We start from the raw sequence: 66,216 nt of genomic DNA on the forward strand, positions 1-66,216 counted from the left end.
AAATTAGTTGCAGGAGTAGGCCATTCGGCCCTTCAATATTTGACCATTCAATATGATCATGGCTGATCATCCAACTCATTATCCCGTACCTGCCTTCTCTCCATGCCCTCTGATCCCCTTAGCCACAAGGGCCACATCTAACTCCCTCTTAAATATAGCCAATGAACTGGCCTCAACTACCCTCTGGCAGAGAGTTCCAGAGATTCACCACTCTCTGTGTGAAAAAAGTTTTTCTCATCTCGGTTTTAAAGGATTTCCCCCTTATCCTTAAGCTGTGACCCCTTGTCCTGGACTTTCCCAAAATCGGCAACAATCTTCCTGCATCTAGCCTGTCCAACCCCTTAAGAATTTTGTAAGTTTATATAAGAGTTGTTGACTGTGAAATGCAGGCCATTCTATCTGCCACGGGAGTTTACTGTGGTTAGCATTACTGCTGTATACATCCCCCCCGCAGCCAACACTAAGGAGGCTCTGCGTATTCTCTACCGTTCCATCAGTGAGTTGCAAAGAAATCATCCAGAGGGTGTTGTCATTGTTGCTGGGGACTTTAACCAGGCCACCATGAAAACTGTCCTCCCTCATTTCCATCAATATGTGGACTTTGCCTACACGTGGAGAGAATACGCTGGACCGGGTCTATAGTAACATCAAGCAGGCTTTCAGAGCAGTATCCCGGCCTCACCTCGGCTCCTCTGACCACCTCTCTGTAATGCTTATCCCAGCCTATAAGCCCCTGCTGATCAGAGAGAAACCCACTGTGAAGCAGGTTAGAGTCTGGTCTGAGGGACCTACAGAAGCACTCCAGGACTGCTTTGAGTGCACGGACTGGGACATGTTCAGGACAGCAGCCACTCACAACCAAACCATCAATATGGATGAGTATGCCATGTCTGTGTCGGGATATATACAGAAGTGCATGGAGGATGTCACTGTCATCAGGAACATCACAACCCGGGCCAACCACAAACCTTGGATTACTGCAGAGGTGTGTGCCAGGCTGAAAGAACGAAATGCGGCTTTTAAATCTGGTGATTTGGGGGCTCTGAGAACAGCGAGAGCCAACCTCAACTGCAAAATTAGGGAAGCAAAGCGCGCCCACAGACAGAAAATCCAGGGTTTCTTCCAGGATGGTAACAACACCAGGAACATGTGGGAAGGCATCCGGGCCATAACAAACTACAAGGCCCTTCAGATGTCTTGTAAAGATGACACAGACTTTCTAAATGAACTAAATAATCATTTTGGCAGGTTTGAGGCACTGAACACCACTACAGTGAGGAAATTAGAGCCACAACCAGGAGAACAGACACTGTCTTTTGAAACTGCTGAAGTCCGCAGAATCCTGGAGGGCATTGACCAGCGAAAGGAAGCCGGACCGGATAACATACCGGGGCGTCTGCTTAGGGGATGTGCCGACCAGCTGGCTCTGGTTCTGACAGACATTTTTAACATCCCCCTGAACCAGGCCATTGTTCCATCATGTTTCAAGACAGCCACTATCATACCAGTTCCCAAAAAGTCCACAATAACCTGCCTGAATGATTATCGCCCCATAGCACTCACACCAATAATAATGCTTTGAGAGGCTTATTAAGCAGCACATGGTCTCTAAACTCCCCTCCAGTTTTGACCCATTCCAGTTTGCTTATCGCCCGAACCGCTCCACAGAGGATGCTATCTCCTCTGCAGTCCACCTGAGCCTACAACACCTGGAGGAGAGGAACACCCACGTGCGGATGCTGTTTGTTGATTTCAGCTCAGCATTTAACACGATAATCCCCCAGCATCTGGTGAGCAAACCGGCACCCTTAGGATTCAATACCAGACTATGCAACTGGATCCTGGATTTCCTTTCTGAAAGACCACAGTCTTTGCGGGTGGGGAAGAACACCTCCTCGGTCATCACACTGAGCACCGGCTCCCCTCAGGGCTGTGTCCTGAGTCCGCTGCTCTTTACATTGATGACACATGACTGTGTCACTAGGTCCACTACTAATCATATCATCAAATACGCGGATGACACAACAGTAGTGGGCCTTATCCGCAATAACGACGACCAGGCATATAGAGAGGAGGTGGAACAGCTGGTGAGCTGGTGCAGCAGGAACAACCTTCTCCTAAATGTGAACAAAACCAAGGAGATTGTCGTCGATTTCAGAAGGAAAATTCAGCCCAGTCACACTCCACTTTGCATCAACAACTCAGTAGTGGAGCAGGTGAAAAGCATCAAGTCCCTGGGGGTGCATATAACGGACACCTTAAACTGGTCCACAAACATTACATCTCTGGCAAAACGGGCACAGCAGCGGTTGTACTTCCTCCGCAGGTTGAGAAGTTTACACCTCCACCCTCCCATCCTCGCCACTTTCTACAGAAGCACAATTGAGTCGGTCATGACCAGCTGCATCTCTACGTGGTGCGGCAGCTGTACAGCTGCGGACTGGAAGTGCCTTCAGAGAGTGGTGAGGACAGCGGAAAAAATCATTGGGACTTCTCTTCCTTCCATCATGGACATGGGGTACAAGCGCTGTCTGATTAGAGCTAAGGGCATTACCAGAGCCCCCACACACTCACAATTTGGACTGTTCATACTGCTTAACTCTGGCAACCAGGTTCTGCAACAGCTTCATCCCCCAGGCCATAAGATTACTGAACAATCAAAAAAACCGAGGCTAGAACATTTTAAATATCGACACTTTTTAAAAAAGTTTTATATATATTTATTTTACAGAACCATCCACATGAGGCACTTGTATGGACGCACCTAGAACTTTTAACTATTACCTGATTTTGGAGAGTAAAATGCAACAAAATTTCGTTCATGGTGCACTGTGTCTAGGTGTATATCTGAATGACAATAAAGTTTTCATTCATTCATCCATTCATCCATTCATTCATTCAAACATACATTCATCCATGCAATCATTCATTCATTCATTCAAGATCCCCTCTCAACCTCCTAAATTCTAGAGAGTATAAACCAAGTCTATCCAGTCTTTCTTCAAAAGACAGTCCTGACATCCCAGGAATCAGTCTGGTGAACCTTCTCTGTACTCCCTCTATGGCAATAATGTCCTTCCTCAGATTTGGAGACCAAAACTGTATGCAATACTCCAGGTGTGGTCTAGCCAAAGGTTGCGAAGTGTCGGCGCAGCTTGCCAATGACAGCAGCAGATGTGAGGGAGGGCAGCTGGTCCACCTCGAACCAGCTGGAGTAGGAGTTCACAAGGACCAGGAAGTGCTTGCCACGCCACTCGAAGATGTCAGTGGTGACTGCCATCCATGGCAGATCGGGGGCAGGCTGTCGCAGAAGCGGCTGCCGTTGCTGATGGGGAGGGAGGCTATTGCAGGTGGAGCAGGCGGAGACCCTCTCCCGGATGTCATGGGCCATGCCGGGCCAATAGAACTGGCTCTGGGCCTGGGACAGGGTGGCCTCGGCCCCGGGGTGGCCGCTGTGGGCGGTGTGAAAGTAGTGGTCCCACAGCGCCGCAGGCACCACAACCTTGTGGCCCTTCACCACCACTCCGTCGTGCAGCACAAGCTCATCCTGGACCAGGAAGTAGGGCACGGCACCGGCCAGCAAGGATGAGGTACGGTCGGGCCAACCACGCCGGATGACGTCGGCAAGTTGTTGCAGGGCAGGACCTTTGGCAGTGTGCTGGACCAGGGACTGCATCTGCTGTAAAGGCACAATATTAATGTTTAACACCATCAGGTCAGACAATTCGTACGGGTGTCGGGCAGTGGATGTCAGTGGTGCGCGGGACAGCGTGTCGGCCACAAACACGTCCTTGCCCTTGCGGTACATGACCCAAAACGTGAACCGCTGGAGCTGCAGCATCATTCGCTGCAAGCGGGATGAGGCGACGTGGATCGGTTTATTCAGGATCGTGACCAGCGGCTGGTGATCGGTTTCGACAGTGGAAGTGTTGCCCAGGATGTAATCCTTAAACTTCGAGCAGGCAAACACCACGCGAGGAGCTCGTTCTCGATCTGAGCATAATGCTGCTCAGCGGGGGTCATGGTGTGAGAAGCGTAGGAGACAGGCAGCTGCAGGCTATCGTAAAGCTGCAGGCAGGCGGCACCAAGACCAAACTTCAAGGCATCGCAGGTGAGGACAATCGGGCGCTGCAAGTCGAAAAACTTGAGAGTGGGGGTACAAACCAGTCTGGACTTCAGGATGTCAAACGCCTTCTGGTGCTTCGGGAACCAAGCCCAGGCAGTGTCCTTTTTGATCAGCTCCCTCAGGGGTGCACTCAGCTCACTGAGGTCGGGAATGAACTTCCCCAGGTAGTTCACCATACCCAGAAAGTGCTTCAGGCTGGGCACGTCGGTGGGTGCAGACATCCCAGAGACCGCAGCCGTCTTCTGCGGGTCGGGCATCAACCCCTCAGCAGTGAAGACGTGGCCCACGTACGTGACCTCCGGGACGTGGAAACGGCACTTCTTACGGTTGAGCTTAAGGTTGCTCTCACGAGCCCTGTCCAGGACTTGGCGGAGGTGGAGGTCGTGCTCAGCGACGTCCTTCCCGTATACCAGGATGTCATCGACTATGATAGCACACGGCAGACCGGCAAACAGCTGTTCCATGGTGCGCTGGAAGACTTCGCTGGCAGAATTGATCCCGAATGGCATGCGAAGGAAACAAAACCTACCGAAGGGTGTGCTGAAGGTGGTCAGGTAGGAGGAACGTTCATCCAGCGGTATCTGCCAGAAAGAGCTTTTGGCATCGAGGGCTGAGAAGACAGTGGCCGGGCCAACCTGTGCAGCGACGTCCTGCACCGTCCGCATGGGGTAGTGTGGGCGCTTGATGGCAAAGTTCAGGTCCTTGGGGTTTATACAAATGCGAAGCTCACTCTTATCCTTCTTTGCAGCAACAAACATGGTGGAGACCCACTGGGTGGGATCACTCACCTCCTTGAGGATGCCCACGGCCACCATGTGGCGCAGAGTCGACTCCACCTTGTCCTTCATGGCAAAGGAGACGCGGTGTGGAGGGCGGACCACAGGCTCGACAGCCGGGTCGACAACGATCCTGTAACTACAGGGCAGCCTGCCCAGCTCATCGTTGAAACGATCAGGGTACTCACACAGGGGGTCCAGGAGGGTCCGCACCTGGTGGATATCGCGGTGAATGGAGACCAAACCGAGGTCCTGGCACGCACGGGCGCCCAACAGCGTGATGTTCTCAGTGTCCAGCAGATAAAAAGTGAGGGGCCGAGCGGCCTTCAAAACCTTGCAGATAAGAGTTGCCTTCCCGACTGGTACGAGCACTCCTCCCCCGTAGGCATGTAGACAGGAGTTGCCGTGAGTGACCTTCTCCCCAGACCTTATCTGTTTGAAGAGGCTCACTGACATAACATTGGCGACCTCACCAGGGTCGACCTTTGTTGGGAAGGTCACCCCATTCACAGTAACACGCACTGAAGGATCCGTTATCAGTGCAGGTGCACCCAACAGTGAAAAAATGCTTGAATCAGCCTGGGAAGAGCTGGTATCAGAATCAGGGAGTTCGTCCGACTGGAACTGTGAACCGATTGCGCTATCAGCCTCCCCAAGTTTGTTTAGCATTCTCCTGGGGCCAGTTACAGGTTTCCCACGGGAGCGGAAAACGGCAGAGAAATGATTCAGCTTTTTGCAGAAATTACAAGTCTTCCCCAGCGCGGGACAAACATTAAACTGGTGTGATGCAAAGTTGCAGTTGGGGCAACGACGAGGGCTGCCACCCGAGTGGGCAGGGGATCCACGCTGGCGCTGCGGGCCATCTGCCCGCCGGCGTCCAGAAACAACGGCAACGTTAACGTCCTGGGCTGCAGGCTGCACGGAGGCTACAGCCGCCGCCATGCGAGAGGCATGCAGAGCCTCGTTCAAAGTCAGATCAGGCTTCCTTAGAAGTTCAGCCCGCAGTTTCTCGTCCTGTAGACCAAACACCAAGACATCCCGGGTAATATGGTCGGGGGTCAGCTCTGCCAGGCGGCAACGCTGAGCCAGATGCCGTAGCGCGGCGATGTAAGTGTCAATGTGCTCCCCGGGTGTCTGACGCCGACTAAAAAATTTAAACCGCTTCAGAATGCAGTTGGTGGGAATGTCGCACAGACAGTTGAATTCAGCCAAAAGACATACCGGGTCATGAGGATCCTCACCATCAACGTATTCAAACGACTCCGAACGCTCCAGGGCTTCCGGGCCAGCCAAGTTGAGGAGCAGGTGTGACCGTATCTCGGGGGTGGCACCAGGATGAGCAATCGCAATATAGTGCTCAAAGTCGCGTCGGAAGACAGCCCACCGATGGGCAATGTCGGAGTCGAAAACTAACATGTCAGGCTTGCGACAAGAGTTGGCCATGGTAACGACACGGTGGAGAAACAATGAAGGGTGGGAAACTGGGCGAAAAGTAAATAAAACCCGACAAACAGGAGGCGCAAGGTACTACTATGACACCATGTAAAGACGAGTGGAAACACACTAAGTCTTCACTACTATTTTATTATCAAACACACACATTACTATTCATACACATTCCTGCCCTAGCTGTCCGTGATCTGTCACCGGAGCTAGAGAGCGATCTGGAGGTGGGGAGGTTACAATTATACTGGTGATATGGGGAGTGGTTAGTAGTGGTGAGGTCACTGTGTTAAAGGCACATGCACTAGTCTACAGCGCCAGCCGTCTTTTACCTTCCTGTTCATCGTGGATGTGAATTTCAGACACTCCCCCGCTTTCGCTGGCTCCCGCCTTTGCGATGTGTTTGTGTGTGTGTGTGTGTTTGTGCAGACGGTCGATCCGGCTTGTGGTTTCATCGCTGATGGTCGATCCAGCTCGAGGTTTTTCAGGCAAGTGCCCTCAAGCTTGAAGGTCAAAGAGAGTTGCTGAAAAATTGTGTTAGTGGGACAGGCCCTTAACCCTTTTATTGGTGTTCCTATGGAGGCATGACATCTATTTGGCAGATGGAGGGGGTGGAATATCAATGGTGAGTTAAGGATGGAGTGTGAATACTGGGGGCATGGATAAAGTAATAAATTGTGTTACATTTAACATGTTGCATCTGTCTGTCTGAATAAGTGTTGATAGATTTTTGGACAAATGAAAAACGATATTTTAATGTCATGCAGATAACCTTGACATATGTTGCGAGATTACTACATTTCTTTTTAAATTGCTACATGGTCTATTGGTTCTTACCCCTGGAGCAGACAATTCGAATCACTCCTGCCAATCTCTTAGTAAACCATGCTAGGTATTGTAATTACCCCTCCCCTGCAGATGTTCATTCCCTCTCTCCGTGCATTTCATTTATTTGGATTTCTATTTCTCCTTTGGAAAATATGTAAGACATCCCTCTTTCCCTCGTAGTTTCTTGTCCAAAATGACCAAAGTGTGTTGTTGCCATCTGATTGCCATGGGGAATGTATCTTCGAGACCCATTGACCTTCTGTAACTAATGCACATCAAAGTGTCAGCAGATGCAGTGAATTGAGTGTGAGCAAGTGGAGGACCTTGCAGATCTCTTGGGTCATCTTGGAAGTGTTTTTAAGACACTCAAATAACCATATAACCATATAACAATTACAGCACGGAAACAGGTCATCTCGACCCTTCTAGTTCATGCTGAACACGTATTCTCCCCTAGTCTCATATACCTGCGCTCAGACCATAACCCTCCATTCCTTTCCTGTCCATATAACTATCCAATTTATTATTAAATGATAAAAAAACGAACCTGCCTCCACCACCTTCACTGGAAGCTCATTCCACACAGCCACCACTCTCTGAGTAAAGAAGTTCCCCCTCATGTTACCCCTAAACTTCTGTCCCTTAATTCTCAAGTCATGTCCCCTTGTTGAATCTTCCCTACTCTCAGTGGGAAAAGCTTATCCACGTCAACTCTGTCTATCCCTCTCATCATTTTAAAGACCTCTATCAAATCCCCCCTTAACCTTCTGCGCTTCAAAGAATAAAGCCCTAACTTGTTCAACCTTTCTCTGTAACTTAGTTGCTGCAACCCAGGCAACATTCTAGTAAATCTCCTCTGTACGCTCTCTATTTTGTTGACATCCTTCCTATAATTAGGCAACCAAAATTGTACACTATACTCCAGAATTGGCCTCACCAATGCCGTGTACAATTTTAACATTACACCCCAACTTCTATACTCAATGCTCTGATCTATAAAGGCCAGCACACCAAAAGCTTTCTTTACCAACGTATCTACATGAGATTCCACTTTCAGGGAACTGTGCACAGTTATTCCCAGATCCCTCTGTTCACCTGCATTCTTCAATTCCCTACCATTTACCATGTACGTCCTATTTTGATTTGTCCTGCCAAGATGTAGCACCTCACACTTATCAGCATTAAACTCCATCTGCCACCTTTCAGCCCACTCTTCCAACTGGCATAAATCTCTCTGTAGACTTTGAAAATCTACTTCATTATCCACAACCCCACCTATCTGAGTATAGAAGCTGGGATGTAATGTTAAAATTGTACAAGGCATTGGTGAGACCAAATCTGGAGTATGGTGTACAATTTTGGTCGCCCAATTATAGGAAGGATGTCAACAAAATAGAGAGAGTACAGAGGAGATTTACTAGAATGTTGCCTGGGTTTCAACAACTAAGTTACAGAGATAGATTCAGATTCAGATTCAATTTTAATTGTCATTGTCAGTGTACAGTACAGAGACAACGAAATGCATTTAGCATCTCCCTTGAAGAACGACATAGCAAACGATTTGAATAAAAAAATAATGTGTCCAGGGGGGGGGTGGTGATAGGCAGTCACCGAGGTACGTTGTTTAGAAGAGTGACAGCCGCCGGAAAGAAGCTGTTCCTCGACCTGCTGGTTCGGCAACGGAGAGACCTGTAGCGCCTCCCGGATGGTAGGAGGGTAAACAGTCCATGGTTGGGGTGAGAGCAGTCCTTGGCGATGCTGATTGCCCACTGCAGACAGCGCTTGCTTTGGACAGACTCAATGGAGGGGAGCGTGGAACCGGTGATGCGTTGGGCAATTTTCACCACCCTCTGCAATGCCTTCCGGTCAGAGACAGAGCAGTTGCCATACCATACTGTGATGCAGTTGGTAAGGATGCTCTCGGTGGTGCAGCGGTAGAAGTTCACCAGGATCTGAGGAGACAGATGGACCTTCTTCAGTCTCCTCAGGAAGAAGAGACGCTGATGAGCCTTCTTGATCAGAGTAGAGGTATTGTGGGTCCAAGAGAGGTCATCGGAGATGTTGACTCCCAGGAACCTGAAGCTAGAAACACGTTCTACCTCCGTCCCGTTAATGTGGATGGGGGTGTGCGTGCCGCCTCTGGACTTCCTGAAGTCTACAATGAGCTCCTTGGTCTTCTTGGAGTTAAGGGCCAGGTTGTTGTCAGCGCACCATGCTGCTAAGTGCTGGACCTCCTCCCTGTAGGCCAGCTCATCGTTGTTGCTGATGAGGCCAATCACCGTTGTATCATCTGCATACTTGATGATGGTGTTAGTACCATGTACAGGTGTGCAGTCATAGGTGAAGAGGGAGTAGAGGAGGGGGCTCAGCACACAGCCCTGAGGAACGCCGGTGTTCAGGGTGAGGGTTGAAGAGGTGTGCTTGTCTAACCTCACAGACTGGGGTCTGTTGGTTAGAAAGTCCAGTATCCAGTTGCAGAGGGAGAGGTCGATGCCCAGGTTACCGAGTTTGGTGATCAGTTTTGATGGAATAATGGTGTTGAATGCTGAACTGTAATCGATGAACAGCATTCTTACATAAGTGTCTCTGTTGTCGAGATGGGAGAGGGCGGAGTGAAGTGCCGTTGAGATGGCATCCTCCGTACTCCTGTTCTTGCGGTAGGCAAACTGATAGGGATCCAGTGTGGGGGGTAGGCAGCTTTTGAGGTGTGCCAGGACCAGCCTCTCGAAGCACTTGGTGATGATGGGGGTAAGTGCAACTTGGCGGAAGTCGTTGAGGCTTGCCGCAGTGGAGTGTTTTGGCACTGGCACGATGGAGGTGGCTTTAAGGCAAGTGGGGACAACTGCTTGGGCAAGTGACAGGTTGAAGATGTCAGTCCAGACGTCTGTCAGCTGCGCAGATAGGTTGAATAAGTTAGGTCTTTATTCTCTGGAGTGCAGAAGGTTAAGGGGGGACCTGATAGAGGTCTTTAAAATGATGAGAGGGATAGACAGAGTTGATGTGGACAAGCTTTTCCCTTTGAGAATAGGGAAGATTCAAACAAGAGGACATGACTTCAGAATTAAGGGACAGAAGTTTAGGGGTAATATGAGGGGGAACTTCTTTACTCAGAGAGTGGTAACGGTGTGGAATGAGCTTCCAGTGGAAGTGGTGGAGGCAGGTTCATTGGTATCATTTAAAAATAAATTGGATAGGCATATGGATGAGAAGGGAATGGAGGGTTATGGTATGAGTGCAGGCAGGTGGGACTAAGGGGAAAAAAAAAAAATTTGTTCGGCACGGACTTGTAGGGCCGAGATGGCCTGTTTCCGTGCTGTAATTGTTATATGGTTATATGGTTATCTTAGTATCATCTGCATACTTAATAATCCAATTTACCACAACATCATCCAGATCATTGATGTACATGACAAACAACAGTGGACCCAACACAGATCCCTGTGGCACCCCACTAGTCACTGGCCTCCAACCTGACAAACAAATATCCACCATTACTCTCTGGCATCTCCCATTCAGCCACTGTTCAATCCATCCTGCTACTCCACCATTAATACCCAACCATTGAATGTTCTTAACCAACTATCCATGAGGAACCTTGTCAAAGGCCTTATTGAAGTCCATATATACAACAACCACTGCTTTACCCTCATCAATTTCCCGAGTAACCTCTTCAAAACATTCAAGAAGATTAGTCAAACATGAACTTCCAGGCACAAATCCATGTTGAATGTTCCTAATCAGACCCTGTTTATCCAGATGCTTATATATATTATCTCTAAGTATCATTTCCATTAATTTGCCCACCACTGACGTCAAAATAACAGGTCTATAATTGCTAGGTTTACTCTTAGACCCCTTTTTAAACAATGGAACAACATGCGCAGTACGCCAATCCTCCGGTACTATTCCTGTTTCTAATGACATTTGAAATATTTCTGTCATAGCTCCTGTATTTTCTACACTAACTTCCCTCAATGTCCTAGGGAATATCCTGTCCGGTCCTGGAGACTTATCCACTTTTATATTTCTCAAAAGTGTCAGTACTTCCTCTTCTTTGAATCTCATAGTTTCCATAGCTACTCTACTTGTTTCCCTTACCTCACATAATTCAATATCCTTCTCCTTGGTGAATACCGAAGAAAATAAATTGTTCAATATCTCCCCAATTTCTTTTGGCTCTGTAGATAGCTGTCCACTCTGACTCTCTAATGGACCAATTTTATCCCTCATTATCCGTTTGCTATTAATATAGCTGTAGAAACCCTTTGGATTTACTTTCACCTTACTAGCCAAAGCAACCTCATATCTTCTTTTAACTTTTCTAATTTATTTCTTAAGATTCTTTTTACATTATTTATACTCATCAAGCAACTCATTTACTCCATGCTGCCTATAATTATTGTAGATCTCTCACTTTTTCCGAACCAAGTGTCCATTTTCCCTTGAAAACCATGGCACTTTCCAATTTGTACTATTTCCTTTCAACCGAACAGGGACATAAAGATTCTGTACTCTTAAAATGTCACCTTTAAATGTATTCCATTTCTCTTCTACATCTTTCCCATAAAACAAACTGTTCCAATTTACTCCTTTTAAATCCTTTCGCATCTCCTCAAAGTTAATCTTTCTCCAATCAAACATCTCAACCCTAGGTCCAGTTCTGACCCTCTCCATAATTATATTGAAACTAATGGTATTGTGATCACTGGTCCCGAACTGTTCCCCAACACATACCTCTGCCACCTGACCCATCTCATTTCCTTACAGGAGGTCCAGCACCACCCCTTCTATAGTAGGTGCTTCTATGTATTGATGCAAAGAACTATCCTGCACACATTTTACAAACTCCAACCCATCCAGCCCATTTACAGAATGGGTTTCCCAGTCTTTGTTTTGAAAATTGAAATCTCCCATAATCACTACCTTGTGGTTACTACTAATATCGGCAATCTCCTTACATATTTGCTCTTCCAATTCTCTCTCCCCATCTATAATACACCCCTATAAATGTTGCTACCCCTTTCCCATTTCTCAGTTCCACCCAAATAGCCTCACTAGACGAGCCCTCTAATCAATCCTGCCAAAGCACTGCTGTAATATCTTCCCTGATAAGCAATGCAACACCTCCACCTCTTGCCCCTACAATTCTATCACACCTGAAGCAACGAAATCCTGGAATATTTAGTTTCCAATCACAGCCCTCCTGCAACCATGTTTCACTGATCGCCACAACATCATACTTCCAGGTGTCAATCCAGGCTCTAAGTTCATCCACCTGTCTTACAATGCTCCTAGCATTAAAATATACACATTTAAGAAACCCACCCTCTCTTATACTCTGTTTATTGTCTTTTTCTTCTCTCTCCCCTACATTTTGGGTCAGAGTGCTTCCATTCTCTGCCTCCTGCCTCACACACTGACTGCTAGCTTTCCCAATTTGAGTCCCTCCCCCCAACCATACTAGTTTAAAGTCTCCCCAGTAGCCTTTGCAAATCTCCCCGCTTGAGTTCAAGTGCAACCCATCCTTTCTGTACAGGTTGCACCTTCCCCAAAAGAAGTCCCAATGATCCAGAAACTTGAATCCACACCCACTGCACCAGTCCCTCATCCACTCATTTATCCTCCACCTCGCTCCATTCCTACTCTCACTGTCGCGTGGCAAGGCAGTAATCCTGTGATTGTTACCTTTGCAGTCCTTCTCCTTAACTCACTACCTAACTCCCTAAATTCTTCTTTCAAGACCTCTTCTCTTTTTTTTACCTATGTCGTTGGTACCTATATGTACCACAACCTCAGGCTCCTCTCCCTCCCATTTCACGATATCTTGGACACGTTCAGACACATCCCTGACCCTGGCACCAGGGAGGCAAACTACCATCCGGGTCTCCTGTCTGTGTCCACAGAATCGCCTATCCGAACCCCTGACTATAGAGTCCCCTATTACGATTGCCCTCCCCTTCTTTTCCTTACCCTGCAGGTTTCTGCATCTGCAAGTTTTTTGTGCCTTTCAATCTTCAGCCAGTTCTGACGTACCTCAATAACTCCACTTTCTGGGTTAACCCTGAATACATCTTTATTTCATGTTTCCAACAACTTTCATTTTCTCTCTCTCACCATTCTAACAGATTTTTTTCCTCTCTTCCATTCTGTCATCCATTCCACCAAACCAATTACTTTATATTACAAAACCTTTACCATCTTTTAATGGTCTTCACTAATCTACATCACACATCTTTCTTGGTCTTCACCCCATCACAGACATACCCATAGGTCTTTCTATTCCCCTTTTCTCAGCAAATGTATACATTTCTGCTTTCTAAGTGCTTCCCAGTTTGACATAAAATAGCAATGTTACAACATTTTGAGATTTTAAAAATCAAGTCTGCAATTTATCCCACCAGATAAAGCATAAAAATAAGTTTAATTTGACACCTAATTCACTTTCATATCTTCAGTATTAAAAAAGTTATGGTCATTTTCATACTCGGAAATTAACATCTTGTTCACTATTGCTTTTCCATTGACTTAACACAAAAGCTGTGATCAAGGACAGTCAAAAGCCCACAGCTTTCTTAAAAATTAAGAGAACTGAATGAAATGTTCAGTTATTATAGATTGAAGCATTCTGAAACAAATATAAAACATCTTACTTGGATGATCTTAAATCAAAGCATACAATTAGTTACTTACCTAAATGTAACTAATTACAAAATTGACCGTTGTGACGGAAATAATAATAAACACCCAGACTGCCTTGAAAATTCAAAAATGTGATATTCTCAAGATCAGAACTTTCATATTATTGTATTATATGCTGTAAGTCCGTAAAAGATAGGTAAATAAATTATAATTTCTAGCAATAGACCAAGTCTTTATGGATAAGATCAGTTGCTAGCTGGTACATTGGCATATAATTGGCAATCAGTAGCATCATCATACTCCTCAGATTGTAATCAATAAGCAACTCTGTACACCTTGTTTTTCCTCAACCTTTCAAATTTGGCATTGTAAACTACAAGTTTTTGCTCTTCAAACCACGCATGACATGCCTTTCTGCCCACTACTTTCCCATTAAAAATGTCCTGCAGATTCCATTTCTTAAGAAAAGGATATTTTTTTTAAATAGCCTAAGTATCCAAATAACAAACTAATCCCATTCACACAAGAATTCACAACATAACATGATTTTTAAGTCTCCCTGTCATGAATTTATATGCCAGATGGAAGGAATTTAATGTTTAATTCCAATAAATGAATCCAGAAACATCCACTCAAAATATAATCAAAATTATTGTTTTTTGCACAATACATCAATAGTCAATAGTCAAGTCAATAGTCAATAGTCAATTTAATCGTCATTTGGACCCCTTGAGGTCCAAACGAAATTCCGTTTCTGCAGCCATACATTACAAACAAATAGACCCCAGACACAACATAATTTACATTTTACATAAACATCCATCACATTGCTGTGATGGAAGGCCAAAAAAAACTTATCTCTCCACTGCACTCTCCCCCCCCCCCCCGATGTCAGAGTCAAATTCAAAGCCCCCGGCTGGCGATGGTGATTGTCCCGCGGCCATTAAAGCCACGCCGGTGGTGCGAGGTCGCACACCGGGTCTTGGTGTTAGAGCCCCTGGCGTGCGCTCACAGAGTCCCGCGGCCATTCCAAGCCACGCAGGGTGGTGATATTAGGCCCCGCTCCAGGAGCTCTTCGACCCCGCCACTCGGGCGGGAGAAGTCGCCGTTGCAGGGGCGCAGAAAGGCGGTCTCCCTCCAGGGACCCGCGGGCTCCCGGTGCCGACGTCCGCAGACCCGCAGTAGCAGCCTCCTAATCTCCGGAGGTCGGGCCGCAGCAGCAGCAGCAGCAGCAGCAGCAGCGCTCCTCCACCGCTCCACCCGCTCCGGACTCGGCCAGCTCCACGATGGTGATGGTGAGTCGTCGGCACCTGAGTCCCTGGTCTTCTTCTGTTGGAGGCCGCACCTCCTTGCAGCCCCAACGACAACGGAGACCGACAAGAAAAGGTCGGGTCTCCAGTGCAGGGAGAGATTTAAAAGTTGCCCCCTCCCTCCCACCCCACCCGCACCCCCCCCCCCCCCCCCCCACACACACACCCCAACATAAAATAACACAAACTACATAGAAACATAGACAGAAAATAATAAAAACGCGGACGGGCTGCAGAGGCCGCTGCTGACCAGAGTCGCGCCGCCTACCGACATGTGACTCAAACTGTTGTGAATATTTAGTTTAAAAATAATGATCATGGAGAGAGAATAATACAAAATATAGTAAATTTAGATGTCATATGTCCAAAAAAATGGGCATTTTAATCATCTTGCTAGTGGGTTTTTCTGGAACGCGATCGATTGGAACGTTGCATTTGTGGTGAATTTGAATCCCATATCGGCAGGAAAAACACTGGCGGTTCATGTGCGGCCCAAATAACATTTTAGCAACATAAAATTAGATTTAAAGCCATCCCATGAAGCAAGATTATATGTAAAATAGATGATTTACTCTTTGTTTTGTCCCATTCTTGCGATCCGTCATGTTTGTAGGCTTTGAGGGTGTTAGAAGACGCTTTTTATTATAATCCAATTATTAAATTGTCCAGCGAATTTTTTTTTTAATGAACTGGGAACGGAAGTCCGATCGATTTTTCTTCATCAGCTAGCAGCCCGAGGAAATCCGCTTCCGACAAGCGAGACTAATCTGCACTTTAATCTCACCCCACCCCTCTCAAAGGCACCAGAGTCGCAAGCACGGCCATTGGCAGAACTGCAGCGCCACTGAAGGTAGGTTTTGTAACATTGCTAAATAAAGGTCATCAACTTTGTTTCTCTCCCCACAGAATTCTTCTTTATTTTAGGTTTCTAGCAACTCTTAAATTCTGCATGTCACCGTTCTAGCAGGATGATGTTTGTCCTGCTAAGGATTTCCAACCCTTTTTATTTTTATTTCAGATTTCTGGCAACTGCAGCTGTTTGCTCTTCAAGAATGTGAACATTTTAATTTCTGATGGACAGAAAATGCTGCACCTATTTCCAGACCCGGCTTGAAAATGAGCCTCAGTTAATTGCATTTAGCTTGGTTGAAGGAGTAATGAACTCTGCATTATAATGATACATGACTGCAAAGTGGAGAGGAAATGGAGCAACAATCAAACTTTCAAGGAGCTAAATAATTTCACTCAATTTGTGAATTTTGTATGGAAGTGAAAATTAAATGGCATCCTCTATTATAGAAAATATACCCACTTTCTTTACTGAGTGTATTTTCCAGTTAACCTTCCTTCATGCATGTTATCTCTTGGAACCTCGGGTGCCCGTTTTCATACGCAATGTAATACTGCAATCCTTTATGTAGAAAATAGCTGATTATTTTATCTAACCTCCTATATGTGCTTAATGTCATCTGCAGCCTTCAACACACACACTGCCTTATTTTTTTTTAATCTCTAATGGCACAGCAGTTTCCATATTTATATTGAATATATTGGAAAACCGGTAGATTTGCTGTGCAGCATCAGTTTCAGAGGCCCAGCGACAGATAGCATTAGCTGCACACTCACAGTGTTTCTCATTATTTTGCAGTGCTCTAAAACTGTGTCATATTTTAAAACTCTAGTCAGAGGTGAGGCAGAATCTCTGCACTCTGTCACTACAAAAGGACATAGGCAGGAAGAACTCTATTAATGCAGCATGCAGAGTGGCTTCCCAGTGACACACTGTGACATCCGTATAATCAGCTCAAAGGTGAAACAGCAGCAGCACCGCATTACACGGTATGGAAAACAAAAAACTGTTTTTATGTTATGATTGTATTTATTATTATTTTTACACCTTTTTAGTATCTTACGCCTTGCAGAACCATCAATTGTACAGTCACAGGTTCCGTTTAGATGCATGGTGAAATATATGTAAATTACCCTATAGAAACACGCAATAAAAATAGATTTTCGGCACTCAAGGCTGTGCTTAGAAGTAATGCTAATGCAATGCAAACTGCATAAATCAAGTACTGTTATATATCAAGATAAGAAATAAATACTCCCTCAATGTTAAAGAAATTGCTTTCCATTATACCTCTAAGAACCACTTCATTGATGAATTTTCACACTGATATTGAAATGTTTTTCATTTGCATAAACTAAATGAATTCACCTTGGTATAATGCCATTTTCTACCTTCAGAATCCAATGATGTGACATGATTTATACCTCCAAAGACACAAGTAACTGCAGATGCTTGATTCTTGAGCAAAACATAGAGTGCTGGAGTTACTCAACGGATCAGGCAGCATGTGTGGAAGGAGTGGAACAGTGACATTTTGAGATTGATTGTAGTGGGAAGAGTGGGGGAAGGGGGGGGGAGCGAGGGGGAGCTGGGAAGGAGGTGGATGCTGGGAGAAATGGGCATACACCAGGGTGGAGGAGTGATGGTGGGTGGAATTAAGACACAAGAAAGGCAGGGGGGAAGTAGATGTTACTTAAAATTGGAGAATTCAATGTTTATACCGTTAGGTTGTAAGTTACCCAAGCAGAATATGTGCTTTAATTGATTGATTGATTGATTGAAAGATACAGCATGCAAACAGGCTCTTTGGTGCACCAAGTCCATGCTGACCATCGATCACCTGTTCACACTGTTATCCCACGTTCCCATCTACTCCCTATACACTAGGGGCAATTTACAGTGGCCAATTAACTGATAAACCTACACGTCTTTGGGATGTGTGAGGAAACCAGAGCACCCAGAGGAAACCCACGCAGTCACAGAGAAAACGTGCAAACTCCACGCATACAGCACCCCAGGTCAGTTTGGAACACAGGTCTTTGGCGCTGTGAGGCAACAACTCCACCAGCTGTTCCACTGTGCCACCATTATATATGTACATTGCCATTTATGGATGAGTGTGAAGCAGACCCTTGTGAATGAACTGGCCATTGCATTAATATACTGGGGACATAGTTCTGTTCCCATTTTACTTGCAGATTATACTAAGATAGGAGGGGTTGTGGATAATGAAGTAGATTTTCAAAGTCTACAGATAGATTTATGCCAGTTGGAAGTGGACTGAAAGATGGCAGATGGAGTTTAATGCTGATAAGTGTGAGGTGCTACATCTTGGCAGGACAAATCAAAATAGGACGTACATGGTAAATGGTAGGGAATTGAAGAATGCAGGTATCTTGGAATCTGGGAATAACTGTGCACAGTTCCCTGAAAGTGGAATCTCATGTAGATAGGGTGGTAAAGAAAGCTTTTGGTGTGCTGGCCTTTATAAATCAGAGCATTGAGTATAGAAGTTGGGATGTAATCTTAAAATTGTATAAGGCATTGGTGAGGCCAATTCTGGAGTATGGTGTACAATTTCGGTCGCCTAATTATAGGAAGGATGTCAACAAAATAGGGAGAGTACAGAGGAGATTTACTAGAATGTTGCCTGGGTTTCAGCAACTAAGTTACAGAGAAAGGTTGAACAAGTTAGGGCTTTATTCTTTGGAGCGCAGAAGGTTAAGGGGGGACTTGATAGAGGTCTTTAAAATGATGAGAGGGATAGACAGAGTTGACGTGGATAAGCTTTTCCCACTGAGAGGAGTGAAGATGCAAACAAGGGGACATGACTTGAGAATTAAGGGACAGAAGTTTAGGGGCAACATGAGGGGGAACTTCTTTACTCAGAGAGTGGTGGCTGTGTGGAATGAGCTTCCAGTGAAGGTGGTGGAGGCAGGTTCGTTTTTATCATTTAAAAATAAATTGGATAGTTATATGGACGAGAAAGGAATGGAGGGTTATGGTCTGAGTGCAGGTATATGGGACCAGGGGAGAATACGTGTTCGGCACGGACTAGAAGGGTCGAGATGGCCTGTTTCCGTGCTGGAATTGTTATATGGTTATATGGTTATATGGTTACTTGCTATGTATGAGTCATCTCACAGGTGCTGTTCCTCCAGTTTATGTTCAGCCTCACTCTGGTAATGCAGGAGACCCTGGGTAGGAAGGTCTGTTTGGAAATGGGAAGGGGAATTAAAATGATTAGCAACTGGGATATCCAGAAGGCCTTGATGGTCTGAGAGCAAGCAGTCATCTTGGTCTCACCAGTGCAAAAATAGGTCACATCAGGAACATTAGATGAGGCTTCACGAGGTGCATGTTCCTGATGTCTTACCTGGGAGGGCTGCCAGGGTCTCTGGATGGAGGGGAGGGTGGCAGTGTGGGGAAGGGGTGTTATATTTCCTGTGTTTGCAGGGAAAGATTCCTGGGAAGGGTGTGGTTTGGGTGGGAAAGGATGAGTCAACCAAGGAGGGAGTGGTCCCTGGAGAGTGATAGGATTTATACCTCTTCTACTTTCTTGGTCTGCCATAACTTTAGCAATAGAGCAGACGTTTAGAAAATCAAGAATGCAACTGATGTGGTTTCCCTGTACAGTCTAAACTCTTCTGATTGAGAGAGGAAGGGGGCAATCACATTGCTGACTACTACAAGCTTGTTAAGATCCAGTAAGCCCATGCCATTGATTGTATAACAGTCAGAAAGTTGAACATATACCAGAGAATTGTAATGGCACAGAACACAGGTTGTTCTGCCCATTCAGTCTATGCTGGCTCGATGTAGAGTTGTCCCATCTCTCTGCTCCACCCTCTGTTCTGTGGATTATTCTTTCTCAAATGCCTTTTTGAAGGCACTGATTGATTCACTTTCTACAACCCCGGTGGGCGGTGCTCCAGAACTGCTCTCTGTGTAAAAATGCTTTTCCTCACATCTGTCGTGCATTTTTTTTTTCTCAGCACTTTAAATCTGTGACCAACTTGGATCTAATAATGGAGCCACTTTCCCTCCATTCATCATGTCTAAACCAATCAGTCAAATCTTTTTTCAACCTTCTTTTCTTCAAGGGAGAAAAAAACTCCAGATTCTCCATTCTGAAACACCTCTTGGAATTGTTTAATCATCCATTCTAGGATTATTTCATCCTCCTTAAAGTGAGACATGTAGAATGTGACCTAACTAACATCTTATACAGTTGCAACCCATCCTCTCTGCTTTATTCCTAGGATGCCATTTGCTTTACTATCATTTTAGCAACACGAAAAAATGTCCTGCCAATGTAAAGAATTATGCACATGTAATCCATAATCACCTGCCCCTTCACCTGCATGGCCTTTGAAACTATGCCACACAGGTTTTGCCCTCCTTATTCTTTCTGCCAAAATATATCACTGCATTAATCTGTATATCTGCCATGTGTCTGGCTATTTATCCAGACCTATCTATGTCTTTGTGCAATATATGACTCACTTCCTCACTTCAAGATTTTTATTTTTTCTGCAAATTTAGAAGCGTTACCCTTCACACCCATACGTAAGTCATCAATAATGCAACACAAGAAGTAATGGTCTTGTGACTAACTTTAGCCTTTAGAGAACCCCCCCCCCCCCTCCCCCAAGTCCACACTGACCAGCGATCACTCCTGCACTAGCACTAAAGCACATTAGGGACAATTTACAATTCTTACCAAAGCAAATTAACCTATAAACCTGTACGTCTTAGGAGTGTGGGAGGAAAGTGGAGCGTCCGGAGAAAACCCACAGATTCACTAGGAGAACGTACAAACTCTGTACAGACAGCACCCGTAATCAGGATCAAACCCGGGTCTTTGGCACTGTAAGGCAGCAACTCCACCACTGTGCCACAGTGCCACCACAACTTTTTGGAACATCACTGCCTTCTATCTTTCTGTCTGAAAAACAGTCAGTTATAAAAGTCCAGATGCAGGGTTTCAACCTGAAATGTCAACCATTTCCCTCCACCCACAGATGCTGTTTGACCCACTATGTCCCTCCAGCAGTCTCTTGTGTCTCAATCATTTGCATCTATTCTCTCCTTTCCGACTTTGTTAATTTCCTTCCCGGGATGCTATGACTCTGTAACTCCAAAGCACTAATTTTGCTAATCACCTAATCAATCTAATGCATTCAATTGATTTTGTTAACATAAATGTCAGCAGGTAGGGTAACATCCATAGAGAGAGAAACAGAGTTTGTACTGACATTGTTGTGGATTACTTGTTTTCATAACCAGAAATTAAGCAGGCTTTACTCGAAGCAGAGAATAAAAGGGGAGATTTGCGATAGAATGCGGACCAGGGGAGATTGAACAACCCCAGGCGCATGTGGCTAGGAATCAAATCCATTGCCGATTACCATAAAGTTAACACTTCCCCCCCCCAGACAACGCCTCCCTTCCTGACGAGCTAAACCACTTCTATGCTCGTTTTGACCGGGACAACAAAATACCAGCCATCAAAACTACCCCACCCCCAAACGAACAACCCCTCAGTCTCTCCACCTCTGCTGTACAAGGCGCACTGAGCAAGGTGAATGAGCACAAACCTGCCGGTCCCGACGGCATCACCGGGTGTGTGCTCAGGGCATGTGCTGGACAACTGTCCCTGACATTTTCAATCTGTCACTGGCCCAGGGTGTCGTCCCTACTTGCCTCAAGACCTCAACCATTGTGCCAGTGCCCAAACAATCAGCTTCAGGGAGTCTCAACTACTTCCGCCCAGTGGCACTCACCCCTGTCGTCGCAAAGTGCTTTGAGCGGCTGATGTTGGCTCACCTCAAAGCCAGCCTCCCCCCCCACACTGGACCCCCATCAGTTTGCCAACAGGTCTACAGAGGACGCCATATCGGCGGCCCTACACTCAGCCCTGACCCACCTGGAGAGCAATAACACCTACAGCAGGTTGCTGTTCATTGATATCAGCTCCGCCTTTAACACTGTCATCCCCGCTAGCTTGATCACCAAACTCAGCGGACTTGGAATCTCCACCTCCCTCTGCAATTGGACACTAGATTTCCTCACCAACAGACCACAGTCTGTTATGATCAACAACCTCACCTCCTCCAATATAACACTGAACACCGGCGTGCCACAGGGCTGTGTGCTCAGCCCTCTCCTCTACTCCCTCTTCACCCATGACTGCATCCCTAAGTATGGCTCCAACGCCATCATTAAATTTGCAGACGACACCACGGTGGTAGGGCTGATCAGTGACAACGACGAGTCAGCCTACAGGGAGGAGGTCCAGCACCTGGCAGCCTGGTGTGCCAACAATAACCTTGTCCTCAACTCCAAGAAGACGAAGGAAATTATTGTTGACTTCAGGAAGAACAGAGGGGGCAGACATACCCCCATCCATATAAACAGGACTGAGGTGGAGCGCGTCTCCAACTACAAATTCCTTGGGGTACACATCTCGGAGGATCTTTCCTGGTCCCTCAATACCACCAAACTGATCAAAAAGGCGCAGCAGCGCCTTTACTTCCTGAGGTGGCTCAAGAAAGCTCACCTGTCCCCCCAGATCCTGACCAACTTTTACTGCTGTACCATCGAATGCATCCTGACCACCTGCTTCACGGTATGGTACAGCAGTTGCACCGTTGCGGACAGGAAGGCACTACAACAGGTGGTGAAAACCGCTCAGCACATCATCGGTGCCCCGCTCCCTGCCATGAATGCCCTCCACCGAAAACGGTGTCTGAGACGGGCCAGGAAGATCATCAAGGACCCCTCTCACCCTAACCATGGACTGTTTACCCTCATCCCATCAGGGAGGCGGTACAGGAGCCTCAGGTCTCGAACAAGCAGGATGAGGAACAGCTTTTTCAACAACACACTTACATTGCTGAACTCGGAGTCCCGTCGCTAGATATCTTTGGTCTCTCCATCCACAGTGTTAACCAGTACTCTTCTTACTCTAATGTATGCTTGTTCTGTGTTTTTTTATTCCTATCTTGCACTATGACTATGACCAGACGCTAAACTGCATTTCGTTGTACCTACACTTGTATCTGTGCAATGACAATAACGTTGAATTGAATTGAATTGAAGTGATGGTAGTGTTGGCTGAGGTAAGGTGACAAAGGTTAGAAAACAACAAACAATATGTCTGAAGTTGTGTCAATAGAAGAAGAGGACATAAACTAGAGAAGTATGAGAAACATTACTGGTTACCAAACTGGAATGGTTGATTATCTGAAATAGTTTTTTTTTTTGCTGGGTCCTGAGGCCTGGACTTTAGTTGAACTTGATTGTATTTATATACAGCATGTCTGAAATGTATGGATAGCATACGAAACAAAGCTTTATGTTGCACCCAGGTGCAAGTGACAATAATAAACCTGAATCAATCCAATATCTATAGTGAGCTGAACTGGAAAGTCCGATGCTGTTTCTCAAAATTACGTAAACTCCTTTAGAACTGTGTAGAAGGCCAAACCCCAATAAGGGTCTCCACCCGAAACGACATCCATTCCTTCTCTCCAGAGATACTGCCTGTCCCGCTGAGTTACTCCAGCATTTTGTGTCTATCTTCGGTGTCAACAGCATCTGCAGTTCCTTCTCATACCAATAAGTCAAAGTGGGAGTGGGATGTAAAACTGAAGTGATAGGTAACTGGAGGCTCAGGGTTATCTGTAATGAACAGAGGTGGTCGGCAAAGCAGTCAACAAATCTTTATTTGATTCACCCATGAAATAAGTTTGTGACCACAGTATGCAGTACAATGGACTAGAAGAGGCATATAGTAAATCACTGTTTAATCTGGAAGGGATAAGGAGGACATTGGAAAGGGGAAGGGAGAGGGTGAAAGGGCAAGCATTGCATTTTGTGCAGTTACATGTGAAGGTGCTTTGAGAACAGAAATGGATATTGGTGAACATAGCTTTGTGGAGCTCATGTTCCCTAAGAAACGATGCAGGCAATATCAAATGGTGGTGTAAGTAAATTGTAAATAATTATCTGCTGGAAGTAAAGCCTATTAGAGTGACACGTAAGGTTAAGTGGGGTGGGGGGGGAGGGGTGGAATCTATGCTCTGAGTGAGAGGAAATAATATGAGAGTATAAATGTGGGAGATGAAACAGGCATGGTTGCAGTCAGTTACACTTGGGGAGAACCATAATTGAGGAGAAAAGAAAAAAAAATAAAAGCATTGATGTAAATTATAGCATTGAAGCTGTTCTATTGCATAATTGTGATAATGGGAAGAAACACTACGTAAGTATACAATGGATGCATATGGTTTCTTCTTATTGGGCATGATTCTTTTGTTGATTCACAACCATAAGCTTGACAATAACAAATGAAAATTGAAATGCACCCACTGAACATTCACTATTCAGCAGGGTCCTTAACCATATGCTGAAGAGAGCTGCAGGAAATCAACAATACAAACTCATTAGATTATTTAAATGTTTATTGAGATGGTATATAATTTACAAAATATAAACACAGTTGTTTCTTCATTATGCCACATCCATTGCACAGCAGGTTTAGTTTGAACCTGTTTTAATGCTCTCAGTTGTACAAAGTGGTGATCAGGCCCAAAGGTGCTTTGTGCCCCATTGTGCTTTGAAAAGAGGCACCAGATGTTGGTCAATCCTTCAGAGGCCTTTGAGGGCCACTGAAAGAAGTTCATGCCATAAAAGCATTTACAAGCTGCCCCTATGTGACTATTTCAAAGACAGTTCTATTAGTGGGCCCAGTGGTGCTGTATTGGCTAAGTTTTAAATGCACGTATTGGCAGGATATCTTTTTTTTATTCTGAAACAATGATGTTACATCTTGAATCTCTCTTGAATCTCTTGAATCTACAGTCTGATCTGAATCATCAGCAAAAGGCACCTGAAAGACAGGAAGCACTTTCCACATACATTTGGAAGCAAATTGACTCCAACACCTTGTATTAAATGGCTATATTGTCACTAGTAGGTCACATCAGAATCAGGGAATAGATTGTATACGGATCAAGTTATAGTTTGACTAAATTGATATTTTGCAGTTCGATGCATGTAATTGGGACTTTTTTTCTGATTTCTAACATCTGCAGTATTTTTGCTGTTGGAGGACAAGCCTAGAAATCGTAATATTCAATAACACACAAACTAAAATCATGTTATTGAAGCAATAACAAATGTTATTATTTGCATGCGAGTCAACATCAGTCACTAATGGAACAAAATTTTAATAGAATAAATTCATGCCTATTATTAATTTATTATAGCATTTAATTTGGCAAGATTATGTCAATTGTGATTTAAAGTGAGGTTTAACTTCTGAAGTGATTTTCAAACACATTGTTTTGAATCACAAATGATGCTGTTCTCTTGCAGAAAAATGTGACCTCTCATTAGGCCAGAGAATAAATAAGGATACATCGAGGGTATGGTTATAGGAAACTTTAATTATTACCAACCTTTTGTGCACCGTATGATTCAATATTAAGAAAGATCATTTGGGAAGGAAAGTCATGGAGTTGCTGCAAATTGCATGGAATTCCCTACTCTTACGGAGTTCTCTGTGGGTCTGACAGATGCTTAGCTGTGTGCAGTGCCTGCCTAAATGTGACATCTAGAATATAGATTGGCCAGCTTGGCCCATTGGTGGAAAAGGGTACCTGAGTCGGAACAACACATTCAGTGTTTTTGTGGCTAGTATTACAATCACACCCCCCAATTAAAGCCTAATCAACTTCATAACTTGACTCAACCACAACCACCTTCTCCAACCTAAACACTGTTATAACAATTACAACACAGTAACAGGTGAACACGGCCCTTCTAGTCCATGCCGAACATTTACTCCTACCTAGTCCCATCTACCTGCACTTAGACCATAACCCTCCATTCCTTTCCCGTCCATATACCTATCCAATTTATCTTTAAATGTTAAAATCGAACCAGCCTCCACCATTTCCACTGGAAGCTCATTCCACACAGCTACTACTCTCTGAGTAAAGAAGTTGCCCCTCATTTTACCTAGCCAGAAAGAAGAAAAATATAATAATCAGAGAATAAGAGGTGGTGGGTTTCTTAAACGTGTGAGCAGAGAGACTAAGGGGGTGTAAAATGAGGGTAGAAGCAATAGGTAGCAAGGTGAAAAGTAAAAGTGGTAGGCAGGGCAAAAATCAAAAAGGGCCATTTTTCAACATAATTGTATAAGGGGTAAGAGTGTTGTAAAAACAAGCCTGGAGGCTTTGTGTCTCAATGCAAGGAACATTCGTAATAAGGTGGATGAGTTGAATGTGCAGATAGCTATTAATGACTATGATATAGTTGGGATCACGGAGACATGGCTCCAGGGTGACCAAGGCTGAGAGCTGAACATCCAGGGATATTCAATATTCAGGAGGGATAGACAGAAAGGAAAAGGAGGTGGTGTAGCGTTGCTGGTTAGAGAGGAGATTAACGCAATAGAAAGGAAGGACATTAGCTTGGAGTATGTGGAATCAATATGTGTAGAGCTGCGAAACACTAAGGGGCAAAAAACGCTAGTGGGAGATGTGTACACGCCACCTAACAGTAGCAGTGGAGTTGGGGATGGCATCAAACAGGAAATTAGAAATGCGTGCAACAAAGGCAAAACAGTTATAATGGGTGACTTCAATCTGCATATAGATTGGGTGAATCAAATTGGCAGGGGTGCTGAGGAAGAGGATTTCCTGGAATGCGGAATAGTTTTCTAAACCAACATGTAGAGGAACCAACGAGAGAGCAGGCTATTCTAGACTGGGTATTGAGTAATGAGGAAGGGTTAGTTAGCAGTCTTGTTGTGCGTGGCCCCTTGGGCAAGAGTGACCATAATATGGTTGAGTTCTTCATTAGGATGAAGAGTGACATAATTAATTCAGAAACAAGGGTTCTGAACTTAAAGAAAGGTAACTTTGAGACGTGAATTGGCCAAGAAAGACTGGCAATTGATTCTTAAAGGGTTGACGGAGGATATGCTATGGAAGCATTTAAAGGCTGCATGGATGAACTACAACAATTGTTTGGCAAAAGAATAAATCAGGGAAGACAGTGCATCTGTGGATAACAAGGGAAATCAGGGATAGTATCAAAACAAAAGATGAAGCATACAAATTAGCCCGAAAAAGCAGCCTACCAGAGGACTGGGAGAAATTCACAGTCCAGCAGAGGAGGACAAAGGGCTTTATTCGGAAAAGGAAAATAGATTATGAAAGAAAACTGGCAGGGAACATAAAAACTGACTGCAAACGTTTTTATAGATATGTGAAGATAAAAGGATTAGTTAAAAAAAATGTAGGTCCCTTGCAGTCAGAAACAGGTGAATTGATCATGGGGAACAAGGACATGGCAGACCAATTGAATAACTACTTCGGTTCTGCCTTCACTAAGGAAGACTTAATTAATCTGCCAGAAATAGCAGGGGACTGGGGGTCAAATGAGATGGAGGAACTGAGTGAAATCCAGGTTAGCCGGGAAGTGGTGTTAGGTAAATTGAATGGATTAAATGTCGATAAATCCCCAGGGCCAGATATGCTGCATCCCAGAGTACTTAAGGAAGTAGCCCCAGAAATAGTGGATGCCTTAGTGATAATTTTTCAAAACTCTTTAGATTCTGGGATAGTTCCTAAGGGTAGCTAATGTAACCCCACTTTTTAAAAAGGGAGGGAGAGAAAAAACGGGGAATTACAGACCATTTGGTCTAAGATCGGTAGTGGGGAAACTGCTAGAGTCAGTTATTAAAGATGGGATAGCAACACATTTTGAAAGTGGTGAAATCATTGGACAAATCAGCATGGATTTATGAAAGGTAAATCATGTCTGACGAATCTTATAGAATTTTACAAGGAGGTAACTAGTAGAGTGGATAAGGGAGAACCACTGGGTGTGTTATATCTGGACTTTCAGAAGGCATTCGACAAGGTCCCACATAAGAGATTAGTATACAACCTTAAAGCACACGGTATTGGGGGTTCAGTATTGATGTGGATAGAGAACTGGCTTGCAGACAGGAAGCAAAGAGTAGGAGTTAACGGGTCATTTTCAGAATGGTAGGCAGTCACTAGTGGGGTACCGCAAGGCTCAGTGCTGGGACCCCAGCTATTTACAATATATATTAATGATTTGGACGAGGGAATTGAATGCAACATCTGCAAGTTTGCAGATGACACGAAGCTGGGGGACAGTGTTAGCTGTGAGGAGGATGCTAGGAGGCTGCAAGAGCACTTGGATAGGTTGGGTGAGTGGGAAAATGCATGGCAGATGCAGTATAATGTGGATAAATGTGAGGTTATCCACTTTGGTGGCAAAAACAGGAAAGTAGACTATTACCTGAATGGTGGCCGATTAGGAAAAGGGGAGATGCAACGAGACCTGGGTGTCATTGAAAGTAGGGATGCAGGTGCAGCAGGCAGTGAAGGAAGCGAATGGTATGTTATCATTCATAGCAAAAGGATTTGAGTCCAGGAGTAGGGAGATTCTACTGTAGTCGTACAGCGTCTTGGTGAGACCACACCTGGAGTATTGCATATAGTTTTGGTCTCCTAATCTGAGGAAGGACCTTCTTGCCTCTCTGTAGACTTTGAAAATCTACTTCATTATCCACAACAACACCTCATCTGCATGCTTACTAATCTAATTTACCACACCATCATTCGGTTCATTGATGTACATGACAAACAACAGTGGACCCAATGCAGATCCCTGAGGCACCCCGCTAGTCACCGGCTACCAACCTGACAAACAGCCATCCACCATTACTCTCTGGCATCTCCCATTCAGCCACTGTTGAATCCATCTTGCTATTCCACCATCAATACCCAGCAATTGAACCTTCTTAACTTACCTTCCATGTGGAACCTTGTCAAAGGCCTTACTGAACTCCATGTAGCCAACATCTACTGTTTTACTCTCATCAATTTCCCTAGTAACCTCTTCAAAAAATTCAAGAAGATTAGTCAAACATGACCTTTCAGGCACAAATCCATGTTGACTGTTCCTAATCAGTCCCTGTTTATCCAGATGATTATGTATATTATCTCTAAGTATCCTTTCCATTAATTTGCTCACCACTGACGTCAAACTAACAGGTCTATAATTACTAGGTTTACTCTTAGAACCCTTTTTAAACAATGGAACAACATGCGCAGTACGCCAATCCTCCAGCACCATTCCCGTTTCTAATGACATTTGAAATATTTCTGTCATAGCCCCTGCTATTTCTACACTAAATGTCCTAGGGAAGATCCTGTCAGGACCTGGAGACTTATCCACTTTTATATTTTTCAAAAGTGTCAGTAATTCCTCTTCTTTGAATCTCATAGTTTCCGTAGCTACTCTACTTGTTTCCCTTACCTCACATAATTCAATATCCTTCTCCTTGGTGAATAACGAAGAAAATAAATTGTTCAATATCTCCCCCACCTCTTTTGGCTTTGCAGATAGCTGTCCACTCTTATTCTCTAATTCTCTTTTATCCCTTGTTATCCTTTTGCTATTAATATAGCTGTAGAAACCCTTTAGATTCACCTTACTTGCCAACGCAACCTGATATCTTCTTTTAGCTTTTCAAATTTATTTCTCAAGATTCATTTTACATTCATTATACTCCTCAAGCACCTCATTTACTCCATGCTGCCTATAATTATTGTAGATATCTCTCTTTTTCCAAGCCAAGTGTCCAATTTCCCTTGAAATCCTTCAACACAGTTCTCCCTTCTGCCTTCAACCCAGTTCTTCTCAGCCACTGACTAATCAGATGCCCAAAACTCTTTCCACCAGTGACCTTGTTGGCTGACACTCAACCTTGAACGGAGTAAGGCCTATTCAGTAATATCCAAGGAAGTCAATTTCCCATCGGGAATGCATATGATGGACACATGGTCATTTAAGGCCTGTTCAGTTATATTCAACGAAGATCTCTCATTGTTCAAAAACAAAAGTTGAAAGCCAAATCCGCTTCCATTCAGTCATATGTAAACCATGGGCACTTTGAGCGTAGAGTTATGCTCTGTCAAAAATGCTTATTGGTCCATGATGCACTGTCTAATTAGTGTCCCTTTACTAATGTCATTCAATTTATTGCTTCAATCATTTCTTAATAAAGATGAAAAGCATAGGCTTAAACCAGAATAAATCAGGTAATATTCATGACCTAACATTATTTAAGGTTTAATTAATGAAGTAGAGATTTTTCATCTGTGTCATGGTTTATTGCTCATTTATATTGGGGTACATAAATAAGGATCTTGTCCGGAGTTCATCTTTCTAATTCCTTCCAATTAAAACCCTGCACATGCAGTGTTTATAATATTGCATTCAGGAAGTAGTATTTTATAATATTCTTGAAAACGTAATGAATAATCCCAGTAAACTGAATGGATTTAAAGGTGCTTTATTAAATAGTCCTTAATGAAGTCTTTAATAGCCCAATTGAAGGGATTACTGCAAGGAGAGTGGTGGAGGTGTGGAATGAGCTCCCAGTGGAAGTGGTGGAGGCGGGTTCATTGGTATCATTTAAAAATGGAAATTGGTGCTGACTAAAATTGGTGCTGTAATTGTTATATGGTTATATGGTTATAAGGGTCTCGCCTTCCACAGAAAAGACTCAGGATAATCTATTCCCCTATAGAAACATGGAAAATAGGTGCAGCAATAGGCCATTTGGCCTTTCGAGTCAGCATCACCATTCAATATGGTCATGGCTGATTATCCAAAATCAGTACCCCAATCCTTTTTTTCCCCATATCCCTTGATTCCATTAGCCCTAAGAGCCAAATCTAAACACTTTCTTGAAAACATCCAGTGAATTGACCTCCACTGTCTTCTCTCATCCCCAATGCCAACATCTACCTTCCAATGGCAGCATGGGAGGTAGATAATAAAGAGAGTGATCCTTAGGGAACCAAAGATAGACACAAAATGCGGAAGAAACTGGGCGGAACTGGCAGCATCTCTGAATAGAAGGAATGGGTGACGTTTTGGGTGGAGACCCTCCTTCAGACTCAGGGAACCAGTGAATGAGTAGCATTGTTAGGTATGGAAAATAAATTCCCCAGTAAGTAAGTACAACATTAGAGCAACATAACCCAATGCCAAGCCACACAAGATCTCAAGAAAATATGACACCAAATTGTTCCTCATCATCATCATATGGTAAAATGTAAGAATCCCAGTTCCAACTTTTACATTAAACCTGGCAAAGTAAAGATTATCTCAGCTCTCCTCGCTGCCTTTCAATTTTATGAAGAATACACCTGAATTAAAAAACCAAGCCACCTCTTCTTTATTCAGATCATTTTCTCCTTTTTCTCCACCCAATGCAATAAGGTGAATAAATATAACCGAGCAGCTGGAAAATGTTAGAAGGAACTTGGTAACACCCTGTCCTTCTCAGGTTCAATTCATCTAACCTCACCCCGACAGGAATGGGGGCATAACTCATAGGAGTTTTAACTATTCACAGCAATGAACCACTGCAATTTGACAATGTTTATAATCTAAACATCATGTTATGCCTCCATGCACATTATGCTGTTCACTCAAAGAAACAGCTAGGGTGGGCTGTTGGTTTGTGTGCTTTCTGAAGGAATAGATCTCATTCCTGTGTAAAACCAGCATTGATGCCTTAGCTCCTGGTAACAGCTGTGCACCACAGTAATAGTTTTGGCAGGAACACCAAAGGCTGTAAAGGAGATATGTTTTCTGCCACATTTACTTTGAAAGTTAATATTTAATGGTGCTAAATTTACTGACATGCAATAGTGTACCAATCCTCTACCACATTGGGAGAGTTCTTATAAAACTGCAGCAAAAAAAAATACTAGTTTGTGAGCATTTGTCAGACTGAATAATTCAAATGGACTTAGCCACTGGCCTCATGTTCATACTAATACTGCCATGTCCAACATAACTAATCAAAGCAGCCTGAATTCTGCAAGGCTTTGTGTCGTGGGCATACCTAGACTGGATAGCAAAATATCAAGGCTATATTAAAACCCAGACTTTATTCTGAGTGGAAATGGTAGATGGTGGATGTGGAGGTGATGGGACACACAGAGAAGACATGATGGTTCTGGTAAATTAGAAGGAAATTTAATGGCCATCAGAGTTCAAAGCTCTGCCTCGCCTGTATTAAAAGTAGGGCACTTGAGGTATAATAATTTTCACTCCCAACAATTCTTAACTGGGGTGCCAGGGACAAAATAAAAGAGGTCCCCGATTGAATGACAGCAAATAGAGGTTATTTGCTGCACTAGAGGGATGTAGATAAGGACCTAGACAGATTAAGATGGCTAAGAATGACTAAGAATCTACATAAGATGACTAAGAATCTACATAATGGGTTTTAATTTCCCAGCCATATCGACAAACAAAGCTATTAAGGTAATAGCTAATAGTAAAAGGGTGGAAATGGTGAAAAAGATTAAAACACTACTATAATGGGCGGCACAGTAGCGCAACATTGCTGTCTTACATAATTGCTGTCTTACAGTGCTTGGCTGGGTGTTGTCTGTACGGAGTTTGTACATTCTTCCCGTGACCACATGGGTTTTCTCCAAGATCTTCGGTTTCCTCCCGCATTTCAAATACGTACTTACTCAGAACTGCTGTAGATTTGGGATTTTGTAAATTGGTAAATTGGGCAATTTATCAGTCAATTTAAGCAAGACTGCTCTTGGGGAGCGGCAGTGAGTGAGCGGCCTAGTGAGGGGAGTGCCCTGTGAGTAAAGTGTGAGTCTTTGGCTCGAGAGTCTTCGGCGAGGAGGCTGAGGAGATGAGACCATGCAATACGCTTGAAAGTTAGAGACGAAAGAAGGAGATGTCAGGCAAGCTGATTCAGTGTGATGCTTGCAGTATGTGGGAGGTCAAGGACACCGCTGGTGCCTCTGGCTGCTACAAATGCGAGAAGTGCATCCAGGTAGAGCTCCTGAAGGACCGTGTTGGGGAACTGGAGAAGCAAGTGGATGACCTCCGGTTCGTCCGAGAAACAGTCGTTCCACGACAATCCTACAGTAAGATTGTTACACCTAAGGTACTGGAAGAGAGAAGGTGGGAGACAGTGAGAAAGGGAGGGAAGCATGGAATGCCAACGTCCCTGGGTGTTGTACCTCTTGTGAACAGGTTCACCCACTTAGAAGCTGTCGGGACAGAAGACGTGTTTACACTGAGCGGCGGACTGGCTTGCGATGCGAATAGGGCTGCTAAGCCAAAACCAAAAAGGCCTAAGGCAGGCAACGCCATTGTAGTCGGAGGCTCCATTGTGAGAGGTACGGACAGGGGTTTCTGCGGGAACAGACGGGATGCGAGGATGGTGTGCTGCCTTCCTGGTACCAGGATCCAGGATGTCACGGACAGAGTGCAGAAAATCCTCAAGGGCGAAGGCGAACATCCGGAAGTGGTAGTGCATGTCGGCACAAATGATGTCGGAAGAAGGGGATGAATATTCTGAAGCGTGACTTTAGAGAGCTTGGAAAAATGCTGAAATGCAGGACCTCCAGGGTTGTTATCTCCGGTTTGCTTCCAGTTCCTCGTGCTGGCGAGAGCAGGAACAGGGAGATACGGGACCTGAACGTGTGGCTGAGGAACTGGTGCACGGGGCAGGGATTTAGATTCTTAGATCACTGAGATCTGTTTTGGGGTAGGGGGGGACTGTACAAAAGGGACGGATTGCATCTTAACAGGTGTGGGACCAGCATTCTGGCAGGCAGGTTTGCCACTGCTACACGGGTGGTTTTAAACTGAATAAGGGGGGTGGGGTCTCGAATGGGATAGTGGAGGATGGAGTTAAAGGGAAAGGGTTTCTTAAATGTGTGAGCGTAGAGACAGAGGGGTGTGAAATGAGGGTAGAAGCAGTAGGTAGCAAGGTGAAAAGTAAAAGTTGCAGGCCGGCAAATCCAGGGCAAAAATCAAAAAGGGCCACTTTTCAGCATAATAGTATAAGGGGTAAGAGTGTTGTAAAAACAAGCCTGAAGGCTTTGTGTATCAATGCAAGAAGCATTCGTAATAAGGTGGATGAGTTGAATGTGCAGAAAGTTATTAATGACTATGATATAGTTGGGATCACGGTGACATGGCTCCAGGGTGACCAAGGCTGGGAGCTGAACATCCAGGGATATTCAATATTCAGGAGGGATAGAGAGAAAGGGAAAGGAGGTGGGGTAGCGTTGCTGGTTAGAGAGCAGCTTAACACAATAGAAAGGAAGGACATTAGCTTTGAGGATGTGGAATCGATATGGGTAGAGCTGCGAAACACTAAGGGGCAGAAAACGCTAGTGGGAGTTGTGTACAGGCCACCTAACAGCAGTAGTGGAGTTGGGGATGGCATCAAACAGGAAATTAGAAATGCGTGCAACAAAGGTAAAACAGTTATAATGGGTGACATCAATCTACATATAGATTGGGTGAATCAAATTGGCAAGGGTGCTGAGGAAGAGGATTTCTTGGAATGTATGCGGGATAGTTTTCTAAACCAACATGTAGAGGAACCAACAAGAGAGCAGGCTATTCTAGACTGGGTATTGAGTAATGAGGAAGGGTTAGTTAGCAGTCTTGTTGTGCGAGGCCCCTTGGGCAAGAGTGACCATAATATGGTTGAGTTCTTCATTAGGATGGAGAGTGACATCGTTAATTCAGAAAAAAGGGTCCTGAACTTAAAGAAAGGTAACTTTGAGGGTATGAGACGTGAATTGGCCAAGATAGGCTGGCGATTGATTCTTAATGGGTTGACGGTGGATATGCAATGGAAGGCATTTAAAGACTGCATGGATGAACTACAACAATTGTTCATCCCAGTTTGGCAAAAAAATAAATCAGGGAAGGGAGTGCATCCGTGGATAACAAGGGAAATCAGGGATAGTATCAAAACAAAAGATGAAGCGTACAAATTAGCAAGAAAGCAGAGACCAGCAGAGGAGGGCAAAGGGCTTAATTAGGAAAGGGAAAATAGATTATGAAAGAAAACTGGCAGGGAACATAAAAACTGACTGCAAAAGCTTTTATAGATATGTGAAGAGAAAAAGATTAGCTAAAACAAATGTAGGTCCCTTGCAGTCAGAAACGGGTGAATTGATCATGGGGTACAAGGACATGGCAGACCAATTGAATAACTACTTTGGTTCTGTCTTCACTAAGGAAGACATAAATAATCTGCCAGAAATAGCAGGGGATCAGAGGTCAAATGAGATGGGGGAACTGAGTGAAATCCAGGTTAGCCGGGAAGTGGTGTTAGGTAAATTGAATGGATTAAAGGCCGATAAATCTCCAGGGCCAGATAGGCTGCATCCCAGAGTACTTAAGGAAGTAGCCCCAGAAATAGTGGATGCATTAGTGATAATTTTTCAAAACTCTTTAGAATCTGGAGTAATTCCTGAGGATTGGACGGTAGCTAATGTAACCCCACTTTTAAAAAGGGAGGGAGAGAGAAAACAGGGAATTACAGACCAATTAGTCTAACGTCGGTAGTGGGGAAACTGCTAGAATCAGTTATTAAAGATGAGATAGCAGCACATTTGGAAAGTGGTGAAATCATTGGACAAAGTCAGCATGGATTTATGAAAGGTAAATCATGTCTGACGAATCTTATATAATTTTTCGAGGATGTAACTAGTAGAGTGGATAAGGGAGAACCATTGGATGTGCTGTATCTGGACTTTCAGAAGGCATTCGACAAAGTCCCACATAAGAGATTAGTATACAAACTTAAAGCACACGGTATTGGGGGTTCAGCATTAATGTGGATAGAGAACTGGTTGGCAGACAGGAAGCAAAGAGAAGGAGTGAACGGGTCCTTTTCATAATGGCAGGCAGTGACTAGTGGGGTACCGCAATGCTCAGTTCTGGGCCGAATGGTATGTTAGCATTCATAGCAAAATAATTTGAGTATAGGAGCAGGGAGATTCTACTGCAGTTGTACAGTGTCTTGGTGAGACCACACCTGGAGTATTGCGCACAGTTTTGGTCTCCTAATCTGAGGAAAGACATTCTTGCCATAGAGGGAGTACAGAGAAGGTTCACCAGACTGATTCCTGGGATGTCAGGACTTTCATATGAAGAAAGACTGGATAGACTCGGTTTGTACTCTTTACTCAGAGAGTGGTAGCGGTGTGGAATGAGCTTCCAGTGGAAGTGGTGGAGGCAGGTTCATTGGTATCATTTAAAAATAAATTGGATAGGCATATGGATGAGAAGGGAATGGAGGGTTATGGTATGAGTGCAGGCAGGTGGGACTAAGGGGAAAAAAAAAATTGTTCGGCACGGACTTGTAGGGCCGAGATGGCCTGTTTCCGTGCTGTAATTGTTATATGGTTATATGTTTGTTATATGGTACTCGCTAGAATTTAGAAGATTGAGGGGGGATCTTATAGAAACTTACAAAATTCTTAAGGGGTTGGACAGGCTAGATGCTGGAAGATTGTTCCCGCTGTTAGGGAAGTCCAGAACAAGGGGTCATAGATTAAGGATAAGGGGGAAATCTTTTAGGTCCGAGATGAGGAAAACTTTTTTCACACAGAGAGTGGTGAATCTCTGGAATTCTCTGCCGCAGACGGTAGTTGAGGCCAGTTCATTGGCTATATTTAAGAGGGAGTTAGATGTGGCCCTTGTGGCTAAAGGGATCAGGGGGTATGGAGAGAAGGCAGGAACAGAATACTGAGTTGGATGATCAGCAATGATCATATTGAATGGCGGTGCAGGCTCGAAGGGCTGAATGGCCTACTCCTGCACCTATTTTCTATGTTTCTATGTTTCTATGTACAGGTTTGTAGGTTAATTGGCCTGGGTTTGTATACTTGGGATGTGTATATTGTCCCTAGTCTGTGTAGGCTTGTGTTAAAGTGCGGGGGTCGCTGATCGGTGCGGATTCGGTGGGCCGAAGGGCCTGTTTCCGCACTGTATCTCAAAACTAAATTACACTAAACTAATAGAGGGTCATTGACTTGAGCCGTTCACTTGTTTTTTTTCTCCACAAATGCTGCCTGGCCTGCTGCCTATTTCTGCCATTTTGGTTTTACGTCAAATATATAGATTTCCCTGGACCAGATAGAATAGAATTAAGCCGAGAAGTCAGCCAAGCAATGGTTGTAGATAAAGGGAAAAATGTAAAATGTTTGGCAGATATTAATAAATAAGTTAATCTGTCTGGGCAAGGTAAGAGATTCTTTGAAAGTTAATATTCAGTGCTGTTAAGAGCTTTTTTTATTTTCTGTCTCAAAACGGTTGGAATGAGCCAGAAGCCCAGAAACCACAAATATGTCAAATCATTAAATGATGGCTGAATAAGACATCAGACAGGACTGGAGAGCTGAACTTCAAAACCGGAACAATAATCAGTGAAGCCAACTGATGAATACGGCAAATAGCTGCCAGTTTAAGTTTATGTACTCTCCTATTGAACAGGTTCATGAAATGGAAACGATGCAGTATCTTTTTTTCAGTGTAGCGGAAAAAATTATTTTGGCTCTTTTAGTAAATGAGATGGAAATGGTATTTACTTCCCTTTTCACCTCTATCAATCCGAATTTTGCATATAAAATCCAACTCCTTAAAAATGTTCCTGATCGTCCAACTCTGGATTTAGCTTAACATAAAATAAACAGCTATGTTATCATTTAAACATCAATCTCCTCTATTTATTTTCATGATTTGTTTCCTTCATTAAAGCCCTCATCCATGTATCAATGAGATTAAGCTACCGTGGTGCCTTATAACCAGATTTGGTATCACCAATGCCTTGTACAATTTTAACATTACATCCCAGCTTCTATACTCAATGCTCTGATTTATAAAGGCTAGCATACCAAAAGCTTTCTTTACCACCCTATCTATATGAGATTCGACCTTCAAAGAACTATGCACGGTTATTCCCAGATCCCTCTGTTCAACTGTATTCTTCAATTCCCCACCATTTACCATGTACGTCCTATTTTGATTTGTCCTGCCAAGATGTAGCACCTCATATTTATCAGCATTAAACTCCATCTGCCATCTTTCAGCCCATTCTTCCAAATGGCCTAAATCACTCTGTAGACTTTGGAAATCCTTTTCATTATCCACTATCTTGGTATCATCTGCATATTTACTAATCCAATTTACCACATCTTCATCCAGATCATTGATGTACATGACAAACAACAAAGGACCCAACACAGATCCCTGAGGCACCCCACTAGTCACCTGCCTCCAACCCGACAAACAGCCATCCACCATTACACTCTGGCTTCTCCCATTCAGCCACTGTTGAATCCATCTTGCTATTCCTGCATTTATACCCAACAGTTGAACCTTCTTAACCAACCTTCCATGAGGAACCTTGTCAAAGGCCGTACTAAAATCCATATAGACAAAATCCACTGCTTTACCCTTGTCAATTTCGCTAGTAACCTCTTCAAAAAATTCAAGAAGATAAGTCAAACATGAACTTACAGGCACAAATCCATGTTGACTGTTCCTAATCAGACCCTGTTTATACAAATGCTTATATATATTATCTCTAAGTATCTTTTCCATTAATTTGCCCACCACTGAAGTCAAACTAACAGGTCTATAATTGCTAGGTTTACTTTTAGAACCCTTTTTAAACAATGGAACAACATGCGCAGCACGCCAATCCTCGGGGACTATTCCCGTTTCTAATGACATTTGAAATATTTCTGTCATAGCCCCTGCTATTACACTAACTTCCCTCAATGTCCTCAAAACTATTCAAACTCCCCCTTTCACCTGCCCACCTCAACAGATGCCTGCACACCAATTTTACTTCAGAGTCACGTGAGTAACTACGTGAAGAACCCCGCTAGGATGCATGCATGTCATATCGCTACACGCATTGCAACGAGTCACAGCAGGGGGAACAACGTTCCCCTTAGCGGCAGAATTTGGAAGCCGGGAACAGCAGGTAAGGAGACTCTGTGTTCTTTCCACTTACTTTACAGGTGGAGGCATGGACAGATCCACAAAGGCTGCGAAAAAGCTGGCGGGGGAGAACCCCGCAGTTGCGGGCAGCCAACAGCAGCCGCCAATGGCACGCCAATCTCCCGTAATGGGAACAGCTGTGCCCGACTTCGCTCCCGCACCGGCCACGGCCAGGCGGTAAAGCAAAGCAAAAAACTAACAGAGTCGTTGACTCCGATGAGTCCGACTTTGAACAGCCGTGAACGGCCAGTTCCCGTGAGCATTGGGGCCGGTTGGAGCGGCTTCAGGAGCAGTCGCGAGCGGCCAGTACCTGTGAGCATTGGAGCCGGTTGGAGCGGCTTGAGGAGCAGGAGCAGCCGCGAGCGGCCAGTCCCCATGAGCATTGGGTCCGGTTGGAGCGGCTTCAGGAGCAGCCGCGAGCAGCCGCGAGTGGCCAGTGCCCGAGAGCATTGGAGCCAGTTGTAGCGGCTGTTGGAGATTATACTCCAAAGTGGCAGGCTCCGGGAGATGGAGACTAGTCACAGTGGGCAGCTAGTAAGTCCTACAGCAGTACCTCTTGTAGGGCTGCACAGTGTTTCTCCCTCATTAGAGGGGAGTACGGGGGGTCAATTCTGGGCTGACCCTGAAGTGGGGTGTGCAGAACATACCCCTAGTGTGCATGTGGTGCAAGAAAACCTATTGGATATGGTGTCCCAGTTCATTCAACACGACCAAACTGGCCAAAACCTGGAGCCTAAAATAGCTGCAAGTATCGACTACTTGTCATTCAACCAGCTATAAGGACAGGCATTATTGGACACCACAGCAAGACACTTACCACCAGGGAACTGCAAATCACTGAATGTTCCCAGTGACAACCAGTGTATTTGGAAACATGTCGGAGCCTCAATCAGACCAGGGACTTGAAACTACAGAAAGTTCTGAAAGTCCTAACAGCTGGAATTACGGCTTTCGCCCGCACAAAAAAATGAAAAAGACATGACACAAGATCACCAGGATGCACTGGCTTTATTTTGCAACTCCCAATACGAGTTAAATAACATTAGGAAGAGTGCCATCCTCCTGGCGGGGGGGTAACCGGCTTTAGACCCCAAATTTGCAGGCCTGTGCAAATTATTACTATTTGGAGGTGACTTATCCAAACAGGTAAAATAACTTGACAGAGAGGCTAAAACCCTGTGGCTCATTAAAGCAATGTCTAAAAACTACTTCGGCCAGAAACAACACCCCTACGAACCACCAGTCGACCAAGACAAACTGGTGAAAGCTCGAAGGCCAGGAACACTCAACATCGGTCTTTTTTAGGCCATGGCCCAGACCGGCCTTCCTGGGAAATGCGCTAACATTCAACACCGACCCAACTACAGATCCAGACACCGGCGCCTCAACGTCCATGGAGGATGCCGAAAAAGTAACAAACTTACCACTAGTAACCATGGAGGTAGGTGGGTCTGGTTCCTTACGAATTAAAGGGAGCATGGAGGTTGGTGGGAGATTACAATTCTATCTGGATGCATGGAATAAGTTAACTATCAACACTTATATTTTAAGCAGTATAGGGTATACCATAGAATTTATACAAAAACATAACCCATTCGGTATTCAGCATGTACTGAACCGATTGTTCGTGCTTACAGGCATAGGAAAATCAAAAGCACATGCTGAACTACAGCGGCTTTATAAAAAAGGAGTAATTGAGAAAACCCAACACGAATCACAGGAATTCGTGTCCAAAATCTTTATCATAAACAAGAAAGATGGTGGTTGCCGCATCATCATAGATTTGACTAATTTGAATACTTTCGTACAATATATTCATTTCAAGATGGAAATCTTTGTTACTGCTAAGCAATTGATTTCCATAGGTTACCACATGGCAAGCATCGATTTAAAATATGCTTACTATACAGTACCCATAAGAGGTGACCACAGATGTTATTTAACACAATGGATTATCTGGGGTTCACCATTAACTCAGTTCACATGTCAGTGACTTTGCCAAAAGAAAAGGTTACAGCCTTAATAGAGGCTTGCAGCAAAATCATTGACATCACTAAACCATCCATCAGATTGGTAGCAAGAATAATTGGCAATATAGTGGCTGTGTTTCCAGCCACACAATTCAGACCTTTACATTATTGAAATTTACAGAGGGCTAAAATACGAGCACTCAAAACTTTATGGTGGTCATTTTGACAGACCAATGAAGCTACCAACAGAGGCCATAATGGAATTAAAATGGTGGAAAGATAACATTAGGCATTGTTCCAATCCAATCATTATCAGCAACTCGTCTATGGCACTACAAACTGATGCCAGTGCACTTGGTTGGGGAGCTACCAATTCCATCTCCAGCTGTGGGGGAGATGGAATGCACAGGAGGCATCATTATTACAAACACTGGGCATAAACTACCTGGAAATGTTAAGTGCATTCCATGGCCTTAAGTCATATTGTTCTGGGTTATATCACCAGCATGTTAGACTACAAATTGACAACACCACCGTGGTAGCATATATCAACCATATGGGTGGAAACAAATCGACATCATGTGACAATCTGGTCAACACAATTTGGCAATAGTGTATCCAGAGAGATATTTGGATATCAGCTACCTACTTACCAGGTAAACTAAATTTAGTGACAGACACCAGGTCACGCAAATTCAATGAAAACACTGAATGGATGTTGGATAAAAATGTATTTGCTGAAATTACAGCACGGTATGGAACACCAGATGTCAACCTATTCGCATCCAGGCTCAATCACTAGTTATCAAATTATGTTGCATTGGAACCAGACCCTGGGGCAGCAGCAACAGATGCATTTCGCTGCATTGGGGGAAATTGTTTATTTATGCATTCCCTCCTTCTGCCACATCAGTCGGGTATTAAGGGAAATACAGCAAGACTCTGTGTCTGGTATTTTGATAGTACACGATTGGCCTACTCAACCATGGTTCCCGGTGATACTCGACATGGTATTAGAACCATGCATCACCATCCATCATAAACCTAATTTACTGGTTCATCCCGCAACAAGGGAAAGTTCCCCATGTCATAATTATATAAACCTATTAAATTGTAGAGTTTGAAAGCACCTCTACTACACCTGGGACTGACGAACCGAACAGTGGATATTATTTCAGTGGCCCACAGACAGACCACCAAAAAACAGTACTTGGTGTACATCAAGAAATGATAAATGACTACCAAACTTTTATCACTGATTTCAGGCATAGTCCTGTGGACGTTGGGCACCTGACTTTATTAAGTTGTGGACAATGTCATTTTCTTCAAACAGACAGGTGTCCATTTGGTCTAATTCAGATCCTACTAGTGCAGAGCGAATGACTTCAGCCCAGGGAGATGCATCAAATGTAGGGCAGAATGAAGGAGAACAGATAGTCCGTCACCTCTCCCCCAGACCTTGACGAGATCCGATCAATTGTTCCAAAGACTTTTTCCTTTTTCCAGACGATGCATTAAAATTTATCAACATTTTTCTACCGAATCTCTATTAAATACTAGACCAAGTGCAGACCCGTTGGGTCTGTTCCTCCAATGTGCGGTTGTGCGGGGGGGAGGCAGCATGCAGCATCACACACTAACTATCCCCCTCCCCCCCCCCCGCACTCACGCTAAAAACATTAATATCTTTGTCATATTTCATCGACGGGAAACATCCTCGGCACACGTACGGCGGAGGGGGGACTCTGAGCAAGGTGGCCAAAAATGACAGCTGTAGGTGGCGGCGTTCTCTTGGAAATCGCAGCACAGATCGCCAAAACTGGTCAAGAACAGAGTTTTAGTAATATGGATTGTAAGTAACTCTCATTAGTAATCATCCTGCTGGTGGAAAGCTTTCCATCATCTACATTCTTAAAATCATGTTTCCTAACCCTCCTCTAACTTTGTGTGCCCTACAGAAAGCAAAGCCAGCTTCTCCTGACACAAATCCTTCCTTCAAAGGGGTCTTCTGTGCATTCAATCCTGCCTTGTCAGAATTACACCCAAAAGCAGAATACTTATCACATTGGGTCCATATGTGAAGAGCAACCACATGTCAACTCCTTTGTCTATACATAAAAAATGGCACGGTATCCAGATGTGTCGGAGGCACCCATTTATTGAAGAATGCTCCCATCTGAGAAGGTGGCAGGAAACTATCCTCTCACTGGTGAGTGTTTTAATATTTGTTTTAATGGACAAATAATTGTATTACAAGACAGATCTTTTTCTCAACTAGCATCAACTCTTTTCAACAGATAGGTTGGTTTGCCTTCCTTCATCAGTTGCCAAGGATAAACTGTGTCCAAGTGAGATCAGAGATGTTAGATTTCCTGAAATCCAGGCATCTCCCACATTGAGTTCGACTCCAAAGAATAACTTGTGAGTACTGACTGTTGGCTATGTACCAGGAATGCACGACTGCAGAAGAATTATGTACTTATATGTTTCTTAAATGTGCATATTTTAATGCTAGGAGCATTGTAAGAAATGTGGATGAGCTTAGAGTCTGGATAGACACCTGGAAGTACGATGTTGTGGCGATCAGTGAAACATGGTTGCAGGAGGGCTGTGATAGGAAACAAAATATTCCCGGATTTCGTTGCTTCAGGTGTGATAGAATTGGAGGGGCAAGAGGTGGAGGTGTTGCATTGCTAGTCAGGGAAGATATTACAGCAGTGCTTTGGCAGGATAGATTGTAGGGCTCATCTAGGGAGGCTATTTGGGTGGAACTAAGAAGTGGGAAAGGTGTAGCAACACTTATAGGGGTGTATTATAGACCGCCAAATGGGGAACAAGAATTGGAAGAGCAAATATGTAAGGAGATAGCAGATATTAGTAGTAAGCACAAGGTAGTGGTTGTGGGAGATTTCAACTTTCCACACATAGACTGGGAAACACATTCTGTAAATGGGCTGGATGGTTTGGAGTTTATAAAATGTGTGCAGGATAGTTTTTTGCAGCAATACCTAGAAGTACCTACTAGAGAAGGGGCGGTGTTGGACCTCCTGTTAGGAAATGAGATGGGTCAGGTGGCAAAGGTATGCGTTGGGGAACAGTTCAGGACCAGTGATCACAATACCATTAGTTTCAATATAATTATGGAGAGGGGCAGAACTGGACCTAGGGTTGAGATTTTTGATTGGAGAAACGCTAACTTTGAGGAGATGCGAAAGGATTTAAAAGGAGTAAATTGGGACATTTTGTTTTATGGGAGAGATGTGGAAGAGAAATGGAGTACATTTAAAGGTGAAATTTTAAGAGTACAGAATCTTTATGTCACTGTTCGGTTGAAAGGAAATAGTAAAAACAGGAAAGAGCCATGGTTTTCAAGGGAAATTGGACACTTGGTTTGGAAAAAAAGGGAGATTTACAATAATTATAGGCAGCATGGAGTAAATGAGGTGCTTGAGGAGTATAAAGAATGTAAAAAGAATCTCAAGAAAGAAATTAGAAAAGCTAAAAGAAGATATGAGGTTGCTTTGGCAAGTAAAGTGAATGTAAATCCAAAGGGTTTCTACAGCTATATTAATAGCAAAAGGATAACGAGGGATAAAATTGGTCTATTAGCGAGTCAGTGGACAGCTATCAGCAGAGCCAAAAGAGATGGGGGAGATATTGAACAATTTATTTTCTTCGGTATTCACCAAGGAGAAGGATATTGAATTATGTGAGTTGAGGGAAACAAGTAGAGTAGCTATGGAAACTATGAGATTCAAAGAAGAGGAAGTACTGACACTTTTGAGAAATATAAAAGTGGATAAGTCTCCAGGTCCAGACAGGATATTCCCTAGGACATTGAGGGAAGTTAGTGTAGAAATAGCCGGGGCTATGACAGAAATATTTCAAATGTCATTATAAACGGGAATAGTAACCGAGGATTGGCGTACTGCGCATGTTGTTCCATTGTTTAAAAAGGGTTCTAAGAGTAAACCTAGCAATTATAGATCTGTTAGTTTGACTTCAGTGGTGGGCAAATTAATGGAAAAGATACTTAGAGATAATATATATAAGCATCTAGATAAACAGGGTCTGATTAGGAAAAGTCAATATGGATTTGTGCCTGGAAGGTCATGTTTGACCAATCTTCTCGAATTTTATGAAGAGGTTACTAGGGAAATTGACAAGGGTAAAGCAGTGGATGTTGTCTATATGGACTTTAGTAAGGCCTTTGACAAGGTTCCTCATGGAAGGTTGGTTAAGAAGGTTCAACTGTTGGGTATAAATGCAGGAATAGCAAGATGCATTCAACAGTGGCTGAATGGGAGAAGCCAGAGGGTAATGGTGGATGGCTGTTTGTCGGGTTGGAGGCAGGTGACCAGTTGGGTGCCTCAGGGATCTGTGTTGGGTCCTTTGTTGTTTGTCATGTACATCAATGATCTGGATGAAGGTGTGGTAAATTGGATTGGTAAGTATGCAGATTATACCAAGATAGGGGGTGTTGTGGATAATGTAGAGGATTTCCAAAGTCTACAGAGTGATTTAGGCCATTTGGAAAAATGGGCTGAAAGATGGCAGATGGAGTTTAATGCTGATAAATGTGAGGTGCTACACCTTGGCAGGACAAATCAAAATAGGACGTACATGGCAAATGGTAGGGAATTGAAGAATACAGTTGAACAGAGGGATCTGGGAATAACCAGATATGTGAAAAGAAAGAGATTAGTTAAAACAAATGTAGGTCCCTTGCAGTCAGAAACAGGTGAGTTGATCATGGGGAACAAGGATATGGCGGACCAATTGAATAACTATTTTGGTTCCGTCTTCACTAAGGAAGACATAAATAATTTGCCGGAAATAGCAGGGGACCGCGGGTCAAAGGAGTTGAAGGAATTGAGTGAAATCCAGGTTAGCCGGGAAGTGGTGTTGGGTAAATTGAATGGATTAAAGGCCGATAAATCCCCAGGGCCAGATAGGCTGCATCCCAGAATACTTAAGGAAGTAGCTCCAGAAATAGTGGATGCATTAGTAATAATCTTTCAAAACTCTTTAGATTCTGGAGTAGTTCCTGAAGATTGGCGGGTAGCAAACGTAACCCCACTTTTTAAGAAGGGAGGGAGAGAGAAAATGGGGAATTACAGACCAGTTAGTCTAACATCGGTAGTGGGGAAACTGCTAGAGTCAGTTATTAAAGATGGGATAGCAGCACATTTGGAAAGTGGTGAAATCATTGGACAAAGTCAGCATGGATTTACGAAAGGTAAATCATGTCTGACGAATCTTATAGAATTTTTCGAGGATGTAACTAGTAGCGTGGATAGGGGAGAACCAGTGGATGTGGTGTATCTGGACTTCCAGAAGGCTTTCGACAAGGTCCCACATAAGAGATTAGTATACAAACTTAAAGCACAAGGCATTGGGGGTTCAGTATTGATGTGGGTAGAGAACTGGCTGGCAAACAGGAAGCAAAGAGTAGGAGTAAACGGGTCCTTTTCACAATGGCAGGCAGTGACTAGTGGGGTACCGCAAGGCTCAGTGCTGGGGCCCCCCTATTTACAATGTATATTAATGATCTGGATGAGGGAATTGAAGGCAATATCTCCAAGTTTGCGGATGACACTAAGCTGGGGGGCAGTGTTAGCTGTGAGGAGGATGCTAGGAGACTGCAAGGTGACTTGGATAGGCTGGGTGAGTGGGCAAATGTTTGGCAGATGCAGTATAGTGTGGATAAATGTGAGGTTATCCATTTTGGTGGCAAAAACGGGAAAGATAGATGTAGATATAGATAGATATGCCATTTATTGTCACTATGCATGTACAATGAAATTAAAAGCTGCTCGTACTCAGTACATACATATAATTTAGTACAAAAAACAAGAAACAGAAAAACAAAAACAGAAGGGAGAAGGGGGGGGGGGGGGATAGGTGCACAATTCTGCGGCGCTATATACATATATACAGATGGAAGTCCGGGTGTTGGGCTGTGAAGTCAGTGCATGTGTGAATTTGTATTAAGAGTAGTTATAATTTTCAGAAAGCAACTATTCCTGAGTCTATTTGTCCTGGATTTGATGCACCTATAGCACCTTCCAGAGGGCAGCAGGTCGAACAGTCCAAACACAGGATGGGAGCTGTCTTTAATGATATTCTTTGCCCTGCTAAGGCAGCAGGACGTGTAGATATCCATCAGGGAGGGGAGAGTGCAACCAATGATCTTCTGCGCTGTCCTAGTTACCCTCTGAAGCCTCTCCCTGTCTGCCATGGTGCAGCTGCCATACCATGCTGTAATGCAGTATGTCAGCAGGCTCTCGATGGACGAGCGGTAGAAGGTCAGCAGCAGGTTAGAGTCCAGGTTGTGCTTCCTGAGGACCCTTAGGAAGTGCAGCCGCTGCTGAGCCTTCTTGATGACCGCTGTCGTGTTGTCTGTCCAGGAGATATCAGCAGCGATATGGACGCCGAGAAACCGGAAGGTGTTGACCCTCTCCACACAAGCAGACTATTATCTAAATGGTGGTCGATTGGGAAAGGGGGAGATGCAGCGAGACCTGGATGTCATGGTACACCAGTCATTGAAGGTAGGCATGCAGGTGCAGCAGGCAGTAAAGAAAGCGAATGGTATGTTAGCTTTCATTGCAAAAGGATTTGAGCATAGGAGCAGGGAGGTTCTACTGCAGTTGTACAGGGTCTTGGTGAGACCACACCTGGAGTATTGCGTACAGTTTTGGTCTCCAAATCTGAGGAAGGACATTATTGCCATAGAGGGAGTGCAGAGACGGTTCACCAGACTGATTCCTGGGATGTCAGGACTGTCTTATGAAGAAAGACTGGATAGACTTGGTTTATACTCTCTAGAATTTAGGAGATTGAGAGGGGATCTTATAGAAACTTACAAAATTCTTAAGGGGTTGGACAGGCTAGATGCAGGAAGATTGTTCCCAATGTTAGGGAAGTCCAGGACAAGGGGTCACAGCTTAAGGATAAGGGGGAAATTCTTTAAGACCGAGATGAGAAGATCTTTTTTCACACAGAGAGTGGTGAATCTCTGGAACTCTCTGCCACAGAGGTAGTTGAGGCCAGTTCATTGGCTATATTTAAGAGGGAGTTAGATGTGGCCCTTGTGGCTAAGGGGATCAGGGGGTATGGAGAGAAGGCAGGTACGGGATACTGAGTTGGATGCTCAGCCATGATCATATTGAATGGCGGTGCAGGCTCGAAGGGCCGAATGGCCTACTCCTGCACCTAATTTCTATGTTTCTATGTTTCTAACCGTGCATAGTTCCTTGAAGGTGGAATCTCATATAGATAGGGTGGTAAAGAAAGCTTTTGGTATGCTAGCCTTTATAAATCAGAGCATTGAGTATAGAAGCTGGGATGTAATGTTAAAATTGTACAAGGCATTGGTGATACCAAATCTGGAGTATGGTGTACAATTTTGGTCGCCCAATTATAGGGAGCATGTCAACAAAATAGAGAGAGTACAGAGGAGATTTACTAGAATGTTGCCTGGGTTTCAACAACTAAGTTACAGAGATAGGTTGAATAAGTTAGGTCTTTATTCACTGGAGCGCAGAAGGTTAAGGGGGGACTTGATAGAGGTCTTTAAAATGATGAGAGGGATAGACAGAGCTGATGTGGACAATCTTTTTCCTTTGAGAATAGGGAAGATTCAGACAAGAGGACATGACTTCAGAATTAAGGGACAGAAGTTTAGGGGTAACATGAGGGGGAACTTCTTTACTCAGAGAGTGGTAGCGGTGTAGAATGAGCTTCCAGTGGAAGTGGTGGAGGCAGGTTCGTTGGTATCATTTAAAAATAAATTGGATAGGCATATGGATGAGAAGGGAATGGAGGGTTATGGTATGAGTGCAGGCAGGTGCAACTAAGGGGAAAAAAAGTTGTTCGGCATGGACTTGTATGGCCGAGATGGCCTGTTTCCGTGCTGTTATTGTTATATGGTTATATGGTTATAGACTTATGGTCCCAAATAACCCCATGCTGATTTCTGGCAAAAGATCAATGACAGCATGTAACACATTTTGATCAGTCCACTGCAATTTGTTTTAACTTTCTCACTAAGAACAAAGATAGATCTATGCCAGGAGGTGACATTCTAAAGATTCTTCTGGTAAAAAGATTTCCATAATTCAAGAAGTATGCACCTAATTAACTCCCTACGGACGATGTTGTAAGTCTTTAACTCTATTGTGTTAACATATCCCACAAGTAAAGGACAAAGGACATTTATTGTCACATACACCAATTGGTGCATTGAGATATGAGTTACCATGCAGCACACAAATAAGATAAACACAACACTATCGAATTTAACATAAAACATAAAACATCCCCCAGAGCGGAATCAACGTTTCCCACTGTGAGGGAAGGCAAAAAAGTTCAGACCTCTTGTTCATGTTCACCCATGGTCGGGGCCTATTCAGGCCTCCGCAGTCGCCGCAACGGCGGCTCAATGTTTCAGGCCCTCTCGTCGGATGGTGAAACTCTGACGTCGGAACGGAAGAGCACTCTCAGCGGTTTGGAGTTTCCGAATCGGCCGCTTCCTACCAGAGACCACGGCTTCCGAAATCTCCAGGCCGAGCTGAGCGGAGCTCCAACACTGGCAATCCTCGGCAAAAGATCCCAGGGCTCCGCGATGTTAGAGTCAGCGGCTGGAAGCGCCGCAGACCACAGCTCCATGGTATTAAAGTCGGCAGGCCTTCCGGAGCTCCACATGCGATGGAATTCAACCCTGTCCTCTTCGCCTCTTCGCCCCCTCCTCATGGCAGGAAAGGCCGCACCAATCCAGATGGTAGGCCGTGAGGAGGGGGCGAAGATGCGGCTCAGAGAAAATATGCATCTTCGACCAGGTAGTGACTGAGAAAATTGATTTCCCCCTCTAAGGGACAGAAGTTTAGGGGTAACATGAGGGGGAACTTCTTTTCTCAGAGAGTGGTTGCTGTGTGGAATGAGCGTCCAGTGAAGGTGGTGGAGGCAGGTTCGTTTTTATCATTTAAAAATAAATTGGATAGTTATATAGACGGGAAAGATATGCAGGGTTATGGTCTGAACGCAGGTGTATGAGACTAGGGGAGAATACGTGTTCGGCACGGACTAGAAGGGTCGAGATGGCCTGTTTCCGTGCTGTAATTGTTATATGGTTATATGGTACAGGTGCACAACCTTTTATCCGAAAGCCTTGGGACCAGACACTTTTCGTAATTCAGAATTTGTCGGTCTTCGGAATGGAAATTTTTTAGCGTAGATTTTAATGGCTGGTTCAGTGGTAGTGTGTTCGGCTCATATCCGCAAGGTCGCGAGTTTGCGCCTTGATCCCGGCAGTTACTCGGTCGCGAGCTTGAGTCTTCAATGTGGTTTTTTTTTGCAGAATAAATGTTTGTATGAAATGCAGTGTAGGAGAGGTGTACTGACTGTGTGGGCAGAACTTTGGAAGTGATTGCCCACCAGTCTAAAAAGCTGCTGTGTCTCCCTGTCCCTGGGATAGCAGGGGGCGATCAAACAGCACAATACCCCCTCCCCCTCCAACTCCAGAGGAATCCGCTCCCCGATGGGCCGCTACGGCGACAAGTGGCAGTTTGCCCACAGCCCGAGCTGCGCCACCCCACCCCAAGAACACCTTGCACACCATCAGCTTCTGCCCCTACGTGTTCCTCTGGAGTTGGAGCGGGGCTGGGCTGGAGTTGCTGCTGGTTGTGGGTCTCTGAGATCTCCGTGCTTGCAGTGGGCCTGGGGGTCGCTGTCCCGTTGGTCCTGACGTCTCCGGCCACCCCCCTGGACTGGAGCTGAGACTGGGAACTGTACCGCCCTTGCCCCCTCCCTCTGCAACTGCAAACAACCCCCCTCTCCTGCAAGGGCGGTACAGTTCCCGGAGGATAGCAGGTGGCCGGAGACGTCAGGACCAACAGGAACCCGCTCCCTGATGGACCCCTACGACACCCCGAGCTGCGCCCCGTCATCCGCAACCCAGGTTCCTCTGTAGTTGGAGCGGGGCTGGGCTGGGCTGCTGTTGGCTGTGGGTCTCTGGGATCTCCGTGCTTGCGGTGGGCCTGGTGGTCGACGTCCAATTGGTCCTGACGTCTCCGGTGACTGCACTGACCTGCAGCTGCCATCGCCGACTTGAAGACAGTGCAAAGCCCCCGCGCCGGTGCAATGAGCGGGGAGCTGGAGAGGGGAGGGATGGGGTCACACACATGGCCGGGGAGCAGAGGGCTGTAGGTGGGGTGAAACTGAAGGGAGCGACAATCTGCTGCTGCCTACACTGTATATCGTGTCTACCGTGGGAACTTTTAACTCAGCGGGCAGACAGCAGCATATTGTCAATTATTAACCCTCCCGCGCAATATACCCTCACCTCTTTTATGGATGGGGATTTAGTTCCCCTTTCTTCGAGGACCGACCGGAGGTTCCGCTGTCACCTCTGCGGGCCGCCCTCGGTGAACGTCCTGTCTCCCTGTCCCTGGAATAGTAGGGGGCGATCAAACAGCACAATACCCACCTCCAACTCCAGAGGAATCCGCTCCCCGATGGGCCGCTATGGCGACAAGTGGCAGTTCGCCCACAGCCCGAGCTGCGCGACCCAAGAACAAGACGTTATTCTTGCACACCATCAGCTTCTGCCCATACGGGGAGCGTGTTCTTCTGGAGTTGGAACGGGGCTGGGCTGGAGTTGCTGATCTGGGATCTCCGTGCTTGCAGTGGGCCTGGGGGTCGGTGTTCCGTTGGTCCTGACGTCTCCGGTGACTGCACTATGCTGCTAGCATCGCGACGTGAAGACAGTACAAAGCCCCCGCGCCGGTGCAATGCGCGGGGAGCTGGAGAGGGGAGGGAAGGGGTCACACACATGGCCGGGAAGCAGAGGGGTGTAGGTGGGGTGAAACTGAAGGGAGCGACAATCTACTGCTGCCTGCACGCTGAGTTAAAAAAGTTACCACGCAAGACTCACGATACACTGTGTATCGTGAGTCTACCGTGGGAAATTTTTAACGCAGCTGGCAGGTAGCAGCATATTGTCAATTATTAACCCCCCCGCGCAATATACCCTCATCTTCTCTTTTATGAATGGGGATTTAGTTCCCCTTTCTTCGAGGACCGACCGGAGGTTCCGCTGTCACCTCTGCGGGCCGCCCTCCGTGAACGTTTTCAAGGACCTTTCTTCAAGGACCGAAAAAATGTCGCTATTCGGAGGTTTTCGTTATTTGGATCGTCGGATAAAAGGTTGTGCACCTGTATTGTGTGTTCTTTTTAAGTGTATCAGTGCTGGCAAATTCATTTCACTGCACCTTCGGGACTTTGACTTTGACTTTGACTTTGACTCTGATACTGGAAACAACACTAGGGTGGGGGTGGTGGAAATAAGTAAGCATTTGGAAGTGTCGACTAAACCTCTATCCCTCTAACAGTCACACTTGCATCCCAAGTCAAATGACAGACCATGTCTTGCTTCATTTAAAGGGCCCAAAGACATTGTGCTTGCAAGTTCACACTATCATGAAGAAAGCAGCTGGGCAGAGGATTCAGTAGGTGGAAAGAGGAGCAATGGGAGTATCAGGGTGGTAAGAGTAGGGACTGGATGGGTGAAGAGTATAGGATGAAGGGAGGATACTGGATGTGTTAATTTGACAGATAACCATATAACCTGGGTTGCCTGGGTTTCAGCAACTAAGTTACAGAGAAAGGTTGAACAAGTTAGGGCTTTATTCTTTGGAGCGCAGAATGGTTAACCATATAACAATTACAGCATGGAAACAGGCCATCTCGACCCTTCTAGTCCGTGCCGAACACATAATCTCCCCTAGTCCCATATACCTGCGCTCAGACCATAACCCTCCATTCCCTTCCCGTCCATATAACTAACCAATTTATTTTTAAATGATAAAAACGAACCTGCCTCCACCACCTTCACTGGAAGCTCATTCCACACAGCTACCACTCTCTGAGTAAAGAAGTTTCCACTCATGTTACCCCTAAACTTCAGTCCCTTAATTCTCAAGTCATGTCCCCTTTTCAGATAATCAAACTGTGAGGGGAGGAAGCTGACAATAAAGTTTGTGGTTTTGAGGCATTGGTGTGGAATACAATTGTAGTGGGATGGTGCCACTAAAGACTGCAGATGCCAGAACCTGGAGCAAAAATCAAGTGCGGGAGAAACCCAGCAGGTCAAGCAGCAACTCTGGAGAAAATGGACAGATGATGTTTTGGGTCAGGACCCTTCTTTAAACAGGATGTTGGGAGGCTGGTTCGTTGGGAGATAGAGTTTATCTTTGAGTCAAATGGGGATGTACGTGAGGACATTAACTGCAAATAGAGGCACTGCATGTAACAGTGGAGGCAATCAGAAGGAAAACTGGTCACGTCTTTCTTGGAGAAAGGTGAATGCCTCAAATTCATTCCACCCCGCGTCCCAGTGGCCCAGGTCATTAGAGCTTCCATTAAATGACAGGTAATGTCAAATGTAATTGCAGGTAATGTCAGATATGCTCAGCATACCTTGTTATGGTCAAGGGGAATCTGGTAATCTCCACACAGATCAAAAATCTGCACTGGCTTATTCAATTTCGAATAACATTTAACTAGCCGTTCAGAATTATCCCTTTACTCTTGATACCAAACAATTTTGAGATGTGCGATAGAATTTCAAAATCAACTTTTCTTTTGTTTGTTTTGCTAATGGCAAAAGTGAAGTTATTGATTCCTTGGAAAGCAGTCTGCCAGACGTGGGGAATTGCAGATGCATATACGCATGTTTTTTTTACAAGGAATATAAATTTAAAACTGCTTTATACATGCATATATGCCCAGACAGCCCAGTGAGGGAGAACATTATTGACACAGTGGTTATACTCTCAAGCCCCATAATAATTTTACATTTTTTTGATGGGATCACCTTTCTTTCATAGAAACTCTAGAAAATATAAAGTCTGTTTTAACTCACCTCATAGTTATTTGTCCGTTCTGGGAATCAATCAAGTGTGTCTTTGTTGCACTTTTCAATCACAAGTATATGCTTCCTTAGAAAGGGAGATTAGATCTGCACCCAATATCCCCCAAGTCCAGTTTCATCAGGATTCTACATAAATGCAGTAAGAAACAATCAAACCTTATAATAAAGATCACTGCAGTTTGCCTTCCAAATTGCTTACTGCCGACTTAACTTTTGGCTACAGAACAATATCTGGGTCCTTTGAAACACCATCACTTTTCACTCTCTCATCATTTAAAAATGCTCCTTTCCATTTTTTTCTACCAAAGTAGATAACCTCATGTACAGTGGCTTGCAAAAGTTTTCATACCCCTTGAACTTTTCCACATTTTGTCGCGTTACAACCACAAACGTAAATGTATTTTATTGGGATTTTATGTGACAGACCAACACAAAGTGGCGCATAATTGTGAAGTGGAAGGAAAATGATACATAGTTTTCAAATTTTTTTACAAATAAAAAACTGAAAAATGTGGTGTGCAAAAGTATTCAGCCCCCCTGAGTCAATACTTTGTAGAACCACCTTTCGCTGCAATTACAGCTGCAAGTCTTTTGGGGTATGTCTCTACCAGCTTTGCACATCTGGAGACTGAAATTTTTGCCCATTCTTCTTTGCAAAATAGCTAGCTCAAGCTCAGTCAGATTGGATGGAGAGCCTCTGTGAACAGCAATTTTCAAGTCTTGCCAGATTCTCAATTGGATTTAGGTCTGGACTTTGACTGGACCATTCTAACACATGAATATGCTTTGATCTAAACCATTCCATTGTAGCTCTGGCTGTATGTTTAGGGTCATTGTCCTACTCGAAGGTAAACCTCCGCCCCAGTCTCAAGTCTTTTGCAGACTCTAACAGGTTTTCTTCCAAGATTGCCCTGTATTTGGCTCGATCCATCTTCCCATCAACTCTGACCAGCTTCCCTGTCCCTGCTGAAGAAAAGCATCCCCACAGCATGATGCTGCCACCACCATGTTTCACAGTGGGGATGGTGTGTTCAGGGTGATGTGCAGTGTTAGTTTTCCGCCACACATAGCGTTATGCATTTAGGCCAAAAACTTCAATTTTGGTCTCATCTGACCAGAGCACCTTCCTCCACATGTTTGCTGTGTCCCTCACATGGCTTGTGGCAAACTGCAAACGGGACTTCTTATGGCTTTTTTTCAACAATAGCTTTCTTCTTGCTACTCTTCCATAAAGGCCCGATTTGTGGAGTGCACGATTAATAGTTGTCCTGTGGACAGATTCTCCCACCTGAGCTGTGGATCTCTGCAGCTCCTCCAGATTTACCATGTTACTTGGCTGCTTCTCTGATCAATGCTCTTCTTGCTCAGCCTGTCAGTTTAGGTGGACGGCCATGTCTTGGTAGGTTTGCAGTTGTGCCATACTCTTTCCATTTTCGCATGATGGATTGAACAGTGCTCCGTGAGATGTTCAAAGCTTGGGATATTTTTGTATAACCTAACCCTGCTTTAAACTTCTCCACAACTTTATCCCTGACCTGTCTTGTGTGTTCCTTGGGCTTCATGGTGCTGTTTGTTCACTTATGTTCTCTAACAAACCTCTGAGGCCTTCACAGAACAGCTGTATTTATACTGAGATTAGATTACACACAAGTGGACTCTATTTACTAATTAGGTGACTTCTGAAGGCAGTTGGTTGCACTGGATTTTATTTAGGGGTATCAGAGTAAAGGGGGCTGAATACTTTTGCACGCCACACTTTTCAGTTTTTTATTTGTAAAAAAATTTGAAAACCATGTATCATTTTCCTACCACTTCACAATTATGTGCCACTTTGTGTTGGTCTATCACATAAAATCCCAATAAAATACATTTACGTATGTGGTTGTAACGTGGCAAAATGTGGAAAAGTTCAAGGGGTATGAATACTTTTGCAAGCCACTATTTTCAATACTATATTCTATCTGCCCTGCCCTCACACAGTCACTGAACCTACTTATATCAACTTGAAACCTCCTTCTGTTCGCCTCACAATTCACACTGGCAGCCACCTATATATCTGTAGCTATTACCATTACTTTTTGGTCCAGTTACAAAAAAAGTAATAACGTACTTCAAAACTGTCCTTTGAAACTTTTCCCTCTCTTTACCTGTTCCTCCTCACTGAGTTTCTACTTTTGAGTGAAATGGGCATTAATCTTTGTCAGTGCAAAGTCTCCAGTCGATGAGGTAAAAAGTTTAAATTTAACCTTGTGTTTAGTTTTCCCTTTTCATTGGCCAAACATTAGCACACAGCCTGCTCAAAATATCCTTCAGGGAAAGAAATCTGTCATCCTTACCCAGTCCGGTGTATGTGAGATTGCAATGTGAGTGACTCTTGACTTCCCTCTGAAATGGGCTAGCAAACCATTCAGTTTGTAGACAATTAGAAAGGGGATATAAATGCTGACCTGGCCAGTGACCCCCAGATTCCATGAATGCATAAAAAATGGTGCAAAACAATTTCAAAAAGATATTCAAAATGATAGGGTTTTTTTGCAAACAAAACCAAAAACCTGCAACATCAAACGTCAACTGGTGAAGCATAAATTCCAAAATGCACGCAACATTTTGAATTCACAAAGTCAGGGTATTGTAAAAGCATCTGGGTAATTGCCTTGGTATTCTGTGGAATTCCTTACAAACACAGACACGGAAAGCAAAATCTCAGGAGAAAATTCTGCTCATTATTACAATATGGTCTGCTGAATAACAGGCTCAATAAGAAAACACTGCTAAAAATAGTAAGCCTTAAAAATCTTTTTTTTTCTGAATGGTTGTACTTACACTTATTTGATGCAGTCTAAATTAATTTAAAATGATACTAAATGGTTAATATTTTACTCTTTCCCCAACACTTGCGGCAGCTAGTGTCTTGCACGTAAGTCATCAGTTAAGAACAATAGCGTGTCACAGCTAATTGCAGTCAATGAAATCAGTTAATTTGAATCCAATTGAAATTTCCCGTGATAGAAACATCGATGACTTACTTTTGTCACAGCATGCTTCCTGAACAGCTGCCGCGTTCTGCACAATAACATCTTAAGTTTAGGCAAAGCTAATGAGGTGAGCAGAACAAACCATTGCCAAAGAAACCATGCCGGCGTAGTACAGTGGGCATCATTCTTCCCATTGTCCATCTGAAAAGGGCTTGTCACTTCCTGTCCTTCTCCCTATGTGGACAAAATTGGTCGACCCTCCCAGGTCTTAACCTCAACCAGCCGCCAGATGTCCAGCAGCTTCAGAGGCCTGAGCAAAGATGTGGTCACACAGATGATGAGGTCAAAAGTCAACACTTTTCAGGAGTTGCAGTTGAAAAGGAGTGACAAGCATTTTTTTCTTTGTTTTTCTTAATATATTTTCATTAGTATTAAACATTTCAGAGATCATTACTTTTATTTTTAAGCTCTCGCAGATTTAATTCCAGCATATCCAGTGCTGAAAATATTTCTTCAAAATTGATATTCTTGCTGTACCAGCTGAATTGTGTGGTAAACGCTACAAATGGTGCATTACGTTAATGTTTATTAACTTAGTGCTTTGTAGGCCATCATTTTGAAATACATTTACAACCACAAGCTTTCCAGATTGTATAGGAATGCTAACAATGGAGACAGAAAGAAATTGGGAGGCTCTTTGTGTGTTCTGCTTTGTGCTGCATGGAAGTGAAAATTTGATACTGAAAAAGAAATGTAAATACAGAATAATAATGTATAGGTAGAGGCACAGAATGAGAGTAGTTGTAAATTGTCTGTAGCAAACATGCAGAATCATAGTGCAGTCTTAATCCTGGTGCGAGTGCCCTGTAAATAAAAATAAAATTTACGTCTAAAGTAAACAAAAAAGTTGATAAATTGATCAGCATCATTATGTTAGGACTTAATATTTTCTCTCAGACATTAGTTAACTAACTGTGCATTTCAAACACTTCTGCTGTTTTTTTCAGAATACATACACCACCATTTGTTTTAGAAAATACTGATTAACATAATCAAGATATTCTCCTTCCCAAAGCACATAATCCCAAATGGGGATAGTAAAAATCTAGGAGGGCCAGTGTCATATTTCAGAATTGCTAATCATATTTTTCTACGCACGAAGGATTTTGGAACTGAGATGTGTTTAAGCATTGTGTTTGAAACAAAATGAATTGGCACAGGTTTTAAAAATCGACATTCACAGGCTGCAGACACGGAAGCCATCTGTTGAAACCAGATGGGCTACTATGTGAAATGGAAAAGCTTACAATCTAGTTTAAAAAATGGAGCACGGGAAACGATGGACATCAATTTAAGGGATAATATCCAAAGTCTGAGTGGAAATGGAGATTGTAAATTAGTGTAGTATGTTAGGACCCAGGAATCAATAATGTGTTTGATATTTGAGGATGGGAGTATAAGAAGTTGGTTTAAAAGCTATACAGGCAATACCAGATGAGAGGAGATCGACAGTCAAAACCAGCTACAGCCAAAAACAATTTCGCAGTTTGCTGGGAATAAGTCTCAAGGACAGAGATAGCCTGGAGAAGAAGCGAGAAAGAAGTGAAAGGTGCAAGCTCAGGGCTAGGGCAAAGGAACCTTGAGGAGGTTTAGCGTAATGAAGGAAGGTAAAGAACCAACAAGATAGATGACAGATGTTCTCAGTCTTAATTGCAAAAAAGGCCGTTACCTCTGTACTTGTTATTCGAGGTGAAGGTGAAGGGGCACTGGAACGTTTGTAACGGTTTGTCGAGTAGAAAGAATCACCTTACATTCCAGTACATTGTCATAGATACGATATATCGGTGTCATTTATTCAGACTCAACTGTTAGATATTTAATTTAAAGGTAGTGTTTCGTCAAAGGATACATTCAGAAGCTACAGAAAGACAGTGAAGATTTATTGACAAAGCTAATTTTGAATTATTTTCGATAGGAATATACTGGGGGTTAAATTGCCTACAGGGCACATGTGGGCAAATTAATAACACATTTTATATTGGAAAATTGATAACACACTCCTTGTCAAGGAGCCTTGGCATAATTGATATCAATAAGGATCAGTAAAAAGCACTGAAGCAGATAGATTTGTATTGGGCACAAAGGAACATATCTGTGTTTGTTGCATCACATCCTCTCGGCCTCAAACACTGTTGCAAGAATTCCTAATGGCAGAATCCTAGGCCCATTTATATTAGTGTTTGTTATTAATAATCATCATCCATTTTCTACCCTGGCTGCTCAGAGCAAATTAGGAAACTATAGGGAACTAACTCACACATTTTCCAGTCTTTGACACATCAGCAATCTTTGTCAGCTGAAATCCTGCAATTTCCTTGCTAAGAAAACTGGAACAAAGAATAGTAAGATTAAACGAGCTTACCAGTTTGAAGTTTGATCTTTATTTTATGAGGAGGAACGTTGAGGGAATACGTGAAGAAGCCCGCGTACGACGCATGCGTGTCATCCTTCAAAGCAGTGGTGTGAGGTCACAGATACACTATAATGACCTAAAATAGTAAGATTATTAAAGAGATACCAGTTTAAGATATGACCATACGAGGGTGGGAGCGGAGGGCACGTATTCCCTCAACGTTCCTCCTCATAAAATAAAGATCAAACTTCAAACTGGTAAGTTCTCGTTTAATCTTACTATTTTACTTCGGAGTCACGTGAGTGACTACGTGAAGATTTCAAAGCTCTGTGACCTCATGCCGTGGAACGAGTCCATGCTTCACAACTGCCTTGGTAGTTTGGGAGAAATTGTTAATGATATTCAAAACATTCATACCAATTATTTAATGGAAATGATAAATAATATCTAATTAATTCAAATCATAACCCCGTATTCTTCATGGATAAATTATCATACAGAAAGTAAAATGTTCCCCGAAAACGTTCCCATACTGCTAACTGGTTTGTAATAAAATTTCTGGAAAACGTTTTCTCCGACAACCATCCTGCAACCCTGAGGATTTGGTCCATGGATACATCAAGGCGTTTTGCTGCGGATGTAGCTGCAGCCCTGGTGGAGTGAGATTTAAATATGTTAGTGTCCACTCCCGCCTATCTTAACCCATATTTCTGCCACCGCGAAATGGTCTGAATTTACACTCTACGGTACGGTTTCTTATAGCTGATTAAACGCCATTTCCTTGCCTCTGATAGCCTTTGTCCTTTCACTGTATAACAAAACGTGCTTCACTATACAGAGGCGTTTGTCCTCCGGGTAGGCCATAAATTCTATGACCTGCCCCGCTGATCCTGGTCTATTATGTTTAATAACACGGTCCTGGATCACAAAAACCAAACTTCCTGCCGCCATAGTGAAGCCATCCAGTCTTACTTTTTTGCAATAACTGGACCCTTTGCGCTGTGACTAGCGCCATCAGCATTACCATTTCTTAGTTAGTTTATCCAGATTTAATGCTGTAGCCCGGCGACCAATTCCTTAGCATGGTCAGGACCACGCTTACCTCCCAGATTTGTTGTATCTTGTTTTGGGTGGCTTGGTGTTAAAATTGTCTCTTAAAAGTTTAACTACCAGAGGATGTGATCCCACAGACTGTCTTTCTGTTCCTTGCCACCAATAACTTGACAATGCACTTCTGGCACTATTCACAGTGCTGTAACTAAGTCCTCCATAGTGCAGGCTGGTGAGAAAACTCTAGCACTGCCGGAACATCCTTATTTCTGTGGTCCAGAAGGTTATTATGGCAGTAATTAGTCCATTTTTTAATATGACCTAAATACTGTATTTGTGTAGACCTTCTTTGTGCTGCTGTGATCATGTCCACAGTTCTTTTTGATAGCCCCATGTCCCGTAGCGAGTCTTTCAGAGTCTACAACCCAATAATTCAATATTTTCTATGGCATGGATAGCTATCCTGAGTTACTGGATGCACCAGTAACTTAGGACTATGTCTTAAAGTTATACATGGTTCCAGCACCATGTCCTGTACCACGGAAACCCATAGTTGGGTAAGCCAATCAGGTACTAAGAAAATCCCAGATGCCGATTCCTGTTGAATTTCCCTTAGTGCCCGATTGATTAGGCAGAAAAAAGGAGGAAATGCATAAATGAACCATTTCCCCCAGTGCAGTGAAAATGCATCTGTAGCTTCTTCCCCAGGATCTGGTTCCAATGATACATACCTCGGTAACTGGTGATTTAAACCTGGATGCAAATCTAATACCCGGCCTTCCATACTTTACTGTGATTTCAGCAAATACCGTTCTATCCAACATCCATTCAGTACTTTCAATAAATTTTTGTGACCTGGTGTCTGCCACTAAATTAGTATCCCTGGTAGATACGTAGCCCATAACCAAATAGTCCTTTGGACACACCATTGCCAAATTGAGTTTGCCAATTCATCACAAGATGTTGATATATTTCCACCCATATGACTTATATATGCCACCACCGAGGTATTATCTATCTGCAATCTAACATGCTGCCGTTTCATTCCTGAGCAATAAGATTTTAACCCATAAAATGCACTTAACATTTCTAAGTACTTTATACCCTTAGTGTTAAGTAGGTTAGCTTCTTGTATATTCCATCTCCCCCCACAGCTCAAGATGGTATCAGTTGTACCCCAACCAATTGCACTGGCATCTGTTTGTAATAGCACAGACGGGTTGGCAATAACTATTGGGTTGGAGCCATACTTAACATTGTGTTCCCACCATTGTAATTCTTTTATGGCTTAAATTGTTAGCTCCATTGCCCATCAAAAAAAAAAAAATGGCCTCTATTAATTTTTAGTGCTCTAATCCTTTTGTAACTCTGTGGCTTTTCCTATTAGTAAAGTCATTAACATATTAAATGTGTTAATGGTGTCAATTTTGACTTAATTGGATGGATAATGAATCCCAGCTGTTCAAACAATTGTTTTGTGGCAACCACTGCCTGACATGCCAATTCATAAATTATACCGACAATAAGTATTCATCCAACTATGCCATTACTCTATGATTTTGTTGTTGCGGCAATGCCAAAGCTGGTTTAAGAATTTTACCTCTGATGGGTATTGTATAGTAAGCATCTTTAAGATCAATACTTGCCATAAAGTAGCCTGCTGAAACTAACTCTTTAGCAGTGCTAAAAGTATCCATTTTAAAATGAACATATTGCACAACATTGTAAAGCGTTGATAAATCAATAATAATACGGCAACCCCCATCTATCTTATTTCTAAAAAATATGTTTGAGACAAAATCCTGTTGTTCAGGTTTGGTTTGTTCAATTACCCCTTTAGTGAATAATCTTTGTAGTTCTATGTGGGCTTTAGCTTGTTCCCATTTAGTAAGCATGTATATTCTGTCCAGTGTATATTGTACTGGAAGGTTTTGTTTGTGTAGAAACTCTATCAGATACCCCTTAATACTTCTAAGAATATATCTGTCCATAGTTATATTACACCATGCTTCCAAATGAAGTTGCAATGTCCCTCCAACTTCCGTGCTCCATATTAATTCTGGAGCCCCAGATTCACCTACCTCCATGGTTATCGGTGGTAACTGAGTTATTTTCTTGGTTTCACTCACGGTTGTGGAGGCCCTTGAGGTTGAGGTTGGGGTAGATGCTGAAGTAGAAGCTTTCGCATCTCCCACAGTGGTCGTCCCGGCCAAATCTTCACCATGTCACTGATGGCCGAACCTGCTGCAGCCACTCGTACCGGTTTCCCAGCTCCACAAAAGTGGCCGCTGCTGGCTGCGCTATATCTTGCAGCTGCTCATCCTCACTCCGGTATCGGTAAGTATTATCCGGAGGCTGTTTCGCCACATCACTTTCGCAGTGATGTCTTTATTAACACTGGCAGCCATCCTGGCCCAGTCAGACCTTCAATACCCTCCTCAGAGGCGTCTGACATTTCATGCAGCCCTTATGGGAAACTGTTGTGGGACTTATATTTTTTGCCCACTGTGGCTATCCTCCAAATCCCGGAGCCTGCCACTCTGGAGAATTTCCTCCAGCAACCGCTCCAGCCGACTTACATGCTCTCGGGCACTAGTCGATCGCGGGTGCTTTAATATATCAGACCGCTCCTGCCGACCTTGGTGCTCTCAGGCAGTAGTCGCACGCGGTATTTCCCGCAGCCGGTCCCCATGCCTATGGGCACTGGTCGCTCCCGGCTGCCCGATATAACTATGCCGCTCCTTGTCCACATTCATGTGACTGCCACTATGAAGGAGCTCCTTTTTCCCCCGCTGTTCCCGTCCCCCGTACACACGGGCACTGGTTTGCGGGTTTTTCTCGCTCCGCCGCTGACCACACCGGTCCTGTATGTAGGTCCACCACTCCACCAAGTCCCGGTACTCCCAAGCACCTGTGCTGGCTGCTGATCATGCTGCAGCCACTCGTACCGGCTTCCTTCAGCATGGGCTAGCGGGTCCAACGCGTGCTCAGTGCTCTTCGGCACTGACAGCTCGCTATTTTTAGAACATTGCGGAAGTGCCGTTAATGCGCCCTTTCCGCACTTCCAGCGCCTCGGACCCATCTAGTACTTTAACAAAAGGATTAACACACATATTCTATGAAAACCCCATTTTTGTTTTACACCATTTTCCCACATACCTATAGTAAGGGTCCGTGGTGTTGTACCCGAGTCGTCAGGAAACCCTGCTCCAGCGTCGTTATCCTGTCGCTGAAGTCGGCTCCGTCCCCTGTTTTAAAACAAATTAACGGGCCCCCGGCCTCTGCTGGCTGCCTGCAATCTGCAGACTCTCCCCAGCCAGCTGCTGGTCCTATATATCCCAGCTGTGGACAGGTGTAGTGAAAAACAAAAACTGGAGAAAATCGGGGGGTGGGGTAAGTTTGGCACAGCTATTCCCATAACGGGAATTCAGTCTGTTGCCTGTTTTCCCCCCTGCCTCTATTCCAGCGCGGTCCAGCGGGTCCAACGCGTACTCAGTGCTCTCGGGCACTGACCGCTCGCCGCTATTTTTAGACCTGCGGAACCCCCGTCAGTTCCGCACCTTCCAGCCCCTCAGACCCATAAATTAGTAATGCACTCACCGACTAGTGGGGCTGTTACCGAGTTGTCGGGAAACTGCTCCAGCGACCGTTGTCCTGGCTCTAAAGTCGGGTCCGTTCCTGTTCAAAAGAAATTAACGGGCCCCGGCCGGTGCTGGCTGCCTGCAATTCTGCAGACTCTCCCCAGCCAGCTTCATCAGCCTTCTAGATAAAAAAAGGGTAAGTAAAGAAAAACGAAGTTCCCTTACCTGTTGCAGGTTCAAGTCCTGCCGATTGGGAGGAACTTCCTTCCTCCAGCGATGACGAGTTCGAATGCGTGTAGCGATATGACACGCATGCGTCGTACGCGGGCTTCTTCACGTAGTCACTCACGTGACTCCGAAGTAAAATATGCTACAGCTTGTCAAAAAGGTGGCTCAACATCATTCTCTCCGAGGCTATTGGAAATGGGTGCAAATATAACCATATAACCATATAACAATTACAGCACGGAAACAGGCCATCTCGACCCTTCTAGTCCGTGCCGAACACATAATCTCCCCTAGTCCCATATACCTGCGCTCAGACCATAAACCTCCATTCCCTTCCCATCCATATAACTATCCAATTTATTTTTAATTGATAAAAACAAACCTGCCTCCACCACCTTCACTGGAAGCTCATTCCACACAGCTACCACTCTCTGAGTAAATAAGTTCCCCCTCATGTTACCCCTAAACTTCAGTCCCTTAATTCTCATGTCATGTCCCCTTGTTTGAATCTTCCCTACTCTCAGTGGGAAAAGCTTTTCCACGTCAACTCTGTCTATCCCTCTCATCATTTAAAAAACCTTTATCAAGTCCCCCCTTAACCTTCTGCGCTCCAAAGAATAAAACCCTAACTTGTTCAACCTTTCTCTGTAACTTAGTTGCTGAAACCCAGGCGACATTCTAGTAAATCTCCTCTGTACTCTCTCTATTTTGTTGACATCCTTCCTATAATTAGGCGACCAAAATTGTACACCATACTCCAGAATTGGCCTCACCAATGCCTTGTACAATTTTAACATTACATCCCAACTTCTATACTCTGCTCTGATTTATAAAGGCCAGCACACCAAAAGCTTTCTTTACCACCAGTAAATGCTGAGTTTTACCAAGTGGCAACGGTATCCTAGAAATGAAAGTACAGTGGGTCCCCAGGTTATGAACATCCTAACCCATTCTTGATTAGTACGGGTGTCAGAGGTTATGGGGAGAAGGTAGGAGAATGGGGTTAGGAGGGAAAGATAATTAAGCCATGATTGTATGGCAGAGTAGACTTGATGGGCTGATTGGCGTAATTCTACTCCTACCATATGATCATAATCATAATAATCATAATCGTAATTTATTAGCCAAGTATGTTTTGCAACTCATGAGGAATTTGATTTGCCATACAGTCATACCAAAAAAGCTGCAAGACACACAACTACATACAATCTATATTATTAAAAGTCTGATCTGGACCGCTTTTGGCCCACTTTGCTGCGTTTTCCGAGAAAACGCCGCCACCTACGGCCATCATTTTTGGCCACCTCGCTCAGAGCCCTCCTCCGCCTTCCAGGACCAGAGGATTTTTCCCATCGATGAAAAATCAGAGAGACATTAATGTTTAATAAAAAATCCCCAGTCTCTCTGCTGCCCCCGCTGGCTGCAGGGGGAGGGAGTATAAAACCCGGAAGTGGCGTGCCTCTCTCAGTCTCTGCCAGACCCAGGAAGTGAGAGGGTCACGGCTCTCTGAGCTGCGAAGCACGTCTACTCCGTGGTGAGCCCCCTGCGGTTTTCAGCGAATGGATGTGTTTTTTGTCGGCTTGCCTGCTTGCTCAGTAGTTTTTTTTTCCGCAATTGCTTGGCATTTTTTTAATCGCTTTTCAGCGAACGGATGTGTTTTTTGTCGGCTTGCCTGCTTGTCAGTGGTTTTTTTCCCGCAAATGCTTGGCCTTTTTTTAATTGCTTTTCAGCGAACGGATGTGTTTTTTGTCGGCTTGCCTGCTTGCTCAGTGTTTTTTTTCCACAATTGCTTCGCATTTTTTAAATTACTTTTCAGTGAATGGATGTGTTTTTTGTCGGCTTGCCTGTTTGCTCAGTGTTTTTTTTTGAGGGGGAGGGACTATAAAACCTGGAAGTGCCGTGCCTCACTCAGTCTCTACCAGACCCAGGAAGCGAGAGGGTCACGGCTCTCTGAGCTGCGAAGCACATCTACTCCATGGTGAATCCCCTCGATGTGGTTTCCAGCGAACAGATGTTTTTTGTCAGCTTGTCTGATTGCTCAGTGTTTTTTTCCGCAATTGCTTGGCATGTTTAAAATTGCTTTTCAGCGAACGGATGCGTTTTTTTTGTCGGCTTGCCTGCTTGCTCAGTGTTTTTTTTCCACAATTGCTTGACATTTTAAAAATTG

At 44.2% G+C, this 66,216-nt stretch overlaps 1 long non-coding RNA gene across 1 annotated transcript; it reads right to left on the reverse strand.

Moving 5' to 3' along the window:
• Positions 1-24,127: 24,127 nt before the first annotated feature.
• Positions 24,128-57,638, reverse strand: LOC129701932 (uncharacterized). The gene is made up of 3 exons (XR_008724295.1): positions 56,829-57,638; positions 53,794-53,928; positions 24,128-24,868 (listed from the first exon to the last, which is right to left on the reverse strand). It is a non-coding gene; the product is annotated as an uncharacterized LOC129701932 (long non-coding RNA).
• Between the last annotated feature and the right edge of the window lie 8,578 nt (positions 57,639-66,216).

Source organism: Leucoraja erinacea, chromosome 1, assembly GCF_028641065.1.
Source record: "Leucoraja erinacea ecotype New England chromosome 1, Leri_hhj_1, whole genome shotgun sequence".
NCBI lineage: Eukaryota > Metazoa > Chordata > Chondrichthyes > Rajiformes > Rajidae > Leucoraja > Leucoraja erinaceus.